We start from the raw sequence: 72,089 nt of genomic DNA on the forward strand, positions 1-72,089 counted from the left end.
ACACACCAACTTAAGACTCAGATACTTACCCACACATAGTTGAGCTAACCACTCAAGTGCTTGAGAAGCAAGCAACTTCATCACTCTTTGCAGGAAATGAAACAAGGATCTTAAAGCATGAAGCAACATTTAGGAGAAGAAGAAGAAATCAAATTGTTTCCTGGCAACAAAGAGAAAACAAGGAATTTCACAAGGTGGTATTGTTCCTTGATAATTCTTTAAAAAGGGCAAACAAAAGCATGCTTGTTCTGGTTTAAACTGTAAATGTTGAATCTTTCTGGAATGTGAAGTTTTTAGTATATTTGTCTGTTTATTGCTTTGAATAAAGTGAATGCCTAGATGTTTGGATATAACTTCACCTTCTTAAACAAGTGCTTGCCATGCTTGTTCTGTTTCCAAAAATAAAAGAAAAGTTTGAACAAAAGTAACTTAGCTCAATTAGTGACAAATCAAGTAGAATTAAGTGGTGGTATGCTTGCTTGATTGTTTAGTCAGATCACTGGAATTAGAGTGTAGAATTATCATTTTTTGTAGAAATTGAAAACTGTCTATGGATCTTGATGAATAAATGTCTTTGGCCATGAAAAAAAAAAAAAAAAAAAAGAAGAAAAAGCCACTGAAAAAGGGTAACCAAAAAGCAAGAAAATTGAGAAAATAAGCTAGGCACCAATGGTTTGAACTTCTGAGACAAATGCCTGTGGTGTTTATGTATTAAGGATATGCTTGGATGAATAGGTTCTGAGGAGTGTTTCAACACTTGGTAACTTGGGTTAACTAACCCGGGATTATCAACCAAAAGTCCATTATCAAGAGCAACCTAAATACAAAACATTTAGTCACACAAAGAGGTGCTGGGCACCAATGTCTCAAGAAGAAATGTGAACTAAAATGCCTGAAGTGGATATGTGTAGTGCACTGATAAGAAAAAGAAAATGCCAAAGGCTTGTGCAACACATGACACCAAGCAAGCAAGGAGCAAAGGAGCTCTAAGAAAAAGAAAAGAAAAACAAAGAAGAGAAAAGTGCCAAGGACATAAGAATAACAAGAGGCCATAGCAGTGTTTGATGAATGCAATGAAAAAGTGATAATCTTACCTGATAAGAATGAAAAAGTGATGCTGCAACTTTCTGCATAAAACCCTTCTGATGAACTTCAAATGCTTGCTAATATAGCCAATGTAATTGCTTTCTGTTTCATACTTTCTTCTCAAATAACTCAGGACTTGCTTAGGGACAAGCAAGTATTAAGTTTGGTGTTGTGATGCCAAGGCATCTTAGGCTAGTTTCACTAGCCTTTTTCTTTTATTTTTAGTTGTTTTATGCATTTTCTTGAGCTTAAAGTAACCAAGAATGGTTAAAAGAATAACAAAGCAATGAACCATCCAAACAATATGATTTTGATGCAAATTCCATGAGTTTTAGTTATATTACTTGAATGCTATGAATGGAAGATTTCTCATGAAATTTTGCAAGACTTTGATGCAATTGTTTGGATGATTTCAGGGAAGAAGAGGCTAGGCAAGGAAGCAACAAAATCAATGAAGGAAGCTTGAATATCACATGTGGAGTTTAAGTTCCAGTTTAAGCCTAAACTGGAGCTTAAACGCCAGAATCATGAAGGCTAAGAAATGCTGAAACTGAAGTTTAACCTCCAGTTTAACCTTAAACTGGAGGTTAAACGCCAGAATGGAAGTCTCACCAAAGAAGCATTTCCACGTTTAACCTCCAGTTTGACCTTAAACTGGAGGTTAAACGCCAGAATGAGAATGCCAATCAGGAAGCATTGCCACGTTTAACCTCCAGTTTAACCTTAAACTGGAGGTTAAACGCCAGAAATGGGAAGTGCACCAGGGAGCCATTTCCACGTTTAAGCTCCAGTTTAACCTTAAACTGGAGCTTAAACGTGTTCGACCAAGTTTTCTCCTCCAGGGTTGCTTTCTCCATTTCCACGTTTAAGCTCCAGTTTAACCTTAAACTGGAGCTTAAACGTGTTCGACACCTCCAGGGCTACCTTTCTCAGCTTCCACGTTTAAGCTCCAGTTTAACCTTAAACTGGAGCTTAAACGTGTTCGACCTCCAGGATGCCTTCTTCCATTTCCACGTTTAAGCTCCAATTTAACCTTAAACTGGAGCTTAAACGTGTTCGACCTCCAGGGCTGCCTTTTCTATCTCCACGTTTAAGCTTCAGTTTAACCTTAAACTGAAGCTTAAACGTGTTCGACTAAGTTACCCTCCAGGGCTGCCTTCTTCCATTTCCACGTTTAAGCTTCAGTTTAACCTTAAACTGAAGCTTAAACGTGCTTCCACAAAAGGCATCACTGGAAGTGTCTGGCGTTTAAGCTGCAGTTTAAGCTTAAACTGCAACTTAAACGCCACTCTTGGAAAAGGTTTCTGGGCCAAAAATATTGCGGTTTAAGTTAGTATTTGAGCACAAACATTAACTTAAACTTACTCTGGTATGAAACCCAATTGAATATCATGGTTTATGAGATTGGGCCTGAAGGATTGATGAGTCTGAAATTTCAATTTATTGAGTCATGTGTCATTATTTGATTATCACTAAGTTGGCTCAATGAATGTTACAGAATTTGGATCAACAGCCTCATCAAGATTATGGATCATAAACCCAAGGCAAAAGGAAAGCAGGGAGAGGCCTCAAAGCCCAAGAAACACAACAGAAGCTCAATATAGAAAGTGTATAAATAGGATAGAATTTAAGTTAGGAAAAACTTTTACCTTTTCATTTAGCTAGTTTTCATATCTTTGTAATTGAATTCAGAGCTATGACTCACTAAACCCCTTTCATTGGGTTAGGGAGCTCTATTGTAATTCAATGAATCAATAATAGTTTATCTTCTTCTTCAATCTTTTCTCTTGAATTTTGTTAGAAAGCTTCTCGATCTAATTCCATTGGGTAGTTGTCTTGGGAAAGAAACTACCCATAATTGGAATCCTTCGGAACCTTGGGAAAGGAATGGAGGATTCATGCTAGAGAAGCTTTCTCACAGTGAATTGGATTGGGGTTTGGATGGATATTGTGACATGTAATCTTACCAAATTGTGGTTCATGAAACTGTGTGGTATAATCAGTGATCGAGCATCATCTCTTCTTATGAACATTTAAACCAAGGGATTGGGAATTTGTTTGTTTTTAGAGAGAATTGGTGAGCCAAGGGATTGGGATCCAATCATATAAGATTGCCAAGCAAAATTCAATGAATGCATTGGTTGAGGAAGAGATAAACATGTTTTGATTCGGAGATCTCAATATCTCCTAACACCCAATGAATTCCCCATTTCTGATTTCCACTTTCTATTTACATTCTGCAACTCAATTCATGCAATCACCCCCATTCCCTTTTAATTTCAGCAATTTAGCTTCTGCTCTTTAATTCATGCAATTTAAGATTCCGCCATTTCAATTTCTTGTCATTTACTTTTTCCGCCAATTTTACATTCCGCAATTCTCATCTAAATCTTGATTCCGCTCAACTAGAACACACTTCTAATCTGAATTGCTCACTCAACCAATCCTTGTGGGATTCGACCTCACTCTATTGTGAGTTTTTACTTGACGATAACCGGTGCACTTGCCGGAAGGAATTTTGCCGATCGTGCAATTTCCTAAATCGTAGCATAACAAGTTTATGCACCATCACATGCAAGGAAAGTAAATGGCAACTCTTGCCAAGAAGTGGGTAATCTAGGTTTCTTATCCTAATTATAGACCACAAACATGGCAATTGTGTGGAAGCAATCCAAATCAATCAATCCTCCTTGAGAATTAGTCAAAAGGCGTAATTGATCTCAATCCATAAGTTCTAGTCAACTCACTAATTACTTAGTGAAAGACTAGCGTCAATGGAAACCAAACCAATTAACCATTCTCACACAATGCGGAATGGACATCCACAACTCAATTCCACCCAAACACCCAATTTTTTCAACCAAGAGTGTGAAAACTAAACATGCAAGAATTTAAACATCAAAGCAATTAAATAAACATGCAAGGAATTAAAAGTCAAAACAATTAAAGTCAAAGCAATAAAATGCAAGGAAAGGAAACTTAAAGTGCAAGAAAACCTCTTGGCAAGCAATTGAGAGCTAAGGTTACCTATCCTAGCCATTGACCACAAACACATGATGAATATGAAGAGTTAATCCTACTTAGTCAACCTTACATCGAAGATAAGTCAAATAGGCATAGTTGATTTCAATCCCTAAGTCCTATGTCAACACTAAGGGGTCACATAGAGTCAAGAGAAACCAAATCAACTAACTCACTCTAATATATCAACAAGAATGGACATCAATAACTCAAGGAACACCAAAGTCAACAATTCCAAGCCAAGAGTGAAGAAAAGCTATGTAAAAACTAAGCCAAGCATTTTATCAAACACTTGGTGTGCATGAGAATAAAATAATATTAAAATACATTAAAATAAATTCTAAAACTACCAAAGCAAGGAAATGACAATGACAACTCAAGAAAGCAATAAATGGCATGGAAACATAAATTTGCATTAATTGGAATTAAAATAACAAAAAGTGTTTATAACATAAAAATTGCCATAAAAGAGAAAATAACAAAAGAGATGAAGAAGATAAAGACAAGAAAGCATAAAAACATAAAGGAAACTACATTAAAGCAAGAATTAAAGTGCTGAAATTAAAAGAAAACTAAGCTAAAAACCCTAATTCTAGAGAGAGGGGGGAGCTTCTCTCTCTAGAAAACAACCTACATAACGCTAAACTAACCCTAATTTCTCCCCCCTTCACATGGAGTAAGGCCTTCCTTCATATAACACTCAATCAGCTTTAGAAAATCCCAAAATTGGGCCCTGGAGGCCCAAAAATTGCCCCTAGCGATTTGCAAAAAATGAGTCACGCGCTGGGACGTGTGCGGACGCACAGGTGTGTGCGTCCGCACACATGCTGATTTCTTTCTTGTGCGTACGCACAGGTGGTTGTCCGCATGCACACTCCAATGTGTGCTTCTCCTTGGTTTTCTTCATGTTTTCTCCCTTTGTACATGCTTCCTTCCACTTTTGCCTTGCCAAACTTTTTGCTAGAATCGAAAATCACTCAACAAATATGTCATGGCATCGAATGGCATAAAAGTGGGATAAAAGTGATTAAAATAAGCACAAAATAGCATGTTTTCACATTTAAGCACAATTAAGGGAGAGAACACAAAAGCATGCTATTTGGATGAATAAATGTGGGTTTATATGCTGAAATCTATTTAAATCAAACCAAAATATACTGGAAAATATGGACTCATCAGTTACCCATGATATGAATCTGATATCTCGTATGAATCATGTGCTCGATAGTTTTTGTGTCTCTCTAATGGCGACTTCCTTCCTTTCGCAACCTAGGTTATGTTTCTTTTGCTTTATTGGGCGAGCTCTTTGATCTAGGGTGAGCTTGTGGCATATCACGTCTGGGGTGATTCCAGGCATATCGGCTGGAGTCCAAGCAAATAAGTCAGTGTTTGCTTGGATAGAGCAACAAGTTTTTGTGTTTTATCTGCATTCAAAGTGTAACCGATGTTAGTACTTTACAATTCATCATCAGTTAGTCTTACCTTTCGGAGGTTGTCAGTTAGGGTAGGTCGCTTGATAAACCCCATTTTTTAGGGTTTATCTTGTGCTTAATTGATTGGATTTTATCCACTAAACTCACACTTATTCATATACTTTGCATGTTTTACATTTTCCTTCTTAATTTTGTGCTATGATTGAAAACATGCTTCTTTGGCCTTAAATTTGCTAATTTTAATCCCATCTTATTACCATTCGATGCCATGATATGTTTGTTAAGTATTTTCAGGGTTTATAGGGCAGGAATGGCTTAGAGGATGGAAAGGAAGCATGCAAAAGTGGAAGAAATACAAGAAATTGAAGGAATTGCTAAGCTGTCAATCCTGACCTCTTTGTACTAAATCGATCATAACTTGAGCAATATAGGTCCAAATGAGGCGGTTTTAGTTGCGTTAGAAAGCTAACATCTGGGGCTTCAAAATGATATGCAATTTCCCATAGTTGCCATGCAGTTAGGCGACTCGCACGCGTGGATCACGCGTATGCGTGACCTTGCGAAAGTTCAGCGATGCGTACGCGTAGGCGACACTTACGCGTGACAGAGCCACGTGCTACACGTATCAGAAAACATTGGGGGCAATTTCTAGGCTGTTTTTGGCCCAGTTCCAAGCCCGAAAACATAGATTAGAGGCTGCAGAGTGGAGGAATCATTCATACAACATTCATTCACATAATTTTAGGTTTTAGATATAGTTTTTAGAGGGAGAGGCTCTCTCCTCTCTCTAGGTTTTAGGTTTCTTAGTTTTAATTCTTCTCAATTTTAGATTTCTATCTTAGTTTAATTTAGTTTTTCTTCTACTTTTAATTGCTCTAGGATTCTAGTTTATTTATTTCCCTTATTGATTACTTTATGTTGCCATTTTAGTTTATGAATTCTCATGTTAGATTCAATTTCCCTTTTAATGCAATTTGAAGTATTTCTTAATTATTGTTCCTTTCTTCGTTTGTTATTATTGATGTTTGAAATTGGTTGTTTAGATTTAATATTCCTTGTTAGTTTTCTATGTTTTTATATTGTGCCCTCCAAGTGTTTGATAAAATGCTTGGGAGGGTTTTAAGTTAGATCTTTATATTCATAGCTTGAATTGATTAATTGGAGACTCTTGAATCATCATAAGTCTCTTGTTAGTTGGTGATTGAAACTTGCTAGTTGGCTTGAGCTTCACTAACTCTAGTCTTTGATTAGGACTTGTGAAGTCAAGTTGATTTTATCACTTGACTTACCTTCAATTGTTAGAGGTTGACTAAGTGAGAGCAAAAGGCAATTACTATCACAAGTGACTATGATAATGGGGATAGGAATTCCAATTATCAATTGATAAACCACTATTTCATGGTTTATCTTATGCTCAATTGAGTGGTTTTTATCAACTCTTTACCCACTTATTCATACTATTTTCATGGTTTTACATTTGCCTTCCTAATTATGTGCTTTGATTGAAAACATGCTTTTTTGGCCTTAAGTTCCCTATGTTTAATCCTCTCTTATTACCATTAGATGCCTTGATATGTGTGTTAAGTGATTTCAGAGATTACAGGGCAAGAATGGCTCAGAGGATGGAAAGAAAGCATGCAAAATTGGAAGGAATACAAGAAGTTGGAGAAATTGCTAAGCTGTCCAGCCTGACCTCTTCGCACTAAAACAGACATAACTTGAGCTACAGAGGTCCAAATGATGTGGTTCTAGTTGCGTTGGAAAGCTAACGTCCGGGGCTTCGATTTGATATATAATTTTTTATAGCTCCCTCGAAGCCATGTGCACAAACGCGTGGATCACGCTAACGCGTGACCTGGCAGAAACACAATCCACGCAAACGCGTGGACGACGCTTTCGCGTCACTTTCCCGCGACCTATACGTACCAGAATACGCTGGGGGCGATTTCTGGGCTGTTTTGACCCAGTTTTCGGCCCGGAAAACACAGATTAGAGGCTATAAAGTGGGGGAATGCATCCATTCATAATCATCAACTCATTATTCACTTTTAATATTTTAGATGTAGTTTTTAGAGAGAGAGGTTCTCTCCTCTCTCTTAGGATTTAGTTTTAGGATTGAGGATTATTTTTTCTTCATCACAGGTTCAATGTTCCTTTAATTTATATTTCTCTTTTACTTTTATATACTCTAATACTTTTATTTGTATTTGACTTATGTTGCCCAATTGGCTTATGAACCCTTCATGTTAGGATTTTCTTAACTAATAATTTGAGGTATTTCAGATCTAAGATTCTTATTTAGCTTTTTATATTATTGACTTTAATTGATTAACTGGAAGCTCTTGAGTTATCAACTATCCGTGGTTGGTTGATATGTCGGCTAATTGACTGGTATTCCACTAACTCTAGTCTTTCCTTAGGAGTTGGCTAGGACTTGGGAATCTAACTAATTAGTCCACTTGACTTTCCTTTGCTTTAGGTTAACTAAGTGGGATTAACTTCCATTCTCATAGGAGTAACTAGGATAGGACTTCCAAATTTTCATACCTTGCCAAGAGTTTATTTTATAGTCATTTATTTATTTTACTTATCATTTAAATTACTTGTTCCTTACTTTCAAAACCCCCAATTTACAAAACTCATAACCAATAATAAGAACACCTCCCTGCAATTCCTTGAGAAGACGACCCGAGGTTTAAATACTTCGGTTATCAATTTTTAAGGGGTTTGTTACTTGTGACAACCAAAACGTTTGTAAGAAAGGATGATTGCTTGGTTTAGAAACTATACTTGCAACGAGAATTTATTCTGAATTCTAGATCACGCAAAAGTTCTCTCTTCAAAATGGCGCCGTTGCCGGGGAATTGCAAACGTGTGCCTTATTATTGGTTATTGTAAATATTTGCTTTTTGTTTGTTTATTTGTTTTTATTTTTGCTTTTTCATAAATTAAGAGGTTATTGGTTTTTATTTACTTATTAAAATTTTTTTTCAAAAACTTGTTCTTCGTGTTCATCTTGATCTCCAAGTTGTTTTCTTCGTTTTGATCTAAAAAATTTTAAGTTCGGTGTCATTTTATTGTTTTTCTCTTTCCTCATTTAATTCAAAAATATCTTTTCCCTTTATTTTAATTGAATTTTCAAAATTTGCATTTAAATTTCAAAATTCAAATCTTTTTCAAAAATCATATCTTTTTCAAAATCTTATCTTATCTTATTTCAAAAATCAAATTTCAAATTTTAAAATATTTAAATTTTAAAATTCAAAATTCAAAATTTAAATTTAAAATTTTAAATTCAAACCTTTTCAAAATTTAAAACTTTTTTATATTGTTGACTTTTTCAAAATTCAAAATTTAATTTTTCAAATTCAAAATTCAAATTTCAATAACCTTTTAATTTAAATTTGTTTTTATTTTCGTTTTTAATTTTTACTGTGAACTCTCACCTCTTTGGCTATGAGTCTGGTTACAATTATGTTGCAGGAAGAGGAGATTATAATGACAACTTGCATCAAGGATGGGACAACCAAAGATGGGAGGAGCCACAAGGATTTGATCAACCCTCTTGACAACAACCTCCACCAACATACTATGACAAGAGCCATTCCAAGAGGCATACCAGATAACGGCTATGGTGAGAACTCTTTTGATTATCAACAACCACCACCATATGCCTATGAACCCCCTCTTCAACATAACTTTGAACCACCATACTCACAAGCCCCTTTCCACCATTCACCTTCATATGTGAATCACCCCAATTTCAACCCAATTACTCCCAGGAACCACCACTTCCATATATACCATGTCCATACCCATCTACCCAAGAGCCATATGATCCTAATCATGCAATCCAAGCAAAACAAGAATCAAGGGATTATCTCAAGAAATCAGCGGATCGATTTCATGCAACTCTATATCAACTAAATCAAGCGATAAGTCGATTAGCTTCCCAACGCTCGGACACTCAAAGTGCTCCCATGGCTACATGTGGAGAATCAATAAAAGAGCAGCATAAAGGAGACACTAGAAACTCCAATGGACAATGAGGAACATACCTTTGTATTGGAACAAGTGGAAGAAACCGTAATAGCTAAAGAAGAGGAAGTGGTTGAAGATTTAGGAGATGCGGAACCTCCATGGGAAATTTAAATCATATAACCTCCTTCCAAGACGTTTGAATTTGATGTTGAAGAGGGTGTACAACCTCCAAGGCATATCATGGTTGAAGACTTGGAAGAGGTTGGTCAAGAGATGGAGATTAAAGGAGAAGAAGCACAGCCTCCCATGCCCTTGGTGAGCAATGAAGAAGAGATTGAATTGGAAGAAAGCTACCAAGAGGAAGAGGTTGATATTGAAGAAACTTGCAAAGAGGTAGAAGTTGTCAGAGAAAAGCTCAACGGAGTGGAGCTTGCAAATTCGTTAGAAATACCTCCCCCTAAGATTCCATCATCCTTCACAACATTCAAGTGGGTAAAATTCATATCCCTTAGCTTTCTAATTCCACTTGAATATGGGCTACTGGAGACGGATGGTCAACTTAGAGCTCTTTGTGGCATTAAGAGTAAGAGGAAGATGGTTAGTGGTTGGAGTTGTCAATACAAGGGTTGGTGTAAAGCTCAACTGAATGGGTCTAGGAAGTTGTTTGGCCACTTTAGTGAGAATTCAGATTGCTTGCTACCCGGATGAAATCATAATTATCAACAAGAAGACGGGTGCAAAAACAAGATTTGGGATCTCGGAGGCCATTGGAAGTCCAAGCATTGGTGGCAGTTTCAGGATGAGTTCAAGCGCAAGCCGCCATGACAAGGAGCTCACCAGATGTCCAACTTAAGGACTTTAACTAAAAGTGCTAGGTGGGAGACAACCCACCATGGTATAATCGTTCCTTTTTCATTTTTTATTTAGTTTTATTTGTTTTTGAATTTTATTTTATTTCATTGAACCTGAAATTATTCATAACATCTGCATACTGCATTTTGCATTTTTCATAAAAAAAACAATAAACAAAAAAAAAGAAGAAGAAAAGAAAAGTACGCACGCGACGCGGCAGCATCGCTGACGCGTCCGCGTCACCAGTGCGTTTTGAAGAAAAGAGAATTGGACAGAGAGTCACGCGAGAGCGTGGCTGACGCATCCGCGTCATGTGGGAAAATGCCTCCCACGCGTCCGCGTCACCCATGCGAACGCGTGGCTCTGTAAAATCGACGTAAAAGAGTGTAAGGCAGTAAGTTGGGCTGGAATGAGGATGGAACCATGCTAGAAGCACAAGCCCTACCACGCGAACGCGTGCCCCACGCGTCCACATCATTTTTAAAAGAAAGGCCATCCACGCCATCACATCAACCACGCGACCGCGTCACCCAAAAATTTGGCAAAAAGAGTTTCGAACAGAGAGTTGCGCGAACGCGAGGCTACACTCGTGCCAATCGCACAAATCAGGTCACGCGATCGCGTGACATACGCATCCGCGTCACCTGACCTTATCGCGCACCACGCGACTGCGTCACTCACGCGTCCGCGTCGCCTGCGTCGCACAACTTATCCAGATCAGCGCCAATTATCCTATCTTTTCTTTTCTAGCCCTAATTTCTTCTATCTTTTCTTCTTTCCTCTTTCTTTCTTACTTTATCTCTTTCACTTCTCATTCTTTTTCACCTTCATTCTATTTTACTTAATTTATTTGCATACTTTCATTCATTGCATTTTAATTTAGTGTATATTTTTACTTTCTTTTCTAAATTTATTACTTTTTTGTTGGTGTTGAATTTTCTTATTTAACTGTTGCATCTTCTCTTGTATTATTTTGGGTGCTTAGTGACTTGTTTTATTCTAGTTAGATAATATTATCAATGCCAATCTTTTATACCTGTATTACTTTTGCATTGACATGAATTTATATTATCTCTCCTTACCCACACTCTCTTCCCTATTGTTGCAAACTTTTGCACTCTTGATTTGCCATGTACTTCTACTGTTTTCTCACTTGCATGTTGTAGCTACCATGTAATTGAGACCCTCATTATTTGGCATTAACCCAACCATATTTTATTTGTCTTCTTATCTTTATTTCTGGGTTACTGTTCTTCTTTTTCTCTTCTTTCAGGCTAGCCACCGAAGATGGAAAAAGGAAAAAACTTCTAAAAGGAGAGACAAACAAGTCCATCTGCACAATTCTTGAAGAAAAGCATCAGTTGAAACAACCCATCCACCTGCACATCTCAGCATGCACCAAGGACGGTGCAATCTTTAAGTGTGGGGAGGTCGATACCGATCTCCGTGGGTTAGTACCTTTCTGTCTCAACACCAATGTTTAAATTTTCTTTGTTAAATTAGTTGTTGCATTTGCATGTTTAATTGCATGTTTGTTTGATTTTATGCATTTAGTCACTATTTGGTTAAAGTAATAAATTTATTTTTAGGACTCTATTTTTGAAAAATTTTACTAATTTAAATTAAAAAAAATTTTTATGTTAAAACTTGTTTGAAGTTGTATTTGGAACATGGTTTTTGAGCTAAAGAACACACAACCTTTGAGATTTTGAGCTTATTTACATGGTTACATTATTTAACCATAAATTTTTATTCTTGTGTGTTTTCTTCTCTATAATTGCAATATTTGCTTTGTTCCATTCTATATGTCCATTATTTAGTGTATTTACATGCTTGCATATGATTGAGGCCATTATTTGTTATTAGCTCACTTATCCCAAATAAGCATACCTTTTACATCACCCTTGTTAGCCACTTTGAACTTTTTAACCCCCTTCTATTTCATAACCACATTACTAGCCTTAAGCAGAAAAACAAAATAAAAATCTCAAGTTGAATCCTTGGTTAGTTTAAGATAGATATTGTGTATAATTTAAGTGTGGGAAATTTTATGGGAACATGAGATGATATGAAAAAGTAGGGAATTAAATTGAATAAGTTATTTGAAAATTTGGGAAGCATGCTCATATGAAATCAAAATAATTAAATTACCATGTGCATTGAAAAAAAAAATTAAGTAATTAAATAAGGGGATACAAAAAAAAAGGATAAGAAAAGAAAAGAGAAGAAAAATAATATTACCCCAAATGCAAAATAAAAAGAATCAATGCACATGGGACAAAATTCAAAAATAAGTTTGATACTTGAGCATGAAATACAAAAGTGGAAAAAAATTTGGGTAGCTAGGTAAAGTATTTTAAATTATATAAAGTATGTATATGTTAGGTGAGATCTTAGATTAATCAAGGATTCACTTTATAAAGCTCACTTGGCCATACATATATTCTTACCTTTACCTCAGCCCCATTACAACCCTAAAAAGACCTCATGATGTTTGCATTGATATGCTAAATATTTATTGATTGGTTAGATGAAGAACAAAGTTTTAGAAAGCATGACTAGAGAAGAGTAGAGTGAATTACCCTATACACTTGAGAGACTAGAGTGATATACACTACCAGTGAGGGTTCAATGCTTGATTATATGTTCACTGCTTTTATGAGCTATCTTCTCACAAGTTTACTTGTCTTTTATTATATGATTTGAATTAGTGAAATCTGATTTATGTTTGTCTTGAAGAGCTTATTTACTTTTAACCAAGTAGGTAGAAATATTTTGCATGTAGTTGAATTCATACAGATAGGTTGCATTTCATACATTCTACCATTCCTCTTCACTCTCTTATGGCTTCTCTTGAGCTTAGCATGAGGACATGCTAATGTTTAAGTGTGGAGAGGTTGATAAACCACTATTTCATGGTTTATCTTGTGCTCAATTGAGTGGTTTTTATTAACTCTTTACCCACTTATTCATACTATTTGCATGGTTTTACATTTGCCTTCCTAATTATGTGCTTTGATTGAAAACATGCTTCTTTGGCCTTAAGTTCCCTATGTTTAATCCTCTCTTATTACCATTCGATGCCTTGATATGTGTGTTAAGTGATTTCAGAGATTACAGGGCAAGAATGGCTCAGAGGATGGAAAGGAAGCATGCAAAAGTGGAAGGAATACAAGAAGTTGGAGAAATTGCTAAGCTGTCCAGCCTAACCTCTTCGCACTAAAATGGTCATAACTTGAGCTACAGAGGTCCAAATGATGCAGTTCCAGTTACGTTGGAAAGCTAACATCCAGGGCTTCGATTTGATATATAATTTTCTATAGCTTCCCCGAAGCCAGGTGATGAGCGGATAATTTATACGCTTTTTGGCATTATTTTTAGTATGTTTTTAGTAGAATCTAGTTACTTTTAGGGATGTTTTCATTAGTTTTTATGTTAAATTCACATTTTTGGACTTTACTATAAGTTTGTGTGTTTTTCTGTGATTTCAGGTATTTTCTGGCTGAAATTGAGGGACTTGAGCAAAAATCAGATTCAGAGGTTGAAGAAGGACTGCTGATGCTGTTGGATTCTGACCTCCCTGCACTCAAAATGGATTTTCTGGAGCTAAAGAACTCGAAATGGTGCGCTTCCAATTGCGTTGGAAAGTAGACATCCAGGGCTTTCCAGCAATGTATAATAGTCTATACTTTGGCCAGGTTTAGACGACGAAAACTGGCATTCAACGCTAACTCTCTGCCCAAATCTGGCGTCCAGCGCCAGAAAATGATCCAAAACCAGAGTTGAACGCCCAAACTGGCACAAAAACTGGCGTTCAACTCTAAGAAGGACCTCTACACGTGCAACACTCAAGCTCAGCCCAAGCACACACCAAGTGGGCCCCGGAAGTAGATTTATGCATCAATTACTTACTCATGTAAACCCTAGTAGCTAGTTTATTATAAATAGGACCTTTTACTATTGTATTAGACGTCTTTTTAACCATCTTTGGATGCCTGGTTCTTAGATCAGAGGGGCTGGCCATTCGGCCATGCCTGGACCTTTCACTTATGTATTTTTGACGGTAGAGTTTTTACATTCCATAGATTGAGGTGTGGAGCTCTGCTGTTCCTCAAAGATTAATGCAAAGTACTACTATTTTCTATTCAATTCATCTTATTTCGCTTCTAAGATATTCATTTGCACTTCAACCTGAATGTGATGAACGTGACAATCATCATCATTCCCTATGAACGCGTGCCTGACAACCACTTCCGTTCTACCTTCGACTGAATGAGTATCTCTTAGATCTCCTAACCAGAATCTTCGTGGCGTAAGCTAGAATGATGGCGGCATTCAAGAGAATCCGGAAGGTCTAAACCTTGTCTTTGGTATTCCAAGTAGGATTCAATGAATGAATGACTGTGACGAGCTCCAAACTCGCGATTGCGGGGCGTTAGTGACAGACGCAAAAGGATTGTAAATCCTATTCCAGCATGATCGAGAACCGACAGATGAATAGCCGTGCCGTGACAGGGTGCGTTGACGATTTTCACTGAGAGGATAAGATGAAGCCATTGACAAGGGTGATGCCTCCAGACGATTAGCCGTGCCGTGACAGGGCATTGGATCATTTTCCCGAGAGATGACCGAAAGTAGCCATTGACAATGGTGATGTATCACATAAAGCCAGCCATGGAAAGGAGTAAGACTGATTGGATGAAGATAGCAGGAAAGCAGAGATTCAGAGGAACGAAAGCATCTCTATTCGCTTATCTGAAATTCTCACCAATGAATTACATAAGTATTTCTATCCTTTATTATTTATCTTTTAATTATCTAATCCAATCACATTTAACCCTACCTGACTGAGATTTGCAAGGTGACCATAGCTTGCTTCATACCAACAATCTCCGTGGGATTCGACCCTTACTCACGTAAGGTATTACTTGGACGACCCAGTGCACTTGCTGGTTAGTTACACGGAGTTGTGAACCATGGTCTTGGCATCATGTTTTTGGCGCCATTTCCAGGGAAAGAAAGAGAAATGAATTTTACATAATTAAAGTGTAATCACGATTCCGCGTACCAAGTTTTTGGCGCCGTTGCCGGGGAAAGAAAGAGCAATGAATTTTACATAATTAAAGTGTAATCACGATTCCGCGTACCAAGTTTTTGGCGCCGTTGCCGGGGATTGTTCGAGTTTGGACAACTGACGGTTCATCTTGTTGCTCAGATTAGGTAATTTTCTTTATATTTTATTTTCAAAAATTTTTCAAAAATCTTTCAAAATTTTCTCACCTGTTTTCAAAAAAAAAAAAAAAGAAAAAGAAAAAATATGTTTTCAAAAATAAATTATTCTATGGCTACAGAATTTTTAAGAATGAATTCTAGTGTTTCATGAAGCATGTTGAAGCCTATCTGGCTGTAAAGCCATACCCAAACTGCTTTGGGATTGGCCTTCAACTAATCACCTCAGTGGAGTCATGCCCAATCCTTCTGGATAGGATATGTCAGGCTTGTCATGTCTGAATTACACTCATATTTTTATTAAAGCTTGGCTGGCTATTAAGCCATGCCTGACCCTTTGATTGGAGCTTTAAGACTAACATGACAAGATTCCTGGAATTCATATTAAAGATTTTGAAATCCTTATTTTTGTTTTTCAAATAATTTTCGAAAAAAAATATTCAAAAAAAGAAAAAAAATTAGAAAATCATAAAAATAAAAAATATTTCATGTTTCTTGTCTGAGTCTTGAGTCATGTTATAAGTTTGGTGTCAATTGCATATTCATCTTGCATTTTTTTCGAATATTCATGCATTCATAGTGTTCTTCATGATCTTCAAGTTGTTCTGGGTAAGTCTTCTTGTTTGATCTTGATGAATTTTTGTTTTGTGTTGTATGGTGTTTTTCATATGCATTCTTGAATTCTTAGTGCCTAAGCATTAAAGATTTCTAAGTTTGGTGTCTTGCATGTTTTCTTTGCATTAAAAGTTTTTCAAAATTGTGTCTATGATGTTCATCTTGACATTCATAGTGTTCTTGCTGTTCATCTTGACATTCATAGCATTCTTGCATGCATCACATGTTTTGATCTAAAAATTTCATGCATTGCATCTCTTTAGTGTTTTTCTCTCTCATCATAAAAAAATTCAAAAAAACAAAAAAAATATCTTTCCTTTTTTTTCTCATCAAATTCGAAAATTTGAAGTTGACTTTTTCAAAAAATTTTAAAATCAAGTTGTTTCTTATGAGTCAAATCAAATTTTCAATTTGAAAATCTTATCTTTTTCAAAATCTTTTTCAAAAATCAAATCTTTTTCAAAATTCTTAGTTATTTTCGAAAATTCCAAAAATATTTTTCAAAAATCTTTTTCTTATTTTTATATCAAATTTTTGAAAATAACATCACCAATTAATGTTTTGATTCAAAAATTTCAAGTTTGTTACTTGCTTGTTAAGAAAGGTTCAAACTTTGAGTTCTAGAATCATATCTTGTGATTTCTTGTGAATCAAGTCATTAATTGTGATTTTAAAAATCAAATCTTTTTCAAAACTAATTTCTATCATATCTTTTCAAAAATATCTTACCTTTTTCAAAAATGTGATTTCAAAATATCTTTTCTAACCTCCTAACTTCTTATCTTTTCAAAATTTGTTTCAACTAACTAACTAACTTTTTGTTTGTTTCTTAACTTTTTCAAAACTACCTAACTAACTCTCTCTCTCTAATTTTTGAAAATATCTTCCCTCTTTTTCAAAAATTTCTTTTTTAATTAACTAATTATTTTTATTTTTACTTTTGATTTTAAAATTTTCGAAAATTACTAACATTTTTCAAAAACCATTTTCGAAAATCACTAACTCTTTTTCAAAAATATTTTTCGAAAATTCTCCCTCTCCCATCTTATTCTATTTATTTATTCATCTACTAACATCTCATCTCACATCTCAACCCTCCTCACAGTTATGTTTCTTCCATTATATTACATTCTTTGTCTCTCTCTCTTCTTCTACTCACACAGGGATCCCTATACTGTGGTATAAAGGATCTCTATTATTATTATTATTATTTTTCTGTGCCTTCTTCTTTGTCATATGAGCAGGAGCAAGGATAAGAACATTCTTGTGGAAGCAGATCCAGAACCTGAAAGGACTCTGAAGAGAAAATTAAGAGAAGCTAAATTACAACAATCCAGAGATAACCTTTCAGAAATTTTCGAACAGGAAGAGGAGATGGCAGCCAAAAATAATAATAATGTAAGGAAGATGCTTGGTGACTTTACTGCACCTAATTCCAATTTACATGGAAGAAGCATCTCCATTCCTGCCATCGGAGCAAACAACTTTGAGCTGAAACCTCAATTAGTTTCTTTGATGCAGCAGAACTGCAAGTTTCATGGACTTCCATCTGAAGATCCTTTTCAGTTCTTAACTGAATTCTTGCAAATATGTGATACTGTTAAGACTAATGGAGTAGATCCCGAAGTCTACAGGCTCATGCTTTTCCCTTTTGCTGTAAGAGACAGAGCTAGATTATGGTTGGATTCTCAACCCAAAGACAGCCTGAATTCTTGGGATAAGCTGGTCACGGCTTTCTTAGCCAAGTACTTTCCTCCTCAAAAGCTGAGCAAGCTTAGAGCTGATGTTCAAACCTTCAGACAGAAAGATGGTGAATCCCTCTATGAAGCTTGGGAAAGATACAAACAGCTGACCAAAAAGTGTCCTTCTGACATGCTTTCAGAATGGACCATCCTGAATATATTCTATGATGGTTTATCTGAGCTATCAAAGATGTCACTAGACACTTCTGCAGGTGGATCCATTCACCTAAAGAAAATGCCTGCAGAAGCTCAAGAACTCATTGACATGGTTGCTAATAACCAGTTCATGTACACTTCTGAAAGGAATCCTGTGAGCAATGGGACGCCTATGAAGAAGGGAGTTCTTGAAGTTGATACTCTGAATGCCATATTGGCTCAGAATAAAATATTGACTCAACAAGTCAATATGATTTCCCAGAGTCTGAATGGAATGCAAGCTGCATCCAACAGTACTCAAGAGGCATCTTCTGAAGAAGAAGCTTATGATCCTGAGAACCCTGCAATAGCAGAGGTGAATTACTTAGGTGAACCTTATGGAAACACCTATAACTCATCATGGAGAAATCATCCAAATTTCTCATGGAAGGATCAAAAGCCTCAACAAGGATTTAATAATGGTGGAAGAAACAGGTTTAGCAATAGCAAGCCTTTTCCATCATCCACTCAACAACAGACAGAGAATTCTGAGCAGAACCCATCTAGCTTAGCAAACTTAGTCTCTGATCTATCTAAGGCCACTGTGAGTTTCATGAATGAAACAAGGTCTTCCATTAGAAATTTGGAAGCACAAGTGGGCCAGTTGAGTAAAAGAATCACTGAAATCCCTCCTAGTACTCTCCCAAGCAATACAGAAGAGAATCCAAAAGGAGAGTGCAAGGCCATTGACATAACCAAAATGGCCGAACCCAATGAAGGAGAGGAGGACGTGAATCCCAAGGAGGAAGACCTCCTGGGACGTCCAGTGATCAATAAGGAGCTTCCCTCTGAGGAACCAAAGGACTCTGAGGCTCATCTAGAGACCATAGAGATTCCATTGAACCTCCTTATGCCCTTCATGAGCTCTGATGAGTATTCCTCTTCTGAAGAGAATGAGGATGTTACTGAAGAGCAAACTGCCAAGTTTCTTGGTGCAATCATGAAGCTGAATGCCAAATTATTTGGCATTGATACTTGGGAAGTTGAACCTCCCTTGTTCATCAATGAACTAAGTGATCTGGATCAACTGACATTGCCTCGGAAAAGACAGGATCCTGGAAAGTTCATAATACCCTGTACCATAGGCACCATGATCTTTAAGGCTCTGTGTGACCTTGGTTCAGGAATAAACCTCATGCCCCTCTCTGTAATAGAGAAACTGGGAATCTATGGGTGCAAGCTGCTAAAATCTCATTAGAGATGGCAGACAGTTCAAGAAAACAGGCTTATGGACAAGTAGAGGACGTGTTAGTAAAGGTTGAAGGCCTTTACATCCCTGCTGATTTCATAGTCCTGGATACTGGAAAGGAAGAGGATGAATCCATCATCCTAGGAAGACCCTTCCTGGCCACAGCAAGAGCTGTGATTGATGTTGACAGAGGTGAAATAGTCCTTCAATGGAATGAGGACTCCCTTGTGTTTAAAACTCAAGGATCTCCCTCTGCAACCATGGAGAGGAAGCAGAAAAAGCTTCTCTCAAAGCAGAGTCAACCAGAGCCCCCACAGTCAAACTCTAAGTTTGGTGTTGGGAGGCCACAACCAAACTCTAAGTTTGGTGTTGAACTCCCATATCCAAACTCTAAGTTTGGTGTTGGAGAGTTTCAACAATGCTCTGAACATCTGTAAGGCTCCATGAGAGCCCACTGTCAAGCTATTGACATTAAAGAAGCGCTTGTTGGGAGGCAACCCAATGTTTATTTATCTAATTTTTATTTTCATTATTTTTCATGTCTTTATAGGTTCATGATCATGTGGAGTCACAAAATAAATAGAAAAATTGAAAACAGAATCAAAAACAGCAGAAGAAAAATCACACCCTGGAGGAGCATCTGTCTGGCGTTCAGCGCCAGAACAGAGCATGGTTCTGGCGCTGAACGCCCAAAATGGGCAGCTTCTGGGCGCTGAACGCCAGAACAGGCATGGTTCTGGCGTTCAACGCCAGAAATGGCACACAAATGGGCGTTGAACGCCCAAAATGGCCACCAACCTGGCGCTGAACGCCCAGAGTTGTGTGCAAAGGAATTTTTACATGCCTAATGGGTGCAGGGATGTAAATCCTTGAACACCTCAGGATCTGTGGACCCCACAGGATCCACTCAAGATCTGTGGACCCCACAGGATCCCCACCTATCTCCACTCACTTCTTCTCACCACTCTCTTTCACACAACCCCATAAACACTCTTCCCCAAAAATCCTTCACCAATCACCTTAAACTCTCTTCCCCATCACCTCTTCACCACTCACATCCATCCACTCTTCCCCATAAACCTACCTCATAAACTCCACCTACCTTCAAAAATTCAAAACCAATTTCCCACCCAAACCCACCCATATGGCCGAAACCTTTCCCCCTCCCTTCCCTATATAAAGCCCTCCATTCTTCATCAAATTCACACAACACACCCCTCTACACCCTTCTTGGCTGAAACACTTCCCACTCTCCCTCTCCTCCATTTCTTCTTCTTCTTCATCTATTCTTTCTTTTATTGCTTGAGGACGAGCAAAATTCTAAGTTTGGTGTGGTAAAAGCATAAGGTTTTTGTTTTTCCATTACCATTGATGGCACCTAAGACCGGAGAATCCTCTAGAAAGGGGAAAGGGAAGACAAAAGCTTCCACATCCGAGTCATGGGAGATGGAAAGGTTCATCTCCAAAGCCCATCAAGACCACTTCTATGATGTTGTGGCCAAGAAGAAGGTGATCCCTGAGGTCCCTTTCAAACTCAAAAGAAATGAGTATCCGGAGATCCGACATGAAATTCAAAGAAGAGGTTGGGAAGTTCTAACAAATCCCATCCAACAAGTCGGCATCCTAATGGTTCAAGAGTTCTATGTTAATGCATGGATCACCAAGAACCATGATCAAAGTAAGAACCCGGATCCAAAGAACTATGTTACAATGGTTCGGGGGAAATACTTGGATTTTAGTCCGGAAAATGTGAGGTTGGCGTTCAACTTGCCAAACATGGAAGAGAACACACGCCCCTACACAAGGAGAGTCAACTTTGATCAAAGGTTGGACCAAGTCCTTATGGACATATGTGTAGAAGGAGCTCAATGGAAGATTGACTCCAAAGGCAAGCCGGTTCAACTAAGAAGATTGGACCTCAAGCTTGTGGCTAGAGGATGGTTGGAGTTCATTCAATGCTCAATCATTCCCACTAGCAACCGGTCTGAAGTTACTATAGACCGGGCCATCATGATCCATAGCATCATGACTGGAGAAGAGGTGGAACTTCATGAGATTATACCTCAAGAACTCTACAAGGTGGCTGACAAGTCCTCCACTATGGCAAGGTTGGCCTTTCCTCACCTCATCTGCCACCTCTGCAATTTGGCTGGGATTGACATAGAGGGAGATATCCTCATTAAAGAGGACAAGCCCATCACTAAGAAGAAGATGGAGCAAGCAAGAGAGCCCATTCATGGAGCTTAAGAGGCGTATGAAGCTCATCACCATGAGATCCCGGAAATGCCTCAAATGCACTTTCCTCCACAAAACTATTGGGAGCAAATCAACACCTCCCTAGGAGAATTGAGTTCCAATATGGGACAACTAAGGGTGGAACATCAAGAGCACTCCATCATCCTTCATGAAATAAGAGAAGATCAAAAAGCAATGAGGGAGGAGCAACAAAGACAAGGAAGAGACATAGAAGAGCTCAAGGACATCATTGGTTCCTCAAGAAGGAAACGCCACCATCACTAAGGTGGATTCATTCCTTGTTCTTATTTCTTCTGTTTTTCGTTTTCTATGTTATGTGCTTATCTGTGTTTGTGTCTTCATTACATGATCATTAGTAGTTAGTAACTATGTCTTAAAAGTTATGAATGTCCTATGAATCCATCACCTCTCTTAAATGAAAAATGTTTTAATTCAAAAGAACAAGAAGTACATGAGTTTCAAATTTATCCTTGAACTTAGTTTAATTATATTGATGTGGTGACAATGCTTCTTGTTTTCTGAATGTATGCTTGAACAGTGCATATGTCTTTTGAAGTTGTTGTTTAAGAATGTTAAATATGTTGGCTCTTGAAAGAATGATGACTAGGAGACATGTTATTTGATAATCTGAAAAATCATAAAAATGATTCTTGAAGCAAGAAAAAGCAGCAAAGAACAAAGCTTGCAGAAAAAAAAAAGAAAAAAAAATAGGCGAAAAAAAATAGAAAGAAAAAGAAAAAGCAAGCAGAAAAAGCCAAAGCTCTTAAAACCAAGAGGCAAGAGCAAAAAGCCAATAACCCTTAAAACCAAAAGGCAAGGGAAATAAAAAGGATCCCAAGGCTTTGAGCATCAGTGGATAGGAGGGCCTAAAAGGAATAAAATCCTGGTCTAAGCGGCTAAACCAAGCTGTCCCTAACCATGTGCTTGTGGCGTGTAGGTGTCAAGTGAAAACTTGAGACTGAGCGGTTAAAGTCAAGGTCCAAAGCAAAAGAAGAGTGTGCTTAAGAACCCTGGACACCTCTAATTGGGGACTTTAGCAAAGCTGAGTCACAATCTGAAAAGGTTCACCCAATTATGTGTTTGTGGCATTTATGTATCCGGTGGTAATACTGGAAAACAAAGTGCTTAGGGCCACGGCCAAGACTCATAAAATAGCTGTGTTCAAGAATCATCATACTGAACTAGGAGAGTCAATAACACCATTTGAACTCTGAGTTCCTATAGATGCCAATCATTCCGAACCTCAATGGATAAAGTGAGATGCCAAAACTATTCAAGAGGCAAAAAGCTATAAGTCCCGCTCATTTGATTGAAGCTATGTTTCATTGATAGTTTGGAATTTATAGTATATTCTCTTCTTTTTATCCTATTTGATTTTCAGTTGCTTGGGGACAAGCAACAATTTAAGTTTGGTGTTGTGATGAGCGGATAATTTATACGCTTTTTGGCATTATTTTTAGTATGTTTTTAGTAGAATCTAGTTACTTTTAGGGATGTTTTCATTAGTTTTTATGTTAAATTCACATTTCTGGACTTTACTATGAGTTTGTGTGTTTTTCTGTGATTTCAGGTATTTTCTGGCTGAAATTGAGGGACTTGAGCAAAAATCAGATTCAGAGGTTGAAGAAGGACTACTGATGCTGTTGGATTCTGACCTCCCTGCACTCAAAATGGATTTTCTGGAGCTACAAAACTCGAAATGGCGCGCATCTAATTGCGTTGGAAAGTAGACATCCAGGGCTTTCCAGAAATGTATAATAGTCCATACTTTGGCCAAGTTTAGATGACGCAAACTGGCGTTCAACGCCAGCTCTCTGCCCAAATCTGGCGTCCAGCGCCAGAAAATGGTCCAAAACCAGAGTTGAACGCCCAAAGTGGCACAAAAACTGGCGTTCAACTCCAAGAAGGACCTCTACACGTGCAACACTCAAGCTCAGCCCAAGCACACACCAAGTGGGCCCCGGAAGTGGATTTATGCATCAATTACTTACTCATGTAAACCCTAATAGCTAGTTTATTATAAATAGGACCTTTTACTATTGTATTAGACGTCTTTTTAACCATCTTTGGATGCCTGGTTCTTAGATCAGAGGGGCTGGCCATTCGGCCATGCCTGGACCTTCCACTTATGTATTTTTGACGGTAGAGTTTCTACACTCCATAGATTAAGGTGTGGAGCTCTGCTGTTCCTCAAAGATTAATGCAAAGTACTACTATTTTCTATTCAATTCATCTTATTTCGCTTCTAAGATATTCATTCGCACTTCAACCTGAATGTGATGAACGTGACAATCATCATCATTCCCTATGAACGTGTGCCTGACAACCACTTCCGTTCTACCTTCGACTGAATGAGTATCTCTTAGATCTCCTAACCAGAATCTACGTGGCGTAAGCTAGAATGATGGCGGCATTCAAGAGAATCCGGAAGGTCTAAACCTTGTCTGTGGTATTCCAAGTAGGATTCAATGAATAAATGACTGTGACGAGCTCCAAACTCGCGATTGCGGGGCGTTAGTGACAGACGCAAAAGGATTGTAAATCCTATTCCAGCATGATCGAGAACCGACAGATGAATAGCCGTGCCGTGACAGGGTGCGTTGACCATTTTCACTGAGAGGATAAGATGAAGCCATTGACAAGGGTGATGCCTCCAGACGATTAGCCGTGCCGTGACAGGGCATTGGATCATTTTCCCGAGAGATGACCGAAAGTAGCCATTGACAATGGTGATGTATCACATAAAGCCAGCCATGGAAAGGAGTAAGACTGATTGGATGAAGATAGCAGGAAAGCAGAGGTTCAGAGGAACGAAAGCATCTCTATTCGCTTATCTGAAATTCTCACCAATGAATTACATAAGTATTTCTATCCTTTATTATTTATCTTTTAATTATCTAATCCAATCACATTTAACCCTACCTGACTGAGATTTGCAAGGTGACCATAGCTTGCTTCATACCAACAATCTCCGTGGGATTCGACCCTTACTCACGTAAGGTATTACTTGGACGACCCAGTGTACTTGCTGGTTAGTTACACGGAGTTGTGAACCATGGTCTTGGCATCATGTTTTTGGCGCCATTTCCAGGGAAAGAAAGAGCAATGAATTTTACATAATTAAAGTGTAATCACGATTCCGCGTACCAAGTTTTTGGCGCCGTTGCCGGGGAAAGAAAGAGCAATGAATTTTACATAATTAAAGTGTAATCACGATTCCGCGTACCACCAGGCAATGCAAATGCGTGGATCACGCGGACGCGTGACTTGGCAGAAACACAATCCACGCAAACGCGTGGACGATGCTTCCGCGTCACTTTCCCGCGACCTGTACGTACCAGAATACGCTGGGGGCAAATTCTGAGCTATTTTGACCCAGTTTTCGGCCCGAAAAAGATAGATTAGAGGCTATAAAGTGGGGGAATGCATCCATTCATAATCATCAACTCATTATTCACTTTTAATATTTTAGATGTAGTTTTTAGAGAGAGAGGTTCTCTCCTCTCTCTTAGGATTTAGTTTTAGGATTTAGGATTATTTCTTCTTCATTACAGGTTCAATGTTCCTTTAATTTATGTTTCTCTTTTACTTTTATATACTCTAATACTTTTATTTGTATTTGACTTATGTTGCCTAATTGGCTTATGAACCCTTCATGTTAGGATTTTCTTAACTAATAATTTGAGGTATTTCAGATCTAAGATTCTTATTTAGCTTTTTATATTATTGGCTTTAATTGATTAACTGGAAGCTCTTGAGTTATCAACTATCCGTGGTTGGTTGATATGTCGGCTAATTGACTGGTATTCCACTAACTCTAGTCTTTCCTTAGGAGTTGGCTAGGACTTGGGAATCTAACTAATTAGTCCACTTGACTTTCCTTTGCTTTAGGTTAACTAAGTGGGATTAACTTCTATTCTCATAGGAGTAACTAGAATAGGACTTCCGAATTTTCATACCTTGCCAAGAGTTTATTTTATAGTCATTTATTTATTTTACTTATCCTTTAAATTACTTGTTCCTTACTTTCAAAACCCCCAATTTACAAAACCCATAACCAATAATAAGAACACCTCCATGCAATTCCTTGAGAAAACGACCCGAGGTTTAAATACTTCGGTTATCAATTTTTAAGGGGTTTGTTACTTGTGACAACCAAAACATTTGTAAAAAAGGATGATTGCTTGGTTTAGAAACTATACTTGTAACGGGAATTTATTCTGAATTCTAGATCACGCAAAAGTTCTCTCTTCATCAATCCTTGCTAGGACTTTTCTTAGTTGTTATTTATTTCCTTGCTATTTACATTACTTGTTCCTTATTTCAAAACCCAAAAGATACTTTCCCATAACCAATAATAACTACACTTCCCTGCAATTCCTTGAGAGACGACCCGAGGTTTAATACTTCGGTTTATTTTTATTGGGTTTGCTTTAGTGACAAACAAATTAAATTTGATTGAGGTTTAATTGTCGGTTTAGAACTATACTTGCAACACGATTATTTATGTGAAATTCTTTACCGACGATTTTTTCCCCATCATCGCTCCTCCCGGCTTAGCCGAGGATCTAGCTCGTTTATCCCCGACATGTCATTGATATCGTAAACCAAGTTAATTCATGGAATTGATCATTTGGATTGTTTAATCTTGAGTCCTACATTATAGCATTATTGCCTTGCCTCTTTGATTAGAATGAACAATTGCAATTATACCATCTTGCACATGGAATTTAATGCATAAATGAAGAGTAAAAACAATGGCTCGGAAAGAGTTTAGGGAGGGTCTCCCTAGTATGATATTATATGGACTAATGCAATTAACTACTAAATATTGAATGTCTAAAGTCTTTGAATGAGGGTACTCCCCTAGGGTGGTTCGCACCCATACATAACCTGTTACTGGGACTCTTTCTCCGGAGAAGCCAACTGACTCTCCGGATGAAGGTTGGAGTGCTTTCTTATTTAACTGTATCTTCTTAAAGGTTGATAAAAACAATACATTAGTGCTGCTTCCAAGCTCCATGAGCACTTTTCGGATTGTCATCTCTCCATTCTATGATGTATACCAAGACAATGGATATGGTGGACCCTCTTATAGTTACCAACAAGCCCCAGTCCCACCATATGCCTATGAACTCCCTCCTCAACATAGCTTTGAACCACCATACTCACAAGCCCCCTTTCCACCATTCACCTCCATATGACCATAACCCTTATCCACCACACCAACTACCATACGAGCCATATGAACCATACCTAGAACCACCATCTCAATATACACCATCTCTATACCCTTATCAAGAAGAACCACCTCCGTATTATGAGCTTTTTCTCCCAACAAATGAACTCTCATATCCACCCCAAGCTCCCATAGATGATACCTTTAATGCTATTTACCAAGGGCAAAGAGAGCTTCATACCACACTTACCTCTACTCTCACCGGTCTTACCTCTACTCTCCAAGCTCTTATATTCCATGTGGATCCATCCTTTACTCCCAATACTCAATCTTCAAGCTCTGGTGCACTTACTTTTCACCCATATCCATCAATCCAAGAGCAACATGATCCCAATTACGCTATTGATATGGACCAAGAGAGAAGGGATCGTCTTAGGGACGTAATGAGTCGGGTTCATGCATCCATACTTCAAGAGAAGCAAGAGGAGGCCCAAAAAGTGGAGGTAGGAGAGACTCTTGAAGATGAAGGAATAGTTGAAGAATTAGGGGGGATTGAAGAAAGTTGTCAAGGGGTGGAAGTTATCAAGGAGGAGTTAGATTTTGTACTAGAGCAAGTGGAGAAAACCGAAATTATCGAAGAAGAGGAAGTAGTTGAGGACTTAGGAGATGCGAAACCTCCATGGGAATCTCAAGTCATAGAGCCTCCTTCCAAAACGTTTGAATTTGATGTTGAGGAGGGTGTACAACCTCCAAGGCATGTCATGGTTGAAGACTTGGAGGAGGTTGATCATGAGATGGATTCAATAATTGATGAGTTTTTATCAACAATTGAATCCTACCTTATTGGACTTAAAAGAAGAGGTCAATGTTGCAGAAGCTTGTCAAAAGGTGGAGATCATCAAAGAGGAGCCCAAGAGAGTGAAGCATACATTGGCAAGGCCGCGACTGGAGATACCTCCCCCCAAGCCATTACCATCCAACACAACATTCAAGTGGGTAAAATTCTTATTCTTAAACTCTACCTTCCCACTTGAATATGGTCTACTTGAAATAGATGGACAACTTAGAGCTATCTGCGCTTTTAAGAGTAAAAGGGAGATGGTTAGTGGTTGGCAACACCATCCTAGGCTCGTTATGGTTGGAAGCCCAAGGCCTAATTGCAAGGGTTGGTATAATTCTCAATTGATTGGGTCTTAAATGAGAATTCCAAGGCTAAACCACTCGGATGGAATCATGATGATCAACTTGAATATGGGTGTGGAAACAAGATTTGGGATCCGGGTATACAAGAGGATCAATTTTGGGAGCTCAAAGCTTGTGGAGAACTTCATCACAGCTTGGTGAATTTATTTGGAGATGTTAAAGCTTACTGGAAGTCCAAGCACTGGTGGGAGTTTTAAGATGAGTTTAAGCACAAGCCACCATGACAAGGAGCTCACCAAATGTCAAACTTAAGGACTTTAACTAAAAGTGCTAGGTGGGAGACACCCCACCATGGTAAATTATTTCTAGCTTCCCTTTTATTTATATTAGTAATAAGTTAGATTTTTATTTTTGTTTTTAGATATGTTTATTTCATTTAATTCATGGTTTAGTAGTCTAAAAAAAACTACGATCGACGCGTAAGCGTCGATGACGCGCACGCGTCACATGCGAGTTCGCAGTATTAATAAATTGAACAGAGAGTTGCAATGGAGACGCGCGGGAGGGGTGCCAGGCGCACAGGCCAACCCACACGTATGCATCCCCTACGTTTTTGCCAATCCACGTGTAAGCGTCAGCAACGCATATGCGTGGGGATGAAAATCAGCGTAAAGAGTGAATTGAACAGAGAGTTGCGCGGCCATGGTGCTGGAGTCACGCGAGTAGTCACGCGTACGCGTGACCAACGCTCATGCGTCAGAATGCATTTTTCGACATCCACGCACACGCGTGGGCGACGCTTACGCGTCGTATGGCCGTTTCCATTTTCACGCGCACGCGTGGCCTGCGCGCGCGCGTTGCGTTCTACTTTTCATTTCTTGCCTCTTTCTTCTCTCCTTTCTCCTTCTTTACTCCTCCTTTCTTACCTTCTTCTTCTTCATTTCTTTAACTCCTCATCCTTATTCTCTTTCATTCTATTTTCCTTATTGCATTTGCATACCTTCACTCATTGCATTTTAATTTTGTGCATGTTTTTTATATTCTTTTCTAAATTTGATATTTTTCTTCGGTGTTGAATTTTCTTGCTCAACTGTTAAATATCTCTTGCATTATTTTCGTACTTAATGACTTGTTTTATCCTAACTGGGTAATATTATTTAAGTCAATGCTAATCTTATATGATACTTATATTCCCTTGCATTGATATGAACTTATATTGTCTTTCATTACCCGCTATCTCTCCCCTATTGTTGCAATTTTTGCACTATTGATATGCCATTTGCTTCTATTGTTTTCTCACTTGCATGTTGTAGCTACCATGTAGTTGAGACTCTCATTATTTGGCATTCACCCAACCATATTTTATTTGTTTTCTATCTTTGTTTTTGGGTTACTTTTCTTCCCTTTTCTCTTCTTTCAGGATGGCCACCAGGAAGGGAACCAGAAGACGTTTACATGGGGCGACAGACAAGTTCCTACGCACATTTTTTGAAAAAAAAAAGCATCAATTGGAGCCACCCGTCCACCTGCACATCTTTGCATGCACCGAGGACGGTGAAATCTTTAAGTGTGGGGAGGTCGATACTGACTTCCGTGGGTTAGTTATTTTCTTCTCAACACCAATGTTTTATTTTATTTGTTAGTTCATTGTTGCATTTGCATGTTTGATTGCATGTTTGCTTGATTTTGTGCATATTTTACCACTACTTGGTTGAAGTGACGAATTCCTTTTCAAGAAACTATTTTATAGCATTTCACTAATTTGAATTAAAATTTTTGTTAAACTTGTTTGAAGAATTTTATTTTGGAACATGGTTTTAGAGCTCGAACACATAAAACCTGTGAGATTTTTGAGCTTATTTGATTGGTTGCATTTTATCAACCAATATTTTATTTTTGGTGTGTGTTTTTCTCTCTAAAATTGTGATCTTTGTCTTACTTAATTCTATATTTTCATTCTTTTATGTATGCATGCACTTACATGATTGAGGCCTTGTTTCACTGAGCTTACATACCCATATGGCCTTAACCTTTTCATTATCCTTTGTAAACCAATGTTGAGCCTTTTAACCCCATTTATTCTTTACTTTAACTCATCACTAACTCTAAGAGAAAAACAATAATGTCCTTAATTTGAATCCTTGGTTAGCTTAGACTAGTGAAAGTATTCATGATTTAAGTGTGGGGAAGTTGGGTTTGCCAATATTTGGTTTGAGAATTGGGTGTTGTATATTCTTGTGAAAATGTCCAAACAATAGTTGAGCATATATTCTTGCATTCAATAATCTAATCATATGCATTGAGAAAAAAAAAAGTAAATAATAAAAAGGGGACAAAATGCCCCAAAGTAAATGGCGTTAGCAATGCATATGAGTTGTACTCAAATTGGGATGCATGAATATGTGGCAAAACATAGTTAATGGATAGTTAGGTTTTATATTCTAATTACATGGATTGGCTTAAGTTAGGTAGAAAGTTTAAGTTAATTAAGGATTTAGATCTTAGTCCACTTGGCCAAATACAATCATACCTTGACTCTGACCCCATTACAACCCTCTTAAAAGACCTCTTGACCCTTATTTGTTGATTGGTAGAAGAAGAGCAAGCCTTAGAAAGCAAGGTTAGTAGAGAATTGAGAGAATCGAACCTTAAACACTTGAGTGATTAGAGTGTATACACTTCCGGTGAGGGCTCGATGCTCGATTATTTGTTCTCAGTTTTCATGAGCTATTTTCTTTTGCAAGTCTACTTGTACTTTATTTTGAGATTTGAATTAGTGGAATCCAGTTTATATTTATTCTTGGAGAATTTATTTACTTTTAAACTAAGTAGGAAAGAGCATTTTGCATTTAGTTGCATTCATATAGATATGTTGTATTTCATAAGTTTTACCATTCCTCTTCACTCCTTTATAGCTTCTCTTGAGCTTAGCATGAGGACATGCTAATGTTTAAGTGTGGGGAGATTGATAAACCCCATTTTTAAGGCTTATCTTGTGCTTAATTGAGTGAATTTTATCCACTAAACTCACACTTATTCATATAATTCGCATGTTTTACATTTTTCTTCTTAATTTTGTGCTATGATTGAAAACATGCTTCTTTGGCCTTAAATTTGCTAATTTTAATCCCCTCTTATTACCATTCGATGCCGTGATATGTTTGTTAAGTGTTTTCAGAGTTTATAGGGTAGGAATGGCTTAGAGGATGGAAAGGAAGCATGCAAAAGTGGAAGGAATACAAGAAATTGAAGGAATTGCTAAGTTGTCAATCCTGACCTCTTTGTACTAAATCGATCATAACTTGAGCTACAGAGGTCCAAATGAGGCGGTTCTAGTTGCGTTGGAAAGCTAACATCTTGGGCTTCAAAATGATATGCAATTTGCCATAGTTGCCATACAGTTAGGTGATGCGCACGCGTTGATCACGCGTACGCGTGACCTTGCGAAAGTTCAGCGACGCGTACGCGTAGGCGACACGTACGCGTGACAAAGCCACGTGTTGCACGTATCAGAAAATGCTGGGGGAAATTTCTAGGCTGTTTTTAGCCAAGTTCCAAACCCGAAAACACAGATTAGAGGCTGTAGAGTGGAGGAATCATTCATACAACATTTATTCACATAATTTTAGGTTTTAGATGTAGTTTTTAGAGGGAGAGGCTCTCTCCTCTCTCTAGGTTTTAGGTTTCTTAGTTTTAATTCTTCTCAATTTCAGATTTCTATCTTAGTTTAATTTAGTTTCTCTTCTATTTTTAATTGCTCTAGGATTCTAGTTTATTTATTTCCCTTATTGATTACTTTATGTTGCCATTTTAGTTTATGAATTCTCATGTTAGATTCAATTTTCTTTTTAATGCAGTTTGAGGTATTCTATAATTATTGTTCCTTTCTTCGTTTGTTATTATTGATGTTTGCAATTGGTTGTTTAGATTTAATATTCCTTGTTAGTTTTCTATGTTTTTATATTGTGCCTTCCAAGTGTTTGATAAAATGCTTGGGAGAGTTTTAAGTTAGATTTTTATATTCTTAGCTTGAATTGATTAATTGGAGACTCTTGAATCATCATAAGTCTCTTGTTGGTTGGTGATTGAAACTTGCTAGTTGGTTTGAGCTTCACTAACTCTAGTCTTTGATTAGGACTTATGAAGTCAAGTTGATTTTCTCACTTGACTTACCTTCAATTGTTAGAGGTTAACTAAGTGAGAGCAAAAGGCAATTACTATCACAAGTGACTATGATAATGAGGATAGAAATTCCAATTATCAATCCTTGCTAGGACTTTTCTTAGTTATTATTTATTTTCTTGCTATTTTACATTACTTGTTCCTTATTTCAAAACCCAAAAAGATACTTTCCCATAACTAATAATAACTACACTTCCCTGCAATTCCTTGAGAGACGACCCGATGTTTAATACTTCGGTTTATTTTTATTGGGTTTGCTTTAGTGACAAACAAATTAAATTTAATTGAGGTTTAATTGTCGGTTTAGAACTATACTTGCAACGCGATTATTTCTGTGAAATTCTTTACCGACGATTTTCCCCCATCATCGCTCCTCCCGGCTTAGCCGAGGATCTAGCTCGTTTATTCCCGACATGTCATTGGTATTGTAAACCAAGTTAATTCATGGAATTGATCCTTTGGATTGTTTAATCTTGAGTCCTACATTATAGCATTGCCTTGCCTCTTTGATTAGAATGAACAATTGCAATTATACCATCTTGCACATGGAATTTAATGCACAAATGAATAGTAGAATCAATGGCTCAGAAAAAGTTTAGGGAGGGTCTCGCTAGTATGATATTATATGGACTAATGTAATTAACTACTAAATATTGAATGTCTAAAGTCTTTGAATGTGGGTACTCCCCTAGGGTGGTTCGCACCCATACATAACCTGTTACCGGGACTCTTTCTCCGAAAAAGCCAACTGACTCTCCGGATGAAGGTTGGAGTGCTTTCTTATTTAACTGTATCTTCTTAAAGGTTGATTAAAACAATACATTAGTGCTACTTCCAAGCTCCATGAGCACTTTTCGGATTGTCATCTCTCCAGTGGTTACTGAAATCACCATGGGGTCGTCGAGGTTGGCACTTTGAGATTGGAAATCCGAACTTGTGAAAGTGATATTGGGAATGGAAAGGGTTGGTTGTTGTGGCGTTGGCTCTCTTTGCCGGGTAAGCATGGTTCTGTAACTTCTTTTTCTCGCCGCCACATGCAAACCCTGCTGATATGTAGTTGATGACTTTTCTCATTAGAGGGGGTTGACTAGAGGCGGGCCATTGTTCCTTGTTGGTACCCGAGGTTGTGTTGGAGTGATTTGTTGTTTCCGGGCTTATTATGTCTTTTATATTCGGCTACTACTTGTACAGTAGTCCTTGCCGTGATAGTCAATCTAATAGGTCCTTGGCGACCACACAATCGTCGGTGGCATGTCCAAACTTTTGGTGAAATACCCAGTGCTTGCTCCTGTCCACGTACTTCTGATCCTGGTAAGTGCCTGCTTTACTAGGTAATTTTATGATTTTTGCATGGAGAATTTCTTTAATTATGTCCTCTCTTTTCGTGTTGCATTGTGTATATAAGTCAAATTTAGGTGTTAGTTTGAACCGCTTCTTTTGTTTTCATGTTTGGTTTTGCTTTCCGTGCATGTCCTCGTCTCATTTAGGGGTTTGTCTTTCTGCCCTCCTGGCTTCCCTGAGTTCTTCGATTTCGATCTGTCTGGCCGCCTTATCTCTGAACTCAGTTAGTGTCTTTGGTTTTGTGACGGCAGCTGTCTCTTGAAACTTTTCCGAACAGAGACCACTTTTCAAGGCATGTAGGTGAACCTCAAGACTAAGATTGGGAATTTTTATTGCGACCTCGGTGAACCTCATCATGTAATCCTTCAGGCTTTCATACTACCCTTGCTTGATTGTACTGAGGTAATTGGAATCGTGGACATAAATCTTCAAAGCTGCAAATTGATTGATGAACAAATTGGCAAATTCTTCGAAGTTGGAAATCGACCCTTCGTATGGTTTCAGGGTTGTTGGCAGCGTGAAGTTCTTTGGCATTTGAAAATTTATTATTTCTTCTGAAAAAAGGATTCGTTCTTCTTTTGTTAGTCTTTGGTGGAGTGACTTCCATTGCTGTATTCGTTTCAGAATGGTGTTCGTCCTCTAGATTTTCCTTCTCGGCATTTTTTTTTTCTCCTTCCTTCTTGCTCCCATGGATCCTACCAGCAAGTAGGTCGGCCATCTTTTTCACTTCGGCTTGGAGAGTGATATTCATGGCTACAAACTCAGCGTGAGTTGGAGTGGGAGGGGGAGTGCCGTCATCCGTCATGATCACAATCCTACAAAAAAAAGGATAAAATACAATCGTAGGATAACTTTATAGTCGGCTCCACGATGGGCACCAAATGTTCCGTCTTGAAGCGGGACTCTGAGGTATAGCTCGTCCACACTGAAGGGAGCTTCTCCGTCGTCTTCCTCCTGTGTGTTGTACTATGGATTCCACACTAGTCCAGCCAATGCGGGAGACCTGCAAAAAGAACTCCAACGCTCAAGTCAGTACTAAATCTCGAAATACTAAACTTCTTAAGTCGGAATGTTCTTTTCTGTTTTGCTTTTTCTTGATGATCTTATAGCTCATACTCGTTCCTTATTTATTGTTGCTTAATGTAACCATCCTGGTATTGGATATTCGAGATTCGTGTATGAGCCGTTGAGATCCAATATTTTTCGGTTTTTTGAAAACTTGTTACGAAGTATAATATTATGGTTCCGAGTTATTAGGTACGGATCAATATATATGTAAAATTATAAAATGAAGAGGATGTGGATTCAATTCTATCAACTATATTATACATATATAAAATAGAAAGGATGTGAGTTCAATTCTATGATATATCAAGGATGATGCAAATAGGTCAAATAAGATTAAGTCTAAATTTATACTTGATCATGTTCATAGTTCAATTCGTTCCAGTCTCAAATTGACATGTTATGGTTTGAATTATCGATCCTATCCAAATAAGTTGATTGGGTTGAATACCCATAGATAGAATCAATATTATGAGCCCTACTATCACGTATACTTAAGAGACACCAAAATTTATTCCATTTGAAAATTACTGTATAACAACAATTAACTATCATTGCCATCACATTTTTATTTTGGTTCTTGCTCTCGTATATATTTCAAGTGACTAGCGATACAAAGAGAGAAGAAATTATGTGTGTTTTTTTTAATAATAATATTTCACATTCAAGTTTTTTTTAATTAAGTTTAATTAAATTAGTCTAATATAACAAAAATTAATTATGATTAATATTATTTTAAATTTTATTATTGAACTTGGTTAGACTTCGTTCATAAAAAAATTTAAATGTGTAACATTACTCTTTTTTTTTCTTTTTTTTACAATGAAGGTCTCTTCTGTATATTATGTAAGTGTTTTCTTTTATTTTTTATTAACAAAGAATCGAGCACACCTTAAATAAAAATTTTACAAATAAATTAGATACACCTGGCACGTAGGCTTTTACAAAATTTTGACAGACAAAATACAGATATTGTAAGAGTTTGAGTAGCATCTGTAAAATTACACTGGCCATTAATTATCGGATGAAAGAATTACCTATAATGTTTGATATTAAACTGAAAAGTTGGATGAAATAATTTTGGCTTTTTTTGTCTTATAAAATATTCTTCTCTTAGTTTTGGTTTTTATATATTCCTTTTTTATTTTGATTTTGTAAAAGTTAAAAAATTTTAGTTTTATTTTCTACTGTTTATTTATTATATTAAATGTTTAGATGATAAGTTAAATAATGCTGTGATAAATTAAAATATTTATAAAATATGTCATATCCACGTTTAATCCTTAATTGAATATACTAATGATAAGAGTAAAAACCAAATTTTTTTAGATTTTATCGAAAACAAAACTAAAATACACTATATTGTATAGTCCAAAACCTTATTTAAACCCTTTCTTTTTTGTGTTAAAAGGAATGAAACTAATTAACTACATGTATCTTTCCATATCAATGAATTTAAATTATTTATTACCGAAGTAAGTGTGAATGTTTGGTATTTTTTAGATTTTAGGGTAGTTGAATTGTTGAAATGAAATATTTTGTTAAGTGAAGAAAATCCTTTAAATTTAAAAAACAGAGAGGAGGCGCTACTGGTTGAGCAGTGGATGAGATTTAGCACTTGTAGGTTAAACGAAAATAAAATATAAAAAGAAGAATGCACTATGCACCAGCCGGGAATCGAACCCGGGTCTGTACCGTGGCAGGGTACTATTCTACCACTAGACCACTGGTGCCAATTTATGAGGCATATCAGAGCATTAGCATCAATAGTAACTATAACGTGCAGTAACATCTAATATCCACATTCTACGGGACACTGGTTATTGAACCATTAGAAATACAATGAAAACATAAATCACTATAGTTTCAAATCAAGCACAATCATACAGGCATCCGATTTGGATCTTCAATTTGGACTGTAGAATGTAAATTTGAACCATCTGGAATTCCTAAGGGGGGATCTATGCATGAACAATTATCAACATTATATAGCTCCCATTCTTTTATTCCACATTTCTGGAGCGCAGCAACTACCTTTGTCCTCTCTCTTTCATTTGGAAATGCTCCATCTGGACTAACAAGCACTGCTCCAGTATAAGACTGCCCTGCAGCTCTCGCAGCTCCATGATAGTGGAACAAACCCCAACTAAGATCATCGGCGACTTCCACGATTGTCCAATATTCATTTGAAACAACTCCATTATCCAATACACTGAAATGGAATGTCCCGGGTATCTTACCTCTCTTAACCCGGTATCTTCTCCTCCTCCAAACCATTTGTCCTTCTAATGTTTTTACCTGGAATACTGGTTCATACCAAAATGACCCTTTTGCTTTTCCCCTATAGAATAGTTGGTATTGACATGGAAATTGATCGTATGCCGGGTTCTGCCCGGCTACAACACGCCAGCTCCATTGCAAATTCCCCAACCAACCAACAAACAAATCTTCTGCCATTTCATAGTTTATGTCCTGCCCCCGAAACTTAACCATTGGAGGCACATACGGCTTGTTGGGGACTTCTGCTTCCAGCTCAAGACAGTTGTTTTTCTGTAATACACAGAGTGAAAAGGCTTCTAGGTTCGCACTTTCATATGAAGCAATACACCTATAGTTACATACTTGATCAACAGGACTGCACCGGTTCAAGCATTGAAGAGCTTTTCTACAATTAGGATCCAACAAGCAATTAAGTACCTGGCGGCCACAGTTCCTCAGCATGCACTTCAAGGTAGAAAAACCCTTTGCTCTCAAGTTCTTCAACACTGGAACTGGCCTTATATAAGCATTGATTAATACCAGCAAACAGAACCTTATATCATCAGAACTATGTCGATCCCATGCTTCGGATACAGTTTGCACTACTTTACTTGACTCTCCAGTTTTATCTGATTGAGAGTTTCCGAGCACTTCTCCAAATATACTTCCTTTCACTTGATTGTGAACTTCATAGCCTCCTAATTTGCTCTTCAAATCTGTTGTAGAGTCAAAGCATATTACATTTTGTATAGTTCTGCTGTGGATTTTAATCCACTCAATTGATTCCTTTCCTGTAACAGCAACAATCACCAATATATCAGCCTTCAGTAATTCACTCTGAAGTCTGAGAGCCTTTTGTTGATCAGATTGAATACATTCATCGGTAAATACAAGAAGTTCATATCCTTCGTCAACCCATTTCAGTCTTTCTGCCTGTAAAAAGGAATATTAATGGCACTCGACGCAACTGAAAAACTAAGCTCACTATCCATATAAAAAATTATCATGAAAACATATTAGATATTACAGCTCAGCAAAGGACGCATCACATGGAAATACAAAATGTTTTCAGCCACAAATCTGAATGCATTCTTTCATCCAAGCAAAACTGAATAAGATGTAATGAAATAATACAATCACATGGGAAGAATTGTTACTTAACAGTGTGAAGCATGACTTCTTGCCATAGTGCAGACTTGAGAGGGCTGACAGCACCATGGCCAACAACAGCCAGCATCCTCACCGGAGGCTCAGGCGGCTGCTCAGCCGTCACAGCGGAGACAACGGCAGGGGAAGCGTGAAGAGGATGAGGAAGAAACGAGCGAGAGGTGGCATGGCGACGAAGGAAAGAGGTTCCGAAGAATTTAGGTTTGTTTGGAAGAAAACCGATTCTTGTGTGAACCGGTGTCAGAAAACGTGGAGCATGCACTTTCAGAGACATCAAAACCTCTGTCTTCGCTCTTGAAAGAATAGAGAGAAGAGAACCTCTCAGCCAAACACTCGCTGCTTTTTATTCCTCCTGAATACCGGATAGGTACACGTACAACTGTCGTATTCCAGCTCCAGAATCTTTGGAACCTAGCTTCATTAGGATATTGAGCTTTTAATTTGATTTTTCTATTGGAAAATCGTATTTATCATTTTATTGCTCGCTTTTTGCTTAATGTCATAATGTGCCTCATTTCTCTATATTAAAATTTGAATCCGGAATTTTAAGAATCACTTGGGCAATTTTTTTTTTTTTTGCAAAAAAGGTTGTTAAAGTGCTAGGTTAGAAAGATATTTTTTTGCTCGAGGCAACTCCGCTAAATTTATCCCACATAATTAGGTTTACACTGGCTATGCTATATTACACCTGATGAATATTTTTTTTATCAAATTTATATAATAATGTAATGTAATTAATTAGTTATTAATAACTAGGCAGGCAAAAAATCAGGGACAGGGACTCCCACATGGCCATAGCCCATAAGGATTAATGAATATAAATACTCGTAAAGCACAGTAGAAGGGGGGAAAACGAAATTTTTAATACTTTCAACTTCCAGTTTGAATCTGGAATTCGGAATACAAAGATCTTGAAAACTCGAACATTTCTTAAAAACTGACACCGGCGTTGCACTTCAAAATCATTCGTGTCTATTTATTAAAGAAACAAGATTTCACCATTATCCAAATGCAATAATTTCTAATGTACGCGAACATCTTGACATTTTTTAAATGAAGTTTCTGACGTCCAAAGATTTGACATCAGCCTTTTCCTCACCCTTGAACTCCTCCCTGAAATGGCAAGGAATACGAGGAAAAGTAAATATTAAAACAGTAAAATCCTGTGGTGGAAGCAAGAATCAATAATATAGCTAAATTCTAACCATCAGGAGAGAAGACATTAGTCCTCAATTTAGCGGAAAAAATGGTTGGTATATCAAGAGGTACAAACTTCGCCGATTTAGAATAAATTAATTGGTCACCATAACACTACGAAACACAGACACTTCGCTGAGTTGCTGTGTTTACGTGTTGGACACATTTCGGATACGACACTCACCGACACTCGTCCGACATGCATGTCTACTGTGTCCAACCGTATCTTAATAAAAAATATAAATTTTTTCTACAGACATGTTTAGACACACCTAAATACTATCATGTGTCCACGTGTACAGTTTTATTCTTAACATATATTCTTGAAATAAATTTAGAAATAGTATATATTATTATTTATTAAACAAAAAATATTTTAAATACTTTATATAATTAAAACAAGACATTAAAAATAATTAAAAAATTAATTTATGTTTTAATATCAATAAAATATCAAAATATCATTACGATTTATCTAAAAAATACTTTATATTTTATATATATGCGTGTCCCTGTGTCTTATGAGATTTTAAAATTCGCATGTCAGCGTGTCTCGTGTAGTATCGTGTCTCATGTACGTGTCAGTGTCCGTGCATCATAGCCATGACACATTCAAAAGCCATAAACCAAGAAAGCTATAGGAAAGGCGAAGGGATCGTTCTGTACCAGTTCCTTTGGAGTTAGAATCAAAATATAAAATAAGATTAATTATCATGCGCTTACAACAAAGCGTGTTCGGGGCTTGTGCATGCAAAAGTCTCCAGAGAAATGAGATGGGGAAAACATATATCAGTAAGATAGGGTGTCATGAGCAATACCTCTTCAATTGCGTTTCCATTGCCTCAAAAGCTTCTTTCTTCAGTTCCTGCAGTTGTGCTTTGGCTATTTTAAGCTCTAGCTGATCTTCCAACTTTGGTAGATCTTCTTTCCGAATTCCAAGTCTAAGATGTCACCGCCAAACATGAAAAAAGGAAAGAGAAATAGAAATATCATAGGTAATTACATTACAAACAAATTATGAATTGTTTTCAACTTATGTACCAAACCCAGTGGGTGAATTGGCAACTAAGTATAGACAATAGAATTCCCAAATAGTTGATAATATGATGCAAGGTGCACTGCCTATGAAAGAATGAAACTTGGTTAGTTTGATGAATTGACATCTTCCTTCCCCAAGTACAATATTCTCTATATTTAATCACAAATATCTATCTCCTCTACACAGCCAGAAGGATGACCACTTTCTGTTACTATGAGGATGATACATGCCACCCAAAGGGGAAAATGGTTTTGTGAAGTCACAAACAATTAGTCATAGAAAGAATCCTGTATAATCCAAGACAATGAAAGGGAATTTAAATAATATGAAAATTTGAAAGACTAGAATCTAGATGACACTTGATACAAGGCTGATAAATCAAAATAGGGTGAAGGGTGACTTACTTCTGATTAATCTTATCAAATTCTGCCAAGAGAAGGTCCATTCCTTTCTTATCATCTCTCAGTAGAGGTTTTTTCAACTCCTTTTCAACTTTGTCCAATGCTTCCATCATCATAGCCTCAGCGCCAAGATCATCCGTAAGACCATCCCTGTAAAATAGTATATAAATAAAATATAAAATGCCACGTGAAAAGAACTCAAGATATAAAGACAAGGGATGTTTGGCGTTATGTTGCCTTAAAACAAGAGAACAACAAGTACAAGAATTACATAACACATATCATACCTATTCTTGAACTTAGCATAAAGAACAAAGCATAACAATAAAATGACAAAGGTAACACATGAACAAGCACATATACAGTTACTAATGGATATAGTAGAATAGATCATCACGGACTTGATTCTTATTTCCCGCAAGGTTAAAAGATAAGTGCGAGCATCAGGAATATCTTGTGTTTCCATTTCAATGATTCCTTTGATACTTTGGGACTCTGAGAGCAAGTTTGCCCTGCAGGATGAACAAGGCATTATAATCAGAACTTTTTATAATAATAATAATAATAGTATTGAGCAGAGAATTACAATAAAACAAAAACTAAAAGAGAGTCTTACTTTTGCCTAACAGTTTTCATGACATTTGCGTACTGAGAAACAGCAGCTGGATCATCTGGATCAATGGTAATCTTTTCCTTCTTTAATATTCCCATGGCAGTCTCAAACTTGTTCTTCAACTCCACAAAAATGTTCTTTAGCATCTCTATTTCCCCATTCAATGAAGAGTGCATTGTCAGACAGTGACAGAAAAGACAAAAAAGGAAAGGCGGGGGGGGGGGGGGGGGGGGGGGAATAAATCGAAATAAGACTCGATGAAAGTCTAACTACTAGAATAAATAGAGCCCAAAATCTCACATCATCAATGAGCTCTCGTAAGCTCAAATTACCACTGGTGGATAAGAAATCAATTTGATAAAAAAAAATAATACAGATATACGGGAGAACTGACCATCTCCCTTGAGGGAAGGAGGGGCAGACCCTTTGGCAAAGTGACGAACAGGAATAGCATGCTCCTTTTGCAGAAATACTTGACTGGCATAGACCTATAAGAAGAGAGAGAAAATTCAGCACATGGCAACTAAATAGTCATCCCTTCTTAATAATGATGCATATCAACTAAAGAGAAAAGAGGAGGGGGGGGGTGCTTAAGCATGAAAACAGGAGTTTCAGCTGCGAATTGAGGCAGGGACCAGAAGGAATACTTTGACAATGTTCAATCGTATGAAATTAAAAATAATAAGGAACCCAACCTAAACACAATTTGTTAGGACTTATGAGGGTCCAATCACGATGACGATGATCAAGGATCACAAAACCCAATACATTTATATGTTGACCATTTCCGGCTCCACCCAAATGCAAAAAGCATATTTCCCCAATCAATAGAATCAAAGGGTAAACAAAATTTATCGACATAAATTAACAAATGATATATACACCCAGCCATGTGAAAAAGAGGGGGGAAAACCCCTATTTTCCAAATATTAAGATACATAGTGCATTACGTATTTTCGAAAAAATTAACCAGAAGAGATATAGATCCCGACATTAAAGAGACAGAACCAGAAAGCACTAACATGAAAAAAATAAATGCAATAGCAACCAGGAAACAAGCCTAGCTACTCAATCGGGGAGAAGGAATAGAATGCATCAATTGGGAATCGAAGAAATGAAATGAGGTAATAATTGGAGAGATGAAAGATGAGAGAGAGAGACCAGCTTATTGGATTTGGAGAAGAGGCGAGAAGATAGTGCCATTGATGAATCGATCGAAGTTCAGTGGTGGTGCTGTTGAGCTTTATCGTCCTTTTAACGCTTAGGGTTCACTTTGATTCCCTTTGTCTCTGTGAGGGATGTGAGTGTTGTGTTATTGAGAGATTTCACAAAGTCAGGGAGCGGTAAGGTACGCCCTCCCGCATCCTATTACCGCATCTTCGGTTTAGCAGAGTCTTATATCTAAGCCCTCCGATTTCCGATATCTACGGTTCAAGTTCAACCATTTCTCCTTTTTTTTTTTTTCCAATAATGAAAAAATATACATAACATATATAATAAACAATTTAATTTTAATGCATCGAGATAAAGCTTTACACGTACATTTAATTACGAATTTTTTATTTTTAATATTTGAGTGGTAGTAATATTTTTTTAAAATATAAATTGTTTGGGTGTTATTCTTAAATGTAAAATCGTTTAACTAGAGAAACAGAAATCGGACGGTCCGATTTATTAGAAATACAGAAATCGGACCGTCCGATTTTTAGAGGTACACAAATCGAATCGTCCGATTTCTAGAGGTACACAAATCGAACCATCCGATTTGTGTTAAAAGAAATTAAAAATTTTGAAGTATAAAAATCGGACCCTCCGATTTGTATACTTTCTACAGCTTTGAAAAACACCAAAAATTACAATGTTAAGATATATCACCACTTTTACATTTATAACAAAAAAAATTAGCCTTCAATCACATGATGCTACATTAATAAAAATAACTATTTTTTATATTAATAGCATGAATAATAATCCAAAAAATATTATAATTGTACGATTGTATAAATTTTACATTATCAATTCATCAAAATTAAATTCATATAATAAATTCAAAAAAAAAAAAAACACAAAACATGATATTTACTTTCTTTCTGTATATGCTATGTATATTTTTAATATGTAGGTGTGTATCTTTTTTTCATACTCTTATTATGTACAATTTCAGTATGTACGTATGTAGGGACGGATTTAGGAATCTAAGAGTGGAGGGATTGAAAATTAAAATTTTGTATAATCAAATATAATGCTATATATTTAATAATAAATATAATTATAATTAATTTTTTGATTAAAAAAATTAATAAATACTTGTCAAATAAAATAATTATCTCAGTTTTTACAAATTTTTTTATAATTTTTTTATAGTTTTACATATAATAAAATATAAAATTATATATTTTTAAATATTTTGTTAATTAATTTACCTTATTAAGTATTTATGTGACAGTAAGTTATATTTTTATATTTTATATCATTAAAAAATATAACATAAAATAATATAAGTTAATTGTACTAACAATTTTGTTATGTAAATTTAAAATATATTAAAGTATTTTTATATAATATATAGGGATAAAAATTAATTAAAAAATAATAAAAAAGAAACAACTAAATAAAATTAGAAAAAATAATATTATCATAAATAATATTAAAATATTTTTTTATATAATTATAAATGTTAAAATTAATCTTAAAAAAATGTAAAAAAAATTCTAAATTAAATAAAAAATATAAATAATATAAATATATGTAAAGAAATAAATTTAAACCCTAATACATAAAGAATAGTAACTATTTTTACTATCATTATACTATTAAATTTGGTGGATTCTATGGTGCCTTTCATTGTGGTGCCTAAATTGTCTAACTTATCTTTATAAATAAAAAATAAAATGTATAAAATAAAAGTAAAATATTTAAAGTTTATTAAATATTATTTCTTTACCTTTTTTAGGAAGTTAGACACCATATCTTAGGCACCATAGCATTCACCGTTAAATTTTACTCTATACAATACATCTATTATAATAGTATATGAACTTTTAAAATTTGTTAGGGGAGGGGGGGACAAGACTTGCTGATGTCAGGGCATTTTGGTACTTTTTTCTTTACTATTTTAAGGTAGTTTCATGCATTTTCTTAGTAAATAAGCAAGTTTTGGGTGAACATACACTTACATCTTGATTCAAGCAAACATTGTGAACTTTACATGATTTCATGAGAATTATGCATAAATTGAATGATAAAATGGATGATGCATGATCTCATAACTTGAAACAAAGCTTTGATGTACTTTGTTTGTTTGATTTCAGGACAAAGGAAGCAAAGAAGAGCCACGTTAGCAGCCACGTTAGCTTCACTAACGTGACCACTAACGTGGAATGGGAGTGAGCTTGCAACATTAGTGGTAAAGTTACCACTAATAACGCCTTCAAATGCCATCATAACCCACGTTAGTTACACTAATGTGGGAACTAACGTGGAAGAAAGAGGGAGCTCTAACGTTAGTGGTAAAAGTGAACACCACTAACGTTCCAAAAGGCCACACTAAGCCATGTTAAGAGTCACGTTAATCCAATTAACGTGGAGTAAAGAGGAAGTTGCCAGCGTTAGTGACAATCACCTTTGTCACTAACGCTAGACCAAGCCTAGATTGCCTACGTTAGTGGTCACGTTAAGACCACTAACGTGAAGGGTAACGTGGAGCAATGAATGATAGGCCAACGTTAGTGACACTCACCTTTGTCACTAACGTTGGAGATGGAAAATACACCCACGTTAGTGGTCACGTTAAGGCCCTTAACGTGAGGCACTAACTTGGAAAGAAGGGGCGTTTTGAAGCGTTAGTGACAAAGGTAAGTGTCACTAACGCTCTCGAGCCTTGGCATGCCCACGTTAAGGGCCACGTTAGTTACACTAACGTGGACCATTAACGTGGAAGAGAGGGACAAATAGCAACATTATTGGTAAAAGTGAGTGCCAATAACGCTTGCGAAGGGCTAAGAGGCTACGTTAGTGGTTACGTTAGTACCACTAACGTTGAAGTTAATGTGGATCAACTAGTTTGGAACGTTAGTGACAAAGTTATCGCCACTAACGCTTTCGAACCCAAGTTTGCACTTAACGTTAACGCCACTAACATCCTAACTAACCTCCCATCATGCCTAACTCACACTTTCTTTGCAAGCAAAGCTGAGCCCACTAAAGACTGTAACTACTTCAACTAAAGATCAAGGGCCCATATCCAAGACTTGAAGAGCTAACTAGAAGATCAGAAGAGTAGTATATATAGGGATAGTTTTGAATTAAAAAGGGGATCGGGAACTTGAGAACTATACTCTGTATATTTTACTTTCTCTGCAACTTCTAGTTTATATTTTCAGAATGTACTTTTCATTTTTGCTTTCCATTTCCAGAGCTATGAACAACTAAACCCCTTTTCATTGGGTTAGGGAGCTCTGTTGTAATTTGATGGATCAATAATAGTTTTTATTCTTCTTCTTCTTTCTTTTCTCTTGATTTTACTAGAAAGCTTTCAATCTTCATCCAATTGGGTAGTTGTCTTGGAAAAGAAGCTATTCATACTTGGATCTCTTTGGAACCTTGGAAGAGGAATGAAGAGATCATGCTAGAAATGCTTTCTCATGTTGGACCAAATTGGGGTTTGGATGGATATAGTGACATATAATCCTACCAACACTTTGATTTGGGAATGCATGTGGTATAATCAGTGACCAAACTTCATCTCTTCCCATGAGCAATTAAATCAAGGAATTGAGCAATTGTTCAAGCTTAGAGAGATTGGGTTGCCAAGGAATTGGAATCCAATCACTTAAGATTGCCAAGGAGATCAATGAATGCATTGATTGAGGAAGAGATGAGAATGAACTTGATCCGGAGAATGCAACATCTCCTAAGCCCAATGAATCTCCCATTTCTGATCTTACCCATTCTCTTTATTTTCTTCCATTTACTTTTATGCTCATCTTTCCAAATCCCCATTTAAGATTCTGCAATTTACTTTCCGCCATTTACATTCTGCCATTTATTTCCAACATTTACATTTTCTGTTATTTACTTTCCCGCCATTTAATTTTCTGCAATTCCTCAACTCAACTTTTGCTTAGCTCAACTAGAACATTCCTCTAATTAAAGTTGCTTGACCAATCAATCCCTGTGGGTTTCGACCTCACTTTATTGTGAGTTTTTACTTGACGACAATTCGGTGTACTGTAGACCTCACTCTATTAGCTTAGTGTTAAAAGGTAAAATAGAGATATTAATCATATAATGACTTTTTATTCATGAAAATAAATTTCATTAAAATTTTAAATTGGGTCAATGAATTCATTTAACTAGAAAGATGGAAATTGAAAGAAATAAAAAATTAATATCAAAATCAACTTCAACTGATTGACCTATAGTGATAAAATTAAAATTCAATTTAGGAATAAAATAAGTATAAAAAAGATAAAAGTTAGACACTTTAGATTCTTTGTTACATCAAAGGTGGTCAAAAGTCAAAACCATTAAAAACCGGTTGGTTCGTACTTCAAATCAGACTTGACTCGCGTGGGTCTACAGTACACCCGCATGCTGGACCGTCGAAGAAACTCTCACAAAGGATTTGGATTCTCTAAAGTTTGAATTTCATTTTAGAGAGTAAAGTGTGATCTCTCACTATTTATTTTATAGGTGGGACCAAGAATAAATATGAGAAAGAAACCATTAAAGGGTAGAAGATCACACTTTACCCGTTAAAGTACAAATTTAAAATTTAGAGGATCCAAATTCTCTCACAAAATACACAAGTCCAAAAGTGAACTCATGGAAATTCAAACACGGATAAGCATGAATGCAAAAACTCTCCTTGCCGCTCAGCATGAATGCAAATATTAAATATATAATAAATTAAGAACGAATTTTTATTTTTTTATTCTTTTAAAACATGGATTTATATAAATACCAAACAAATAACAATACATGATACATAAACAAATTGATATATTGGTATTGATTGTGTGATTTTTTGTTTTTTTTTTGTTCATTTAAATTGAAAAAAATATTTTATTACTAGTGACTAATTTTTTGTTTTTTTACATCATAAATTAAATCTAAGAATTGATATTTAATTGTTATTGATATATTTTTAGAAATTATTTATTTTAACTTTTAATTTTATTTTTATTTTTATAATTTTATATTTTTTATTTAATTATGACCGAGTCAATCGGGTGAATCAATAATCCATCGGTTGAACCAATGATCTAGTGACTCAGTTATATGACTGAGTTAATTACCGGTTTGATTCTGATAACTATGGTTCTTTGGACTATGGATAAGATAGTTGATATCTTTACCAAGACTCATCATCTTATCTGATTTTGAAATCTAGTATCCAAATTCAAAATTATCTCTTTAACTCCAATTTGAGTTTGAGAAGGAATATTAGAGTATAATATATGGTTAGTGAATTATGTTAGTATAGTTGGTATAATGGAAAGTTAGTGTAGTAGATTTATTGTAGTTGTAATTGTGTATGTGTAGTAGCCTAGTAGGTGTGGCAATTTTTTTTGGTGGTAAAATCAGTGGCAGTTTTATAGGAGCGTCTAAGATAGTCTTGGTCCTCCAAGGTTTTTTTTTTAATTAGTAGTAGTATTGTTATATGTATTTAGTATAATTTGTATTGGGATATTGACAATTGTAATTTGCTAATAGTAGTAGTAACTAGCAAGTAGCCCATTATAATTAAAGAGAAAGTATTGGGAGACAATAATATTAGTGTATAATATGTATAATAGGGGTATAAAAGAGAATAAGATGATATCATAATTAATTTAATTAATTTTTAATAATTACTCATTTTAAATTCAAACATTAGGGTCAATTTTTTTAACATTAACCCTAATTCTAATTCTCTCTCAGCGTCGTTCTTCTCCTTTTTTCTCTCCCCTCTTTTTCCCTTGTGTTGCCACCTTCCACTGCACCAAGCCTCCCCCTCGTGTAGCCCTCCTCAATCGCACCTCAGCGAGCGCGTCCTCTCTCATGTCGTCCTCCACCATGCTGCCGCAACACCGGCCATCGTTAGCGCGGCCGTTGTAACCATCCTACTCCATGAGGCATGTGATTTCCAATTCTTTACAGCGTTCATTGACACGTATAGGTTCATATATATATGTAGCATAGATAACAAATTAGAATTAGAACACGTAGCGCAAAACTTTTCTTTTAGTACTTTCAAGCGATGAATGATAAACCACTATTTCATGGTTTATCTTGTGCTCAATTGAGTGGTTTTTATCAACTCTTTACCCACTTATTCATTCAAAATGCATGGTTTTACAATTCCTTCCCAGAATTTGTGCTATGATTGAAAATATGTTTCTTTGGTCTTAATTTGCTAATATTAATCCTCTCCTATTACCATTAGATGCCTTGATATGTGTGTTAAGTGATTTCAGAAATTACAGGGCAGGAATGGTTTAGAGGATGAAAAGGAAGCATGCAAAAGTGGAAGGAATACAAGAAGTTGGAGAAATTGCTAAGCTGTCCAGCCTGACCTCTTCGCACTCAAACGGCTATAACTTTAGCTACAGAGGTCCAAATGACGCGGTTCTAGTTGCGTTGGAAAGCTAACGTCCGGGGCTTCGATTTGATATATAATATGCTATAGTTTCCCTGACGCTAAGCAACGCGACCGCGTGCTCCATGCGGCCGCATCGCAGTGACGGAAATCCAGCGTGGTTGAATTCGAGACCAGCGAATTCTGGGCTGTTTCTGACCCAGTTCTCGACCCAGAAAATACAGATTAGAGGCTATAAAGTAGAGGAATACATCCATTCATGAGGAAGCTTTCACATTCATAATTTTAGGAGTAGATGTAGTTTTTAGAGAGAGAGGTTCTCTCCTCTCTCTTAGGATTAGGATTTAGGACTTCTCTTAGTTTTAGGAGTGACTCTCAATCCCAAGTTCAATGTTCTTTTTATTTCTCTTCTCACTTTTGTTTATGACTCTTTATGATTGATTTTCTATTTTAATATATTTTGAGGTATTTCAGACTTATGATTGCTCTCTTTAATTTATGTTACTGTCGCTTCCCATCTGAATGCATTTTTATTCCGATAAATTTACTTTTTCCCTTTTGGTCTTGGTTAAGAAAGCAGTAACTCAGGAGTTACCTTATCTCAATATAATTGATAACTGTTATCTTTGCTAATTGAACTGAACTTCAAATAATCTCAACCTTTTCTTAGGAAATAAATAGGATTCGAAAATCAAACTAATTAGTCCCTTGACTTTCCTTTGCTTTAGTAAAGGTCAACTAAGTGGAATTAAGATTCAACTTTCATTATTATTGATAAGGATAACTAAGTCTGGACTTCTAATTTCTTATACCTTGCCAAGAGATTTTATTATTGTTATTTTATTTTACTTGTCATTTAAATATACCTGTGCCCATTGCCCAAACTCAACATTCCCCAGAAAACTCATAACCAATAATAAATACACCTCCCTGCAATTCCTTGAGAAGACGACTCGAGGTTTAAATACTCGGTTATCAATTTTAAAGGGGTTTGTTACGTGTGACAACCAAAACGTTTGTACGAAGGGATTTCTGTCGGTTTAGAGACTATATCTACAACGCGACTGTTTTTATGAAATTCTTTACTGGCAAAAATCCTAACGTCAAAATGGCACCATTGCCGGAGAATTGCAAACGTGTGCCTTATTATTGGTTATTGTAAATATTTTATTTTTGCTTGTTTATTTGTTTTTTATTTTTATTTTTATTTTTGCTTTTTCTTAAATTAAGAGGTTATTGGTTTTTATTTTAAAATTTTTATCTTATCTTATCTTATTTCAAAAATCAAATTTAAAAATTTTCAAATTTTAAATTTCAAAAAATTTAAAATTCAAATTTTAAATTTTAAAATTCAAATTCAAAATTTAATTTTCAAATTCAAAATTTAAATAACCTTTTAATTTCAATTTGTTTTTATTTTTGTTTTTAATTTTTATTTGCTACTATGAACTCTCACCCCTTTGGCTATGAGTCTGGTTACAATAATGTTGCAGGAAGAAGAAATTACAATGAGAACAGGCATCAAGGTTGGAACAATCAAAGATGGGAGGAGTCACAAGGATTTAATCAACCCTCATGGCAACAACCACCTCCAATGGACTATCAACAACCACCACCATATGCCTATGAACCCTTTCCTCAACATAACTTTGGACCACCACACTCACAAGCCCCTTTCCGCCATTCACCTCCATATAACCCCAACCCTCAACCACCATACCAACCACCTTATGAGCCATATGAACCATATATAGAACCACCCCAATTCCAACCCAATTACTCACAAGAACCACCACTTCAATATTCACCATCTCCATATCCATCAATCCAAGAGCACTATGATCCTATTTATGAAAGCTGAGTGTATCAAAAGACAAAGGATCGTCTCAAGGAAATAGTGGATCGATGTCAGGCAACCATTCGTCAATTGGGGCAAGCAATAATGAGTCAATTAGCTTCCCGACGTTCGGACACTCAAGGAACCCCCATGGCTTCATGTGGACAATCTAATGAAGAACGTAGTATGAAGGAGATACTAAAAACTCTAGTGAACAGTACGGAGCATGACTTTGTACTGGAACAAGTAGAGGAAGCCGAAATTATTGAAGAAGAAGAATTGGTTGAAGACTTAGGAGATGCAGAACCTCCATGGGAAAGTCCAGTTATAGAACCTCCTTCCAAGGCTGATGGTTTCAGTGGCTAAGAGAAGGGGGGTTGAATCTTAGCCACCTTTTTGGTTGCTAACACTTGCTGAATTCAGAGGAGACTTTTCTGTTTTGGCTCGTCCCTGGACACGAGACTTTTTCTTTTATCTCATCTCTAGTCACGAGACTTTTTGTTTTGTCTCGTCACTTTGCACGAGACATTTTTAGTTTTTGCTCTTGTGCAGTAGAAAACAGAAATGAAGTAGGAGAGAAGAAAGATTACACCCAGATATATCCTGGTTCAGCTGCTAAGTGCAGTGCAGCCTACATCCAGTCTCCATCACAACAATGATGGAATTTCACTATAATCAACTTGATTACAAACTGTAAAGTGCTAACCCAACTTACAAGGGGATTCCCACAGAATCATGAAACACAACATAGATGAACAAAGGAACTCTAAGATATCTATGGCTTTTTCTTTTAATTTTGAACTCTCTGCCTTTTTCCGCTCTATGGCTTTTTCATACAAACCTCACTGTTTGCCTTTTTCCATGAGACTCAAGACATGACAAAATTAAACAGAAAAATACAAAACTGAATACATTGAAGGAGAAGAGAAAACTGTTAGCTCAGGTAGCTCTGAGAACACTGTGCCTTTCACTCTCAAATTTTCTCCTTGCTTCAAACAGTGGTTGTTCACCCTTAATATAGAAGAGGGAAGCCTCCACTTATTGAAGCCAACAACCGAACCAACTTCTTCCTCCTTCAACTAACAGAACCGGTTCGGCCACATAGAGAGAGAAGAGATAACCATGCAAAACCCAACATGCAATTACCTCTAGTCCTTTCTTGATCATCACCCTTCATCAATCCGAGCTCTCCATCCTTGGCTTGCTCTCCAAGATGAATTTCTGGCCCTTGATGCTTCATGATGATGATGACTTCATCTGCTTCAATCTCTGCCTTAACCATCACTTCGCCACTCTAGCTACTCCCTGTGGTGGTTAAACAGAATCAAAGACAAGCCATGCTTCAAGAATCTCCCTTGCTGGCGGAATCTTTACCTTCCATTTTTGAGCATGAAGAACTCAAGATAACCTCACCAAATCTAACCACATTTGGCGTGTATCTTAGCCACAACTCATTTTTATTTTAGTATCTTTTCTTGCCATCATTAGCTTGATGGTCTTGATGCATGCAACTTCTTCTTTTTGATAGTTGATGAACATTGCTTCCATTGTTTCCTGGACAAGGACCGAAGAAGAAGCAAGAAAGAGATGGGAGAGAATGTGAAGTTAAAGTAAAAGCAATTAAATGAAAATGAAACATATTGATAGATTGCTTTTACTTCCCTTGCTTTGAGTAGCGTATAGCATTAATCATAATGATTCCCTATCAAATCAAATTCAAGTTCTCTCTCATGTTTCCAATGCTAGCTTATTAAGTTTTGAAATCCATTCTTAGCAAGCAATGGAATCCATTGGAAAGCATGAAGCCTATTTGCTTTCTTAGTTTCGGACCAGGCTTGGAAGCATTCATCACTAATAAGACTTGGGCTTGTAGTATTGAAATTAAAGCTGGCCCAATTAGTTAACATTTGCTTTCCTGATGAATTTTGTTTCAGATCAAGCATGAAAAAAAATTAACCATGGGCTTGGTTGTAACAACATTAAGCTTGGCCCATTTAATAATTCAGCCTCATGGTATGAGAGACATGTAGCAAGGCTGATTATTGGGCTTAAACCAAAAACTCATTTTTCGGCCCAACATAAAATCTGCACAACAAAATTATCAATTTAGCAAATATGAATTAAGATCAAATTAATAATTTTGTATTTAAATATTTTAATAATGTTTGTTCATCATCAAAATTAAATAAGAGTTTTCCAAACTCATCAATCTCCCCCTTGATGACAAACATTATTAAAATTGAAATGGAAAGAAATTTAAAGATTGAGTAAAGAATACTCCCTTTGATTTTGAATTTCTCCCCCTTTCTAAATGTCACATTGCTCCCCCTTGATGTGTGCTTATTTTACCAAGGGAAGCACTAACCTGTAACATTTAAATCAAGCTTAGAGAACAATGTTATTTAGCATATTTTATGATGCTAAATGCTTGATTTATGAGCAGTTTTAATTTATAATCAAAATTCATTTGATATCATAAGTTGATTTTCTGCTCAAGCAAAAAAATTATCCAAATATTTTCCAAACATTTCCTGTTAGTGTATCAGAGCAAAACAAAATGATGGAAAAAATATTTGAAGTACACATGATCAAAACAAGGCAGTTTTAATACATTACACAATTTAAAGGAACTGCCAAAAATAAGTTTTCAATTCAATAAGTTTATAAATGATGAGTCAACAGCCAAGCATTGAAGATAAATCAAACATCATTATAAACCAAATGCCAAATTAATATTAACTAATCATGATAAACCAAATGCTTCATGCAGTTTAAACAGCAGTGATCATAGTAAAACAAATGCTATAACATCATTCATTCTTTGAACACATGCATTCTTTGAATCAAGGGTGATCATAAATTTTCAATTTTGAAAACTTCATCCCCTGTTCTCATCCCCTGTTTTTCTAGCCCCTGTTTTTGTTCCAATTTCAATTTTTGGAACATAAATTTCCTCTCCCTTTTGTCATCATGGGGGTGCCTGCACAAAACATGATCAACATAGCAAAATATCCAAAGTCAAGTAGCAAAAGTATATCACAGTATTTTAGAGATTATCCTAGAGCAGTGAGTATCAAGTCATGCTCCTACAAAAAACAGATTGAGCCTAATGGAGCCAATATCAAACAGAGTAAAAACAGTCATTCAATCAGAAAAATTAATAGCTTCTTCCTCAGCGCCTCCTTCACTTTCATCTTCCAGATCATCCTTAAGAGATGCTAGCATCAGGCCGACCCTTTCTTTGCAATTTTTCCAAGCTTTCTCGCTCTCAGAGGCTTGCTTGCGAGTCTCTTTGTGAGTTTGAATCATCATATCTGCCATGTTTGAGAATTCACCCAAAATTTCTTTGATGGATTTGACTGTTTTGGAAGACTCTGGCCGAGTCTCATTGTCACTGTCTGAAGCCACAGATTTGCCCCCTTTGGTTCCTTTAGTCGCTCATCCTCCTCTAATGGAGGATACTTTGTTTTCCACTGCGTCATTCAACAAATCAACTTTAAAATATTCAAAAATTCTTGTTAAAAATATACCATAAGGCAGATTAGCCTTTTTGGTGCTTCTAACAGAATCCCACATATGCCTAATCATGATATAGCCAAAAGATATAGGAGTAGAGGTAACCAAAGCAAATAATATGAGACAGTCAAAAAATGTTACTCGGTTGTGTGAGCCGCTTTGGGGAGTCAAGATATGGGTGATGATTCGGTGAAGCAGAGAGTTGACTGGTCCTAGAGCTTTGTGGGTTGGAATCATTCCATGTAAGCCAGAAAGGTTCTCGCAAATGTGCTGAATAACTGCTTTGTATGAAACACCAACTTGTGTGTCCCATTTGTCTACCATATATGCTCGTGGTCCTTCATCCTTGAAGCCCAGGGCCGCTCCAATGGTCTCAGAATCAAGGGCTATTTGAACCCTTTTGACATAGGAATGAAGAGTGCCATCAATGAGTCACATATTGGCGTAGAACTCTCGGACAAGGCCAGGATAGACTGGTTTTTGAATGAGAAGAAGAGGCTTCCAGTTGAGGAGTTCAAACAGAGAAGAGATGTTGATGCCCTTATTAGTGAAAGTGTCGAGATTCACAAGGTAGGTTGTACATAGATGACGTTTTTCCATAACCTCATTGTGAAACTCAAAAGAAGTGCAAGAGTTGAATCTGCTAGGGTCAAAGTGGGAGTGAGTCTTGCCATACTTGTTTCTGAATTCCAGGGATTCCAAGTTTAGTGGTTCGGTGGTGTCATGAAGAGCAAAACCCTTCGACTTTTGAGCACTCTTCCCGGATGCATGGGGAGTTGATCTCTTTGGTGGTGATTGTGGAGGTGAAGGAATGGGAGAAGTATGAGACTCCTCTTCTTCCGTCACGGGAACACTTTTCTTCTTCCTTGAGGAAGTTTTTGTGGAAATGACTTTTCTTCTCATTGTGTCTGTGCGTTTTGATGGGGGTGAGGGTGATGAAGATGATGTAGAATGGATGTGAATGTGGGTGTGTGATTGTGGAGTAGACTGTTTTTGAGAGAATAGAAGCCTTTCACTTTTTCTTGGCGCGGTTTTCTTTTTCATGGTGATGGAGGAATGAAATATGAAAGGTTATGGAGATAACCGAATTGAGTGGAAGGGAGGTGTATGGTAAGTGATGCATTTAATGAGGGTTGGAGAGAGAATATGGAGTGAGTAATGGGCAGTTAATGACCATTATGGGTGGTTATTACCCAAAAAATGATTTCCCTTTTAACTTTTGAAATCTAAAACTGAAAAGTTGTTGCCTTAAATCAAGGGATTAGATGGAGAGAAGGATTTTGATTTGACAATAACCACTTCCAAAAAGATTTGATGACACAAGAAGAAGATTCTTATTTGTAGAGAGATAACTACCATAACTGTTAAGGTGGGGTCAAGGAATTTTGGTGGGGCCCATAAAATTTGAACTTCAGCGTTGCCTCCCCCTTGATCATAGCTCCTCCAACAAGCTTGCATTTTTATCTCGTCCAAATATGCAGATGCGGAAATGTATTCTGCTTCAGCGGTGGATAGAGCCACTGTGGCTTGTTTCTTGCTTGACCACATGTTGAGTGAGCTTCCAAGGAAGCAACACATTCTGGATGTGCTTCTTCTATCCACTCTATCTCCCGCATAATCTGCATCACAAAACCCTACTACACAAAATTCATCAGATTTAGGATACCACAAGCCATAATTACAAGTTCCTTTAATGTATCTAATGATGCGTTTAACAGCCGTAAGATGGGATTCTTTTGGGTGAGATTGAAATCTTGAGCATACATCCACACTTTGAACAATATCCGGTCTAGAGGAAGTAAGGTACATGAGTGATCCTATCATTCCCCTATACCTTGTTTCATCCACGTCTTGACCATCATCATCCTTTTCAAGTTTTGTGTTAGGATGCATTGGTGTACTCATTGCTTTGGAATTTTCTAGGCCAAACTTTTTAATAAGTTCTTTTGCATATTTTCCTTGGTAAATAAAAGTACCACTAGGAGTTTGTTTAATTTGGAGGCCAAGAAAGAAGGTAAGCTCTCCCATTAAACTCATTTCAAACTCACTAGTCATGAGTTTTCCAAACTCTTCACACAAGGAAATGTTGGCCGAACCAAATACAATGTCATCAACATAAACTTGAACAAGGAGTATATCATCATTAGATGCTTTAATGAATAAAGTAGTGTCGGTGGTACCCCTTTGAAATTTATTTTCCAACAAGAAGGCACTAAGCCTTTCATACCAAGCTCTTAGAGCTTGTCTAAGACCATAAAGAGCCTTAGTTAATTTAAAAACATGATTTGAAAACTCTTTATGTTCAAAACCGGGGGGTTGTGCCACATACACTTCTCTATCAATAAAGCCATTAAGGAAAGCACATTTAACATCCATTTGAAACATTTTGAAACCTTTATGGGCGGCATAGGCAAGAAGCAACCGAATTGCTTCCATTCTAGCTACCGAAGCAAAAGACTCATCAAAATCTATACCCTCTTCTTGATCGTAACCTTGGGCCACTAATCTAGCCTTGTTACGAACAACTTGTCCATCCTCACCAAGTTTGTTTTTAAATACCCACTTAGTACTAGTTACCTTCTTACCATCCGGATGAGGTACTAATGTCCAAACCTCATTCTTGTCAAATTGAGCTAGCTCCTCTTGCATGGCCTTGACCCATGATGGATCTTCAAGAGCTTGTTTGACATTGTTGGGCTCCATTTGTGACAAGAAAGCAAAGTTGTTAGGTTCGGTTTGCCTTTTGGTGGAGGATCTTGTTGTTACACCATGAGAGGGATCACCAATGATGAAGTCATGAGGATAACCCCTCATAGACTTCCATTCTCTAGGCTTTCGGACAGGTGTAGAGCTTTGATTAACTTCTGGTGGTCTCGCTGTTTCAGTTGCTCGTGCCTGCTCAGGAGACAAAATGGAAATGTCTCCTCCAATCTGACGAGACAAAACTGGGCTGACAGATTCTTCATTTTGCACAGATTTAGGATTTTCTTTATTTGTTCCAGCCTCTTTACAATCTGAATCAATATCCTTCACAATACTGGGAATTAAGTTAGAATCACAAAAAGTAACATGTATGGATTCCTCTATTGTCCTATGCTCCTTGAGATAAATTCTATAGGCCTTGCTTGTGGTGGAATATCCAACAAACATTCCTTCATATGATTTTGGATCAAATTTTCCAAGGTTTTCCTTATTGTTAAGCACAAAGCATTTGCATCCAAAAACATGAAAATACTTAAGATTTGGAGGGGTTCCTTTCCATAGCTCATATGGTGTTTTCTTTAACCATTTTCTAATGATTGTTCTATTCAAAATATAACATGCTGTATTCACAGGTTCAGCCCATAAGAATTTAGGAATTTCACTCTCACATAACATAGCCCTAGTCATTTCTTGAAGGCTTCTATTCCTTCTTTCAACCACCCCATTTTGTTGGGGGTTCTAGGGCATGAAAAATTATGAGAAATCCCTAAGTCATCACAGAATTTTTCAAAATCTTAATTTTCAAATTCTCTTCCATGATTACTTCTCAAATGGGCAATTTTCAAATCCTTTTCATTTTGTATTTTCTTACAAAGGGTGGAAAAAGCATGAAAGGCATCATTCTTATGTGCAAGGAAAAGTACCCAACCAAATCTAAAGTAATCATCTACCACTACAAGACCATAGTGTTTACCTCCTAAACTTTGAGTTCTAGTAGGACCAAAAAGATCAATATGTAACATTTCTAATGGCCTTTTGGTTGAGATTCCGTCTTTTGATTTAAAAGAGGATTTTACTTGTTTGCCCAATTGGCAAGCATCACAAGTAAGATCCTTATCAAACTTGATGTTTGGAATTCCTCTAACCAAATTTCTTTTGACTAGCTTAGAAATTTGATACATGCTAGCATGTCCCAACTTTCTATGTCCTAAGCCATTGTAATAAAAAACAATTTTATAAACCTTGTCACCGATCATTTTTTCACCAAAAAAGCATTGAATGGGAAAGTGTCCATTCCGATTGCATAGTCTACAAAATCTTGGAGTTGCTGTTTTGTTAAAGTAGGTGGGATCTTGAAATCTTGTATCATTAGAAGATGAAGCAATATTTTCAAAATGTGATTTTTCAGATTTATAGAATCCCAACCCAGCTTTATCATAAAGAGGTTTTTGACTAGCCAAGATGTGATTCAGACTTTCGGAACTTTGGGTGAATTTGGCTAAGTCTTCCTTAAGTCTTTTAACCTCTTTAAGCAACTCTTCATTTTGCTTAAAGCAATCCACATATGCAAGAACAAAATGGTTACTTTCACAGCTTCTAACTTGGGCTCTTAACTGCTTATTCTCTTCAACAAGATCACAAGCAGTTTCGGCCTCTCTCACCTTTTCTTTTAGAAAACTGTTTTCAGCCTTAAGAATGGTGTTTTGTTGTTCAAATTCTTGATTTTCCAGCAAAAAACATCTTATTTTTTCAGAGAGGTGGTCTATCATAAGATGAAGATCTTCAGTGTTAGGGTTATGAAAGACTACCTGATCTATGTGGTCTGCCATGAGACATGTTTGTGACTTGGTCTCGGTTTCTTCATCATCATCATCAGAGTCATTCTCCAAGTCTTCCCATGTGGCCATCAGTCCTTTCTTCTTTCCTCTTTTCGGCTTTTCTTCCTTCTTCAGCTTGGGACAATCAGATTTGAAATGCCCCATTTCCTTGCAATTGTAGCAAGTTACTTTGCTAAGGTCTTTCTTCACTCTCCTTGTGCTGCTGCCTTTGCCTTTGAGCTTAGCCATTTTCCTGAATTTTTTTGCAAATAACACAAACTTATTTTCAGAAGAGTTATTACTGGATTCATCATCCAGAGGGTTAGTCACAGAAGAAAATGCAATTCCTTTCTTTTTTGTATCCTTTTTCAAATAGGTATTTTCAAAAGCAAGAAGATTTCCTCTCAAATTATCAAGTGTCATGGAGTCTAAGCTACTACTTTCAGAAATAATTAAGGCTTTTGTTTCCCACTCTTTTGTGAGACATCTCAACACTATTCTCACTAGCACAGATTCAGAATGTGTGATTCCCAGAGCATCTAAGCCAACAATGATGGAATTGAACCGTTCGAACAGTTCATCAATGGACTCTCCTTCCTTCATTGCAAATATTTCATACTCTCTATTTAGCATATCTGTCCGAGTCTTCTTGACAATGGTGGTTCCTTCATGGGTGATTTGCAATTTGTCCCAGATTTCCTTTGCCGTTGTGCATCTTGATACCCGTCGGTACTCCTCGAAGCTTATAGCACAGTTGAGCAGATTTATTGCCTTGGCATTTAACTCTACCTTCTTCCTATCTTCTTCTGTCCATCTTGCTTCAGGTTTGAGAGAAACAACTCCTTCGGCACTTGTAACTGTTGAATATTGTGGTCCTTCCAAGATGATTTTCCATAGTCTGTAATCCACTGCTTGTACAAATATCTTCATCCTCTCCTTCCAATAGGTATAATTTTTCCCATTGAAAAGAGGGGGTCTGTTGCTTGATTGACCTTCAGTTAGATTATAGGACACCACATTTGCGCCACTGTTTTCTGCCATGAGGATCTTTACTCCAAGATGCAAAGCTTGATCTCTTTGAGACCAAGCTCTGATACCAATTGATGGTTTCAGTGGCTAAGAGAAGGGGGGGTTAAATCTTAGCCACCTTTTTGGTTGCTAACACTTGCTGAATTCAGAGGAGACTTTTCTGTTTTGGCTCGTCCCTGGACACGAGACTTTTTCTTTTATCTCGTCCCTAGTCACGAGACTTTTTGTTTTGTCTCGTCACTTTGCACGAGACATTTTTAGTTTTTGCTCCTGTGCAGTAGAAAACAGAAATGAAGTAGGAGAGAAGAAAGATTACACCTAGATATATCCTGGTTTAGCTGCTAAGTGCAGTGCAGCCTACATCCAGTCTCTATGACAACAATGATGGAATTTCACTATAATCAACTTGATTACAAACTGTAAAGTGCTAACCCAACTTACAAGGGGATTCCCACAGAATCATGAAACACAACATAGATGAACAAAGGAACTCTAAGACATCTATGGCTTTTTCTTTTAATTTTGTACTCTCTGCCTTTTTTCGCTCTATGGCTTTTTCATACAAACCTCACTGTTTGCCTTTTTCCATGAGACTCAAGACATGACAAAATTAAACAGAAAAATACAAAACTAAATACATTGAAGGAGAAGAGAAAACTGTTAGCTCAGGTAGCTCTGAGAACACTGTGCCTTTCACTCTCAAATTTTCTCCTTGCTTCAAACAGTGGTTGTTCACCCTTAATATAGAAGAGGGAAGCCTCCACTTATTGAAGCCAACAACCGAACCAACTTCTTCCTCCTTCAACTAACAGAACCGGTTCGGCCACATAGAGAGAGAAGAGATAACCATGCAAAACCCAACATGCAATTACCTCTAGTCCTTTCTTGATCATCACCCTTCATCAATCCGAGCTCTCCATCCTTGGCTTGCTCTCCAAGATGGATTTCTGGCCCTTGATGCTTCATGATGATGATGACTTCATCTGCTTCAATCTCTGCCTTAACTATCACTTCGCCACTCTAGCTACTCCCTGTGGTGGTTAAACAGAATCAAAGACAAGCCATGCTTCAAGAATCTCCCTTGCTGGCCGAATCTTTACCTTCCATTTTTGAGCATGAAGAACTCAAGATAACCTCACCAAATCTAACCACATTTGGCGTGTATCTTAGCCACAGCTCATTTTTATTTTAGTATGTTTTCTTGCCATCATTAGCTTGATGGTCTTGATGCATGCAACTTCTTCTTTTTGATAGTTGATGAACATTGCTTCCATTGTTTCCTGGACAAGGACCGAAGAAGAAGCAAGAAAGAGATGAGAGAGAATGTGAAGTTAAAGTAAAAGAAATTAAATGAAAATGAAACATATTGATAGATTGCTTTTACTTCCCTTGCTTTGAGTAGCGTATAGCATTAATCATAATGATTCCCTATCAAATCAAATTCAAGTTCTCTCTCATTTTTCCAATGCTAGCTTATTAAGTTTTGAAATCCATTCTTAGCAAGCAATGGAATCCGTTGGAAAGCATGAAGCCTATTTGCTTTCTTAGTTTCGGACCAGGCTTGGAAGCATTCATCACTAATAAGACTTGGGCTTGTAGTATTGAAATTAAAGCTGGCCCAATTAGTTAACATTCGCTTTCCTGATGAATTTTGTTTCGGATCAAGCATGAAAAAAATTAACCATGGGCTTGGTTGTAACAACATTAAGCTTGGCCCATTTAATAATTCAGCCTCATGGTATGAGAGACATGTAGCAAGGCTGATTATTGGGCTTAAACTAGAAACTCATTTTTCGGCCCAACATAAAATTTGCACAACAAAATTATCAATTTAGCAAATATGAATTAAGATCAAATTAATAATTTTATATTTAAATATTTCAATAATGTTTGTTCATCATCAAAATTAAATAAGAGTTTTCCAAACTCATCAAAGGCAATTGAAATTGATGTTGAGGAGGGTGTACAACCTCCAAGGCATATCATAGTTGAAGACTTGGAAGAGGTTGATCAAGTGATGGAGATTCAAGAAGAAGAAGCACAACTTCCCATGCCCTTAGAAAGCAATGAAGAGGAGATTGAATTGGAAGAGAGCTGCCAAGAGGAAGAGGTTGAAATTGAAGAAGCTTGCAAAGAGGTGGTAGTTATCAGAAAAGAGCACAAAGGAGTGGAGCTTGCAATTCCATTAAAGATGCCTCCCCCTAAGTTGCCATCATCCTTCACAACATTCAAGTGGGTAAAATTCATATCCCTTAGCTTTCTAATTCCACTTGAATATGGGCTACTGGAGACGGATGGTCAACTTAGAGCTCTTTGTGGCATAAAGAGTAAGAGGAAGATGGCCAGTAGTAAGAATTGTCCTGCAAGGTTCATCATGGTTGGAAGCTTTAAGTTCAAACGCAAAGGTTGGTATAAAGCTCAACTGAATGGGTCTAGGAAGCTGTTTGGTCGCTGCAGTGAGAATTCAGATCACCTTTCACCCGGCTGGAAAAGTGCAGATCGAGACAAAAACGGTGTAAAAGTAAAGTTTGGGATCCTGGAATCTGTTCCGGCATTTGTCACCCCGGGAGCCTAAGAATCTGTTTGAAGCTTCTTAAGGGCTTTACATGCTTAGTTTGGGACCCTGGAGGCTACTGGAAATACAAATATTGGTGGGAATTCCTAGATCAGTACAAGCACAAGCCACCATAGCAGGAATCTCATCAAATGTCCAACTTAAGGACTATAACTAAAAGTGCTAGGTGGGAGACAACCCACCATGGTATGATCGTTCCTTTTTCATTTTTTTAGTTTTATTTGTTTTCGAGTTTTATTTTATTTTATTATATTGAACCTGGAGCTTTGCATCACATTCATATTAACACTGCATTCTGCATTTTTTCAGATTATGAAAAAAAAGCACGCACGTGACGCGGCAGCGTCGCTGACGCGTCCGCGTCACCAGTTCGTTAGGAGGAAAAGAAATTGAACAGAGAGTTACGCAGGAGCAGGGCTGGAGGCGTGCCAAGGGCACAAATCGTCCCACGCGTCCGCGTCCCCCACGCAACCGCGTGGCCCTGAATTTCGACGTAACATGGTGTATGGCCGAAAGTTGAGCTAGAATTGGGCTGGACTCGTGTTGGAAGCCCAAGCCCTACCACGCGACCGCGTGCCCCACGCGGCCGTGTCATTTTAAGAAAAAGGCCACCCACGCGATCGCGTCGACCACGCGACCGCGTCACCTTGGATTTTGGCAATACTAAGTTTTGAACAGAGAGTTGTGTGACCGCGAGGCTGCACTCGCGCCACTAGCACAAATCGAGTCACGCGATCGCGTGCCCCACGCGTCCGCGTCACCTGACCTTATTGCACACCACGCGATCGCGTCACTCACGCGACCGCGTCACCAGCGTCGCACAACCTATCCAGATTAGTGCCAACTATCTTATCTTTTCTTTTCTAATCCTTATTTCTTCTATCTTTCCTTCTTTCTTCTTTCTTTCTCTTCTTCTTCCCCTCTACTCTTCTATCCCTTTAATTTAATGCATTTATTTGTTCTTTCCTTTTTCTTTTTTAATTCTTTTTCATGCATTTTTATGTTGGTGTTGGAGTTTTATTTGGATAAGTGCCTTAATTTATTTGAGCATATGGCTATTCTGAGGAAAGATTGGACAATTGACATTTACTTATGGCTCTCATATACATTTGGATTACATTATTTTCATCCCTATTTTTAACTTGCACACCCAATGTATTTGAGATTATCATTCACAATTGTCATCATTACACATGCTCTTTAATTTGGCACATTTATGCTTGAGCTATGCTTCTCATGCCTATTATTTGCATGTTTTTATCCTCTTGCATCTAATTATTTTGAATTGCCCCTTTTGATCTTTATTATTGTCTTTCCTACATGTTGTAGCTACCATGTAGTTGGGCTATCATCTTTCCTTTGGCATTCCTTATCACTTGGAATTTCCTCCCTTCCAGTCTTAGTTTTCTATATTTCACACTCTTCCTTTTTCTTCCTCCTTAGGCATGGGTACCAAGAAAGAAAAAGAGGTCACTGACAAGACACCAGCAAGGAAAGGAACCAAGAGATCTCCAACCAAGACACCTCCATCTACAAGCGTCAGTTGGAGCAACCCGTCCACCTGCACATCTCAGCATGCACCGAGGACGGTGCAATCTTTAAGTGTGGGGAGGTCGATACCGATCTCCGTGGGTTAGTACATTCCTGTCTCAACACCAATGTTTTAATTTTTTTTCGTTAAATTAGTTGTTGCATTTGCATATTTATTTAATTTTATGCATTTAGTTACTGCTTGGTTAAAATAATAAGTTTCTTCTTAAGATCCTATTTTTGAAAAATTTTCACTAATTTAAAAACCAAAATTTTTGTGTTAAATTTGTTTGAAGTTGTATTTGGAACATGGCTTTTCGAGCTAAAAAATGCACAACCTGTGAGATTTGAGCTTATGGTTACATTATTTAACCATAAATATTTTATTCTTGTGTGTTTCCTTCTCTATGATTGTAATCTGTATTTTGTTCCAGTCTATATGTCCTTTGTTTAGTATATTTACATGCTTGCATATGATTGAGGCCATATTTGATTATTAACTCACTTACTCCAAATAAGCCTACCTTTTACATCACATTTGTTAACCCCTTGAGCTTTTAATCCCCTTCTGTTCTATAACCACATCACTAGCCTTAAGCGAAAAACAAATTAATTATCCCAATTGAATCTTTGGTTAGCTTAAGATAGAGATTGTGTAGCAAATAAGTGTGGGAAAATTGTGGGAACATGGGTTGATAAGGGAATGTAACATGTTTCTAATTTATTTGAATATTAGGAATTTGGGAACCTACTCATGAAAAACCAAAATAGAAAAATAATAGAAAATTCATGTGCATTGATAAGTTATGTTTATTTCTCTACAAAAAAAAAGAGAAAAAGAGAAAAAGAGAAAAAGAAAAAATATATATATATATAATATAAATAAATAAGGGGATAAAATTACCCCAATGTTAAGTTAATAAAAGATCAATGCACATGTGATAAAAATTAAAGAAAATTTGGTACATGGGTATGGGAATTATACAAAAGTGGGAATTATGGGTAGCTAGGCATGAATTTAAAAAGTATATAGAGTATATGTATATTAGGTGAGAGCTTAGGTTAATTGAAGATTCATATTATAGCTCACTTGGCCACACATATATCCTTACCTTTACCTCAGCCCCATTACAACGTTGAAAAGACCTCATGATGTTTGCATTTGTGTGTTAAATATTTGTTGATTGGTTAGATGAAGAACAAAGTTTAGAAAGCATGATTAGAGAAGAGTGGAGTGATTGACCCTAGACACTTGAGAGTTAGAGTGATATACACTACCAGTTAAGGGTGTGCAAAAAAACTGGTTTCACTGAACTGAATTGAAACTGAATTGAAACTGGTTTCTCTCTCCCCTTTCTTTTTCTCTCTCTCTCTCTCTCTCTCCCCCTTCTCTCTCTCTCTCTCTCTCTCTCCATCTCCCTTCCCATCTCTCACTCTCTCCTCTCCCTCTCTCTCTCTCTCTCTATCTCACCCCCTTCCTTTTTCTCCCTCTCCCTCTTTTTCCTCTCTCCCCCCTCTACCTCTCCTTCCCCCTTCCTTCTTCTCTCTCCTCTCCCTCCTCTCTCTCCCTCCCCTCTTTCTTCCTCTCTCTCTTCTTCTCCTCTTTCTCCCCCTCCTCTCTCCCTTCTCTCTCTCTCTCTCTCTTTCCCTTTCTTCCTTCTCTCCCTTCTCCATCTCTCTCTCTTTCTCTCTCTCCCCCTCCTCTTTGTCTCCCTCTTTTTCTCTCTCCTCCTCTCCTTCTCTCTCTCCCCCTCTTTCTCTCCCTTCTCTCTCTCTCTCTCTCTCTCTCTCTCTCTCTCTCTCCTTTTTTCCCTCTCCCTCTCCCTTCCTTCCCCTTTCTCTTCTCTCCCTCCTCTCTCTCACCTCCCCTCTTTCTTCTCTCTCTCTCTCTCTTTCCCCTCCTCTTTCTCCCTCTCCCTCCATTCTCCCTCTCTCTCCCCCTCTCCCTCCCCCTTCCTTCTTCTCTCTCTCCCTTTTTTTTCTCTCTCTCTCCTCCTCCCCTCTTTCTTCCTCTCTCTCTCTCTCTCTCTCTCTCTCTCTCTCTCTCTCCTTCTCCTCTTTCTCCCCCCTCTCTCTCTCTCTCCCTCTCTTTCCTTTTCTCCCCTCTCCCCTCCCATCCCCCTTCTCTCTCTCTCCCTCCCTCCCTTCCCCTTCTCTCTCTCTCTTTCTCTTTTCCCTCTTTCCATTTTGTTTATCTCCTCTCCGCCCTCTCTCTACCTCCCCTCTCTCTTCCTCTTTCTCTCTCTGTCTCATTTTTTCTCTTTTTTCTTTCTCTCTCCTATTCCTCTCTCTCTCCTTCCCTTATTTCTCTCTCCTTCCCTTCTTTCTCTCTTTCATCTCTCTCTTTATTCTCTTTCTCTCCTTCCTTTTTCTCTTTTCTATTTCTCTCTCATCCTTTTTTTACTCTATATCCCTCTTCTCTTTCTCTCCCTCTTTTTTCCAAAATAAGAGAGAGAAGGAGGAGAGAGAGAGAAAAGAGGAGAGAGAGGAGGAGGAGGAGGAGAGAGAGAAAGATAGAGAAGAGAAGGGAAAAAAGAGCGCAAGAAAAGAGAGAAGAAGGAAGAGAGAGAGGGAGAAAAATTGAGAGAGACAGAGAGAAAGAGAGAGGGAGAAAGAGAGAGAGAGAGAGAGAGAGAGAGAGAGAAATGTGAGAGAGAGGGAGTGAGAGACAGAGAGAGAGGGATAGGGGAGAGAGAGAAATGAGAGAAAGGGATAGAGAGGGAGAAAAGGAGAGAGAAAGAAAGGGAAGGGGAAGAAAGAGGGGCAAGGGAGAGAGAGAGAGAGAGAGAGAGAGAGAGAGGAGGGAGAGAGAGATGGAGATAGGGAGAGAGAGGGGAAGAGAGAGAAAAGAAAAAGTGGAGAGAGAGAGGGGAAGACAAAGAAAGGGAGGGGGAAAAAGAAGGGGAGTTAGAGAGAAGAGGAAGAGAGTGGAGGGAGAGAGAGAGAGAGAAGGAGAGAGAGAGAGAGGGAGAGAAGGAGAGAGGGAGAAAAGAGAAAGAGAAAGAGAGAGGGAGAGATGGAGAGAGAGAGAGAGGAAGACAAAGAGAGGGGAGGGGAAAAAGAGGGGAAGGAGGAGAGAGACGAAAAAAGAAAATAGAGAGGATGGAGAGAGAGAAAGGAGGGGAGAGAGGGAGAGAAGAAGAGAGAGAAAGAAAGAGAAAAAGGAGAGAGAGGGAGAGAAGGAGAGAGGGAGGGAAGAAGAGAGAGAGAGCAGAATAGGGAAAGGAGAGAGAGAGAGGGAGAGAGAGAGGGGGAGGGAGGGGGAGGGAGGGAGAGAGAGAGAGAGAGGGGGAGGGAGGGAGAGAGAGGGAGAGAGAGAGAGAGAGGGAGGAGGGAGGGAGAGAGAGAGAGGGAGAGAGAGAGGGAGGAGGGAGGGAGAGAGAGGGAGAGAGAGAGAGAGAGGGGGAGGGAGGGAGAGAGAGGGAGAGAGAGAGAGAGGGAGGAGGGAGGGAGAGAGAGAGAGGGAGGAGGGAGGGAGAGAGGGAGGGAGAGAGAGAGAGGGAGAGGAGAGAGAGTGAGAAGGGAGAGAGAGAGAAAGAAAGATGGAGAGTGTGAAAACTAGTTTTAGCCTATAAACCAGTTTAAACTGGTTTTTTTAATTAAAACCAGTTTTATTTTTATGAACTGGTTTAAACTAGTGCACTGTATTATAAACTAGTTTAGAACCAATTTCATATGTGACAAAGCAGTTTGGTTCAATTTCTAAACCATTTAAAATGGTTTAGTGCAGTTTCAGTTCAGTTTATAGAAAAACTGAACCATGCACACCCCTACTACCAGTAAGGGTTCAATGCTTGATTCTATGTTCCCTGCTTTCATGAGCTATCTTCTTACAAGTTTACTTGCTTTTTATTGTATGATTTGAATTAGTGAAATCTGATTTATGTTTGTCTTGAAAAGCTTATTTACTTTTAACCAAGTAGGTAGAAACATTTTGCATTTAGTTGCATCCATATAGATAGGATTGCATTTCATACATTCTACCACCCCTCTTCATCTTTATAGTTTCTCTTGAGCTTAGCATGAGGACATGCTAATGTTTAAGTGTGGGGAGGTTGATAAACTGCTATTTTATGGTTTATCTTGTGCTCAATTGAGTGGTTTTTATCAACTCTTTATCTACTTATTCATTCAAAATGCATGGTTTTACAATTCCTTCCCAGAATTTGTGCTATGATTGAAAACATGTTTCTTTAGTCTTAATTTGCTAATATTAATCCTTTCCTATTACCATTAGATGCCTTGATATGTGTGTTAAGTGATTTCAGAAATTACAGGGCAGGAATGGTTTAGAGGATGAAAAGGAAGCATGCAAAAGTGGAAGGAATACAAGAAGTTGGAGAAATTGCTAAGCTGTCCAACCTGACCTCTTCGCACTCAAACGGCTATAACTTTAGCTACAGAAGTCCAAATGATGCGGTTCTAGTTGCGTTGGAAAGCTAACGTCCGGGGCTTCGATTTGATATATAATATGCTACAGTTTTCCTGACGCTAAGTGACGCGACCGCGTGCTCCATGCGGCCACGTCGCAGTGACGGAAATCTAGCGTGGCTGAATTCGAGACCAGCGAATTCTGGGCTGTTTCTGACCCAGTTCTCGGCCCAGAAAACACAGATTATAGGCTATAAAGTGGAGGAATGCATCCATTCATGAGGAGGCTTTCACATTCACAATTTTAGGAGTAGATGTAGTTTTTAGAGAGAGAGGTTCTCTCCTCTCTCTTAAGATTAGGATTTAGGACTTCTCTTAGTTTTAGGAGTGACTCTCAATCCCAGGTTCAATGTTCTTTTTATTTCTCTTCTCACTTTTGTTTATGACTCTTTATGATTGATTTTCTATTTTAATATATTTTGAGGTATTTCAGACTTATGATTGCTCTCTTTAATTTATGTTACTGTCGCTTCCCATCTGAAGGCATTTTTATTCCGATAAATTTACTTTTTCCCTTTTGGTCTTGGTTAAGAAAGTAGTAACTCAGGAGTTACCTTATCTCAACATAATTGATAACTGTTATCTTTGCTAATTGAACTGAACTTCAAATAATCCCAACCTTTTCTTAGGAAATAAATAGGATTCGAAGATCAAACTAATTAGTCCCTTGACTTTCCTTTGCTTTAGTAAAGGTCAACTAAGTGGAATTAAGATTCAACTTTCATTATTATTGATAAGGATAACTAAGTCTGGACTTTTAATTTCTTATACCTTGCCAAGAGATTTTATTATTGTTATTTTATTTTACTTGTCATTTAAATATACCTGTGCCCATTGCCCAAACTCAACATTCCCCAGAAAACTCATAACCAATAATAAATACACCTCCCTACAATTCCTTGAGAAGACGACCCGAGGTTTAAATACTCGGTTATCAATTTTAAAGGGGTTTGTTACTTGTGACAACCAAAACGTTTGTACGAAGGGATTTCTGTCGGTTTAGAGACTATATCTACAACGCGACTATTTTTATGAAATTCTTTACTGGCAAAAATCCTAACGTCAATGAACCTTTTTCTGATTCAATTATTCTATGGAATAAGTACTCCTAGAAGATTTTAATAATCTCCTTGGTTGTTCTTGAAGAGAACTGATGAATGAATCATTGAACCATATTAGTTAGATAATCCAAACCCTTGAACCAGTTTGATTTCCCTTCTCCCGGTTCAACCAAACCATGCTTCCCTTAAATAAACCAAACCTAAAGAAACTCTGATTAAACTCATCTTCTCTTCTCCTCTCACAACCAAATGTGTTTTCAAAGGAAACCATGGTTACCTCTTCATGTAATCTATCCTGTGATGTGGTGTTGCCAGAGGAAGAGGCCACGAAGCCTTGTCACACCAGCTCACCTCTTCCCACCTTCTGTAGATATATATAGATGTTAGCCAAGTCTCTCAATTTTCCTGGAAACCACACGAAGAGAAGAAAGGAAGCAAGAGTGGTGGCCAAGAAGAAGGAAGAGGAAGACCCAGCAAAAATCATCATCATCTGCGTGCGTCACCGCCAAGAAGAAGGAGAAGGGCCATCAAGAGAGCTGCTACCCGAAGCCAAAGAAGGAACCCTACCTCTTTTCCTTCCTGGTTTTCTTAGTGTTCTTCTTGTTGGGTAAGAACCAATAACTCTGTGTTCTGTTGCTTTTCCCTAAATTAAAGATTCTACCTTTATTGAGCTTCAATTCTTTTAATTGGTGACCAAGCCAATCAAATTTAGTCCATCACAAGAGTAAGAACTATTTTCTTGCTCCATATGCAACTCGGCCACTTAACCATGTGAATTGACAAATCTCTTTAATTTTGTCTCTGTAAATATAACTTAGTGTAGTACTCGTTATTTTGATACTTGGCATATATCCTCAAACTTAACTTATGTTTATATATGTATGTATGTATATATACTCTGTTATAATGTGCTTTTCGATAATATGACTTTAAGTATTGTCCTTGCAAGTAACAATATGACGTTTCACGAGAAATAGTTTATTCACGATTAAATCGGTAAAGGCTTATATTAAAATTCGGGTCTAGAGCCAAGTAGGTTCTTACGATAAGTATCACCTGAGCAGTTGGCATTGGTCATGACATGTTGAAGGTTGGGGTGTTACAGTTGGTATCAGAGCGGTTTGTCTTTTGAGCCTTGGGACGGACTGCCTATGCTTCCTTACATACTCTGAATCTTTTTATACCATGCATTTAGGATATTTTTGTAATATAATCTGCATGAAGGTCTATGAACATCCATTGTAAGTAATATTAATACTTAATTTTGATATATTAAGACTGATCACCTTAATATTGATTATTAGGTATTGATAGGACTCAAATGGCTGTGAATAGGCGAAGACGCCCTCGATTGGGAGGAACAAATGAGGGAACTTTCCCTGATGCAGCGGCTATTCTCGAATCTGTAAATGCTATGGCTGCTACTGTACGTGATTCAGTAGATGCTACTAACCGAGTAGCTGAACGTCTTGATCGTCAGAATGGAGCTGAAAATAACCATGAGCCTAGACATGGAAATGAAAATGGTGACGAAGATGAAGGTGGACTACATAACGATAACCGGCCCATGACTTTAGCCACTTTCTTGAAGATAAATCCGCCTCAATTCCATGGGGATATGGTGCACGAAATTGTGATCATCAACAATGGCGCCAAAGGACTTGGAGCTCTTAAACGTGAATCACACTTTGTCACAATTCCGCACAACTAACCAGCAAGTGCACTGGGTCGTCCAAGTAATAAACCTTACGTGAGTAAGGGTCGATCTCACGGAGATTGTCGGCTTGAAGCAAGCTATGGTCATCTTGTAAATCTCAGTCAGGCGGATTCAAATGGTTATGGAGTTTAAGATGATGAAAATAAACATAAAATAAAGATAGAGATACTTATGTAATTCATTGGTGGATTTCAGATAAGCGTATGAAGATGCTTTGTTCCCCTTGAACCTCTGCTTTCCTATTGCCTTCTTCCAATCATTCATACTCCTTTCCATGGCAAGCTTTATGTTGGGCATCACCGTTGTCAATGGCTACATCCCGTCCTCTCAGTGAAAATGGTCCTGATGCTCTGTCACAACATCGGCTAATCAGCTGTCGGTTCTCGATCATGTCAGAATAGGATCCATTGATCCTTTTGCGTCTGTCACACGCCCCACAATTGCGAGTTTGAAGCTCGTCACAGTCATCCCTTCCCAGATCCTACTCGGAATACCACAGACAAGGTTTAGACTTTCCGGATCTCAGGAATGGCTGCCATTAATTCTAGCTTATACCACGAAGGTTCCAATCTTAGATTAGAAACCCAAGAGATACGCATTCAAGCCATTGCTAGTAGAACAGAGGTGGTTGTCAGGCACATGTTCAAAGGTGAGAATGATGATGAGTGTCACGGATCATCACATTCATCAAGTTGAAGAATGAATGAATATCATGGAGAAGAAATAGACTTGAGTTGAATAGAAAAACAATAGTACTTTGTATTAATTCATGAAGAACAGCAGAGCTCCACACCTTAATCTATGGTGTGTAAAAACTCCACCGTTGAAAATACATAAGAACAAATAGTGTAAGCATGGCCGAATGGCCATCCTTAAAGGTCTAAGGACTAAACGTCCCAAGATGTGTGTCCAAATATAATAGTAAAAGGTCCTATTTATAGAGAACTAGTAGCCTAGGGTTACAGAAATCAGTAATTAATGCAGAAATCTTCTTCCGGGCCCACTTGGTGTGTTCTTGGGCTGAGCATTGAAGCTTCCATGTGTAGAGACTTTTCTTGGAGTTAAACGCCAACTTTTGTGCCAGTTTGGGCGTTTAACTCCAGCTT

At 37.3% G+C, this 72,089-nt stretch overlaps 2 protein-coding genes and 2 non-coding genes across 4 annotated transcripts; all 4 read right to left on the reverse strand.

Moving 5' to 3' along the window:
• Nucleotides 1–17,987: 17,987 nt before the first annotated feature.
• On the reverse strand, nt 17,988–18,095 carry LOC112738968 (small nucleolar RNA R71). The gene has a single exon (XR_003169913.1). It is a non-coding gene; the product is annotated as a small nucleolar RNA R71 (small nucleolar RNA).
• An 18,076-nt stretch (nt 18,096–36,171) lies between these two features.
• On the reverse strand, nt 36,172–36,242 carry TRNAG-GCC (transfer RNA glycine (anticodon GCC)). Its single transcript has one exon. It is a non-coding gene; the product is annotated as a tRNA-Gly (tRNA).
• Nucleotides 36,243–36,266: 24 nt separating this feature from the next.
• Nucleotides 36,267–39,044, reverse strand: LOC112733221 (violaxanthin de-epoxidase, chloroplastic). Its single transcript, XM_025782112.3, has 2 exons — nt 37,931–39,044; nt 36,267–37,701 (listed from the first exon to the last, which is right to left on the reverse strand). The coding sequence occupies exons 1-2, from the start codon at nt 38,207–38,209 to the stop codon at nt 36,391–36,393; spliced, it is 1,590 nt and encodes a 529-aa protein (XP_025637897.1). The 5' UTR covers nt 38,210–39,044; the 3' UTR covers nt 36,267–36,390.
• Nucleotides 38,780–42,576, reverse strand: LOC112733222 (probable ATP synthase 24 kDa subunit, mitochondrial). Its single transcript, XM_025782113.3, has 7 exons — nt 42,347–42,576; nt 41,580–41,673; nt 41,189–41,333; nt 40,974–41,084; nt 40,576–40,722; nt 39,951–40,073; nt 38,780–39,048 (listed from the first exon to the last, which is right to left on the reverse strand). The coding sequence occupies exons 1-7, from the start codon at nt 42,386–42,388 to the stop codon at nt 38,985–38,987; spliced, it is 726 nt and encodes a 241-aa protein (XP_025637898.1). The 5' UTR covers nt 42,389–42,576; the 3' UTR covers nt 38,780–38,984.
• Nucleotides 42,577–72,089: the final 29,513 nt, after the last annotated feature.

Source organism: Arachis hypogaea, chromosome 13 (genome assembly GCF_003086295.3).
Source record: "Arachis hypogaea cultivar Tifrunner chromosome 13, arahy.Tifrunner.gnm2.J5K5, whole genome shotgun sequence".
Lineage (NCBI taxonomy): Eukaryota > Viridiplantae > Streptophyta > Magnoliopsida > Fabales > Fabaceae > Arachis > Arachis hypogaea.

What these genes read in the sequence shown, in the direction of transcription:
- LOC112733221 (XM_025782112.3), bottom strand. Translation starts at nt 38,209, where the DNA reads ATGTCTCTGAAAGTGCATGCTCCACGTTTTCTGACACCGGTTCACACA. An exon ending in AAGAAGTCATGCTTCACACT is followed by an intron (nt 37,702 to 37,930) that starts GTTAAGTAACAA and finishes TCCTTTTTACAG; the next exon opens with GCAGAAAGACTGAAATGGGT.
- LOC112733222 (XM_025782113.3), bottom strand. Translation starts at nt 42,388, where the DNA reads ATGGCACTATCTTCTCGCCTCTTCTCCAAATCCAATAAGCTG. An exon ending in TCTCCAAATCCAATAAGCTG is followed by an intron (nt 41,674 to 42,346) that starts GTCTCTCTCTCT and finishes CTCTTCTTATAG; the next exon opens with GTCTATGCCAGTCAAGTATT. An exon ending in TTTGATAAGATTAATCAGAA is followed by an intron (nt 40,074 to 40,575) that starts GTAAGTCACCCT and finishes GTGACATCTTAG; the next exon opens with ACTTGGAATTCGGAAAGAAG.